The sequence below is a fragment of the Eleutherodactylus coqui genome, chromosome 8, assembly GCF_035609145.1.
Source record: "Eleutherodactylus coqui strain aEleCoq1 chromosome 8, aEleCoq1.hap1, whole genome shotgun sequence".
NCBI classification, from domain to species: Eukaryota; Metazoa; Chordata; class Amphibia; order Anura; family Eleutherodactylidae; genus Eleutherodactylus; species Eleutherodactylus coqui.
Window position 1 is genome coordinate 39,278,943 of NC_089844.1, and position 64,630 is coordinate 39,343,572.

At 43.1% G+C, this 64,630-nt stretch overlaps 1 protein-coding gene across 4 annotated transcripts; it reads right to left on the reverse strand.

Annotated features, from left to right (window-relative positions):
* Positions 1-19,837: 19,837 nt before the first annotated feature.
* Positions 19,838-48,156, reverse strand: LOC136576334 (gap junction gamma-1 protein-like). Of its 4 annotated transcripts, none has more exons than XM_066575532.1 (4): positions 48,054-48,148; positions 36,843-36,947; positions 24,852-26,015; positions 19,838-22,954 (listed from the first exon to the last, which is right to left on the reverse strand). In XM_066575532.1, exons 3-4 carry the CDS (start codon positions 25,993-25,995, stop codon positions 22,947-22,949), a joined length of 1,152 nt encoding a protein of 383 aa, XP_066431629.1. In that variant the 5' UTR covers positions 25,996-26,015; positions 36,843-36,947; positions 48,054-48,148; the 3' UTR covers positions 19,838-22,946. The 4 variants fall into 4 exon arrangements, with proteins under 4 accessions (XP_066431629.1, XP_066431631.1, XP_066431630.1 ...); XM_066575534.1 differs by lacking the exon at positions 48,054-48,148 and adding an exon at positions 39,126-39,196; XM_066575533.1 differs by lacking the exon at positions 36,843-36,947 and having other exon boundaries at positions 48,054-48,156.
* Between the last annotated feature and the right edge of the window lie 16,474 nt (positions 48,157-64,630).

Sequence of the window (64,630 nt, forward strand, 5' to 3'; positions counted from 1 at the left end):
GTACATAGGGGGCAGTATTATAGTAGTTATGTACTTGTACATAGGGGGCAGTATTATGGTAGTTATATTCTTGTACATAGGGGGCAGTATTATAGTAGTTATATTATTTTACATAGGAGGCAGTATTATAGCAGTTATATTCTTGTACATAGGGCAGTATTATAGTAGTTATATTCTTGTACATAGGGTGCAGTATTATAGTAGTTATATTCCTGTGCATAGGAAGCAGTATTATAGTAGTTATATTCTTGTACATAGGAGCAGTATTATAGTAGTTATATTCCTGTACATAGGAGGCAGTATTATAGCAGTTATATTCTTGTACATAGGGCAGTATTATAGTAGTTATATTCTTCTACATAGGAGGCAGTATTATAGTAGTTATATTCTTGTACATAGTGGCAGTATTATAGTAGTTATATTCTTGTACATAGGGGCAGTATTATAGTAGCTATATTCTTGTACATAGGAGGCAGTATTATAGTAGTTATTTTCTTGTACATAGAGGGCAGTATTATAGTAGTTATATTCTTGTACATAGGGGGCAGTATTATAGTAGCTATATTCTTGTACATAGGGGGCAGTATTATAGTAGTTATATTCTTGTACATATGAGCAGTATTATAGTAGTTATTTTCTTGTACACAGGGAGCAGTATTATAGTAGTTATATTCTTGTACATAGAAGGACAGTATTATAGTAGTTATATTCTTGTACATAGGGGGCAGTATTACAGTAGTTATATTCTTGTACATAGGGGGCAGTATTATAGTAGTTCTATTCTTTTACATAGGGGTAAGTATTATATTAGTTATATTCTTGTACAAAGAGGGCAGTATTATAGTAGATATATTCTTCTAGATAGGGAGCAGTACGATAGTAGTTATATTTTTGTACATAGGGGGCAGTATTATAGTAGTTCTATTCTTGTACATAGGGCAGTATTATAGTAGTTATATTCTTGTACATAGGGGGCAGTATTATAGTAGTTATATTCTTGTACCTAGGGGCAGTATTATAATAGTTACATTCTTGTACATAAGGGGCAGTATTATAGTAGTTATATTCTTGTACATATGAGCAGTATTATAGTAGTTATATTCTTGTACATATGAGCAGTATTATAGTAGTTATATTCTTGTACATAGGGGACAGTATTATAGTAGTTATATTCTTGTACATAGGAGGCTGTATTATAGTAGTTATATTCTTGTACATAGGGGGCAGTATTATAGTAGTTATATTCTTGTACATAGGAGGCACTATTATAGTAGTTATGTACTTGTACATAGGGGGCAGTATTATAGTAGTTATGTACTTGTACATAGGGGGCAGTATTATAGTAGTTATGTACTTGTACATAGGGGGCAGTATTATAGTAGTTATGTACTTGTACATAGGGGGCAGTATTATAGTAGTTATGTACTTGTACATAGGGGGCAGTATTATAGTAGTTATGTACTTGTACATAGGGGGCAGTATTATAGTAGTTATGTACTTGTACATAGGGGGCAGTATTATAGTAGTTATGTACTTGTACATAGGGGGCAGTATTATAGTAGTTATATTCTTGTACATAGGAGGCACTATTATAGTAGTTATATTCTTGTACATAGGAGGCACTATTATAGTAGTTATATTCTTGTACATAGGGGGCAGTATTATAGTAGTTATGTACTTATACATAGGGGGCAGTATTATGGTAGTTATATTCTTGTACATAGGGGGCAGTATTATAGTAGTTATATTCTTGTACATAGGAGGCAGTATTATAGCAGTTATATTCTTGTACATAGGGCAGTATTATAGCAGTTATATTCTTGTACATAGGGTGCAGTATTATAGTAGTTATATTCCTGTACATAGGAAGCAGTATTATAGTAGTTATATTCTTGTACATAGGAGCAGTATTATAGTAGTTATATTCCTGTACATAGGAGGCAGTATTATAGCAGTTATATTCTTGTACATAGGGCAGTATTATAGTAGTTATATTCTTCTACATAGGAGGCAGTATTATAGTAGTTATATTCTTGTACATAGGGGCAGTATTATAGTAGTTATATTCTTGTACATAGGGGCAGTATTATAGTAGCTATATTCTTGTACATAGGAGGCAGTATTATAGTAGTTATATTTTTGTACATAGAGGACAGTAATATAGTAATTACATTCTTGTACATAGGGGCAGTATTATAGTAGTTATATTCTTGTACATAGAGGGCAGTATTATAGTAGTTATATTCTTGTACATAGGGGGCAGTATTATAGTAGCTATATTCTTGTACATAGGGGGCAGTATTATAGTAGTTATATTCTTGTACATATGAGCAGTATTATAGTAGTTATTTTCTTGTACACAGGGAGCAGTATTATAGTAGTTATATTCTTGTAAATAGAAGGACAGTATTATAGTAGTTATATTCTTGTACATAGGGGGCAGTATTACAGTAGTTATGTTCTTGTACATAGGGGGCAGTATTATAGTAGTTCTATTCTTTTACATAGGGGTAAGTATTATATTAGTTATATTCTTGTACAAAGAGGGCAGTATTATAGTAGATATATTCTTCTAGATAGGGAGCAGTACGATAGTAGTTATATTTTTGTACATAGGGGGCAGTATTATAGTAGTTCTATTCTTGTACATAGGGCAGTAATATAGTAGTTATATTCTTGTACATAGGGGGCAGTATTATAGTAGTTATATTCTTGTACCTAGGGGCAGTATTATAGTAGTTACATTCTTGTACATAAGGGGCAGTATTATAGTAGTTATATTCTTGTACATATGAGCAGTATTATAGTAGTTATATTCTTGTACATATGAGCAGTATTATAGTAGTTATATTCTTGTACATAGGGGGCAGTATTATAGTAGTTATATTCTTGTACATAGGAGGCTGTATTATAGTAGTTATATTCTTGTACATAGGGGGCAGTATTATAGTAGTTATATTCTTGTACATAGGGGGCAGTATTATAGTAGTTATATTCTTGTACATAGGAGGCTGTATTATAGTAGTTATATTCTTGTACATAGGGGGCAGTATTATAGTAGTTATATTCTTGTACATAGGAGGCACTATTATAGTAGTTATGTACTTGTACATAGGGGGCAGTATTATAGTAGTTATGTACTTGTACATAGGGGGCAGTATTATAGTAGTTATGTACTTGTACATAGGGGGCAGTATTATAGTAGTTATGTACTTGTACATAGGGGGCAGTATTATAGTAGTTATGTACTTGTACATAGGGGGCAGTATTATAGTAGTTATATTCTTGTACATAGGAGGCACTATTATAGTAGTTATATTCTTGTACATAGGAGGCACTATTATAGTAGTTATATTCTTGTACATAGGGGGCAGTATTATAGTAGTTATGTACTTGTACATAGGGGGCAGTATTATGGTAGTTATATTCTTGTACATAGGGGGCAGTATTATAGTAGTTATATTCTTGTACATAGGAGGCAGTATTATAGCAGTTATATTCTTGTACATAGGGCAGTATTATAGCAGTTATATTCTTGTACATAGGGTGCAGTATTATAGTAGTTATATTCCTGTACATAGGAAGCAGTATTATAGTAGTTATATTCTTGTACATAGGAGCAGTATTATAGTAGTTATATTCCTGTACATAGGAGGCAGTATTATAGCAGTTATATTCTTGTACATAGGGCAGTATTATAGTAGTTATATTCTTCTACATAGGAGGCAATATTATAGTAGTTATATTCTTGTACATAGCGGCAGTATTATAGTAGTTATATTCTTGTACATAGGGGCAGTATTATAGTAGCTATATTCTTGTACATAGGAGGCAGTATTATAGTAGTTATATTTTTGTACATAGAGGACAGTAATATAGTAATTACATTCTTGTACATAGGGGCAGTATTATAGTAGTTATATTCTTGTACATAGAGGGCAGTATTATAGTAGTTATATTCTTGTACATAGGGGGCAGTATTATAGTAGCTATATTCTTGTACATAGGGGGCAGTATTATAGTAGTTATATTCTTGTACATATGAGCAGTATTATAGTAGTTATTTTCTTGTACACAGGGAGCAGTATTATAGTAGTTATATTCTTGTACATAGAAGGACAGTATTATAGTAGTTATATTCTTGTACATAGGGGGCAGTATTACAGTAGTTATATTCTTGTACATAGGGGGCAGTATTATAGTAGTTCTATTCTTTTACATAGGGGTAAGTATTATATTAGTTATATTCTTGTACAAAGAGGGCAATATTATAGTAGATATATTCTTCTAGATAGGGAGCAGTACGATAGTAGTTATATTTTTGTACATAGGGGGCAGTATTATAGTAGTTCTATTCTTGTACATAGGGCAGTATTACAGTAGTTATATTCTTGTACATAGGGGGCAGTATTATAGTAGTTATATTCTTGTACCTAGGGGCAGTATTATAGTAGTTACATTCTTGTACATAAGGGGCAGTATTATAGTAGTTATATTCTTGTACATATGAGCAGTATTATAGTAGTTATATTCTTGTACATATGAGCAGTATTATAGTAGTTATATTCTTGTACATATGAGCAGTATTATAGTAGTTATATTCTTGTACATAGGGGGCAGTATTATAGTAGTTATATTCTTGTACATAGGAGGCTGTATTATAGTAGTTATATTCTTGTACATAGGGGGCAGTATTATAGTAGTTATATTCTTGTACATAGGGGGCAGTATTATAGTAGTTATATTCTTGTACATAGGAGGCACTATTATAGTAGTTATGTACTTGTACATAGGGGGCAGTATTATAGTAGTTATGTACTTGTACATAGGGGGCAGTATTATAGTAGTTATGTACTTGTACATAGGGGGCAGTATTATAGTAGTTATGTACTTGTACATAGGGGGCAGTATTATAGTAGTTATGTACTTGTACATAGGGGGCAGTATTATAGTAGTTATGTACTTGTACATAGGGGGCAGTATTATAGTAGTTATGTACTTGTACATAGGGGGCAGTATTATAGTAGTTATATTCTTGTACATAGGAGGCACTATTATAGTAGTTATATTCTTGTACATAGGAGGCACTATTATAGTAGTTATATTCTTGTACATAGGGGGCAGTATTATAGTAGTTATGTACTTGTACATAGGGGGCAGTATTATGGTAGTTATATTCTTGTACATAGGGGGCAGTATTATAGTAGTTATATTCTTGTACATAGGAGGCAGTATTATAGCAGTTATATTCTTGTACATAGGGCAGTATTATAGTAGTTATATTCTTGTACATAGGGTGCAGTATTATAGTAGTTATATTCCTGTACATAGGAAGCAGTATTATAGTAGTTATATTCTTGTACATAGGGAGCAGTATTATAGTAGTTATATTCCTGTACATAGGAGGCAGTATTATAGCAGTTATATTCTTGTACATAGGGCAGTATTATAGTAGTTATATTCTTCTACATAGGAGGCAGTATTATAGTAGTTATATTCTTGTACATAGGGGCAGTATTATAGTAGTTATATTCTTGTACATAGGGGCAGTATTATAGTAGCTATATTCTTGTACATAGGAGGCAGTATTATAGTAGTTATTTTCTTGTACATAGAGGGCAGTATTATAGTAGTTATATTCTTGTACATAGGGGGCAGTATTATAGTAGCTATATTCTTGTACATAGGGGGCAGTATTATAGTAGTTATATTCTTGTACACAGGGAGCAGTATTATAGTAGTTATATTCTTGACATAGAAGGACAGTATTATAGTAGTTATATTCTTGTACATAGGGGGCAGTATTACAGTAGTTATATTCTTGTACATAGGGGGCAGTATTATAGTAGTTCTATTCTTTTACATAGGGGTAAGTATTATATTAGTTATATTCTTGTACAAAGAGGGCAGTATTATAGTAGATATATTCTTCTAGATAGGGAGCAGTACGATAGTAGTTATATTTTTGTACATAGGGGGCAGTATTATAGTAGTTCTATTCTTGTACATAGGGCAGTATTATAGTAGTTATATTCTTGTACATAGGGGGCAGTATTATAGTAGTTATATTCTTGTACCTAGGGGCAGTATTATAGTAGTTACATTCTTGTACATAAGGGGCAGTATTATAGTAGTTATATTCTTGTACATATGAGCAGTATTATAGTAGTTATATTCTTGTACATATGAGCAGTATTATAGTAGTTATATTCTTGTACATAGGGGGCAGTATTATAGTAGTTATATTCTTGTACATAGGAGGCTGTATTATAGTAGTTATATTCTTGTACATAGGGGGCAGTATTATAGTAGTTATATTCTTGTACATAGGAGGCACTATTATAGTAGTTATGTACTTGTACATAGGGGGCAGTATTATAGTAGTTATGTACTTGTACATAGGGGGCAGTATTATAGTAGTTATGTACTTGTACATAGGGGGCAGTATTATAGTAATGTACTTGTACATAGGGGGCAGTATTATAGTAATGTACTTGTACATAGGGGGCAGTATTATAGTAGTTATGTACTTGTACATAGGGGGCAGTATTATAGTAGTTATGTACTTGTACATAGGGGGCAGTATTATAGTAGTTATATTCTTGTACATAGGAGGCACTATTATAGTACTTATATTCTTGTACATAGGAGGCACTATTATAGTAGTTATATTCTTGTACATAGGGGGCAGTATTATAGTAGTTATGTACTTGTACATAGGAGGCACTATTATAGCAGTTATATTCTTGTACATAGGGCAGTATTATAGTAGTTATATTCTTCTACATAGGAGGCAGTATTATAGTAGTTATATTCTTGTACATAGGGGCAGTATTATAGTAGTTATATTCTTGTACATAGGGGCAGTATTATAGTAGCTATATTCTTGTACATAGGAGGCAGTATTATAGTAGTTATATTTTTGTACATAGAGGACAGTAATATAGTAATTACATTCTTGTACATAGGGGCAGTATTATAGTAGTTATATTCTTGTACATAGAGGGCAGTATTATAGTAGTTATATTCTTGTACATAGGGGGCAGTATTATAGTAGCTATATTCTTGTACATAGGGGGCAGTATTATAGTAGTTATATTCTTGTACATATGAGCAGTATTATAGTAGTTATTTTCTTGTACACAGGGAGCAGTATTATAGTAGTTATATTCTTGTACATAGAAGGACAGTATTATAGTAGTTATATTCTTGTACATAGGGGGCAGTATTACAGTAGTTATATTCTTGTACATAGGACCAGTATTATAGTAGTTATATTCTTGTACATAGGGGCAGTATTATAGTGGTTATATTTTTGTACATAGGGGTAGTATTATAGTAGTTATATTCTTGTACATAGGAGGCAGTATTATAGCAGTTATATTCTTGTACATAGGGCAGTATTATAGTAGTTATATTCTTGTACATAGGGGGCAGTATTATAGTAGTTATATTCTTGTACATAGGAGGCTGTATTATAGTAGTTATATTCTTGTACATAGGGGGCAGTATTATAGTAGTTATATTCTTGTACATAGGAGGCACTATTATAGTAGTTATGTACTTGTACATAGGGGGCAGTATTATAGTAGTTATGTACTTGTACATAGGGGGCAGTATTATAGTAGTTATGTACTTGTACATAGGGGGCAGTATTATAGTAGTTATGTACTTGTACATAGGGGGCAGTATTATAGTAGTTATGTACTTGTACATAGGGGGCAGTATTATAGTAGTTATGTACTTGTACATAGGGGGCAGTATTATAGTAGTTATGTACTTGTACATAGGGGGCAGTATTATAGTAGTTATGTTCTTGTACATAGGAGGCACTATTATAGTAGTTATATTCTTGTACATAGGAGGCACTATTATAGTAGTTATATTCTTGTACATAGGAGGCACTATTATAGTAGTTATATTCTTGTACATAGGGTGCAGTATTATAGTAGTTATGTACTCGTACATAGGGGGCAGTATTATGGTAGTTATATTCTTGTACATAGGGGGCAGTATTATAGTAGTTATATTCTTGTACATAGTAGGCAGTATTATAGCAGTTATATTCTTGTACATAGGGCAGTATTATAGTAGTTATATTCTTGTACATAGGGTGCAGTATTATAGTATTATATTCCTGTACATAGGAAGCAGTATTATAGTAGTTATATTCTTGTACATAGGAGCAGTATTATAGTAGTTATATTCCTGTACATAGGAGGCAGTATTATAGCAGTTATATTCTTGTACATAGGGCAGTATTATAGCAGTTATATTCTTGTACATAGGGCAGTATTATAGTAGTTATATTCTTCTACATAGGAGGCAGTATTATAGTAGTTATATTCTTGTACATAGGGGCAGTATTATAGTAGTTATATTCTTGTACATAGGGGCAGTATTATAGTAGCTATATTCTTGTACATAGGAGGCAGTATTATAGTAGTTATATTTTTGTACATAGAGGACAGTAATATAGTAATTACATTCTTGTACATAGGGGCAGTATTATAGTAGTTATATTCTTGTACATAGAGGGCAGTATTATAGTAGTTATATTCTTGTACATAGGGGGCAGTATTATAGTAGCTATATTCTTGTACATAGGGGGCAGTATTATAGTAGTTATATTCTTGTACATATGAGCAGTATTATAGTAGTTATTTTCTTGTACACAGGGAGCAGTATTATAGTAGTTATATTCTTGTACATAGAAGGACAGTATTATAGTAGTTATATTCTTGTACATAGGGGGCAGTATTACAGTAGTTATATTCTTGTACATAGGACCAGTATTATAGTAGTTATATTCTTGTACATAGGGGCAGTATTATAGTGGTTATATTTTTGTACATAGGGGTAGTATTATAGTAGTTATATTCTTGTAAATAGGGGGCAGTATTATAGTAGTTATACTCTTGTACATAGGGGGCAGTATTAAAGTAGTTATATTGTTGTACATAGGAGGCAGTATTATAGTAGTTATATTCTTGTACATAGGAGGCAGTATTATAGTAGTTATATTCTTGTACATAGGGGGCATTATTATAGTAGTTATGTACTTGTACATAGGGGGCAGTATTATAGTAGTTATGTACTTGTACATAGGGGGCAGTATTATAGTAGTTATGTACTTGTACATAGGGGGCAGTATTATAGTAGTTATGTACTTGTACATAGGGGGCAGTATTATAGTAGTTATGTACTTGTACATAGGGGGCAGTATTATAGTAGTTATATTCTTGTACATAGGAGGCACTATTATAGTAGTTATATTCTTGTACATAGGAGGCACTATTATAGTAGTTATATTCTTGTACATAGGGGGCAGTATTATAGTAGTTATGTACTTGTACATAGGGGGCAGTATTATGGTAGTTATATTCTTGTACATAGGGGGCAGTATTATAGTAGTTATATTCTTGTACATAGGAGGCAGTATTATAGCAGTTATATTCTTGTACATAGGGCAGTATTATAGCAGTTATATTCTTGTACATAGGGTGCAGTATTATAGTAGTTATATTCCTGTACATAGGAAGCAGTATTATAGTAGTTATATTCTTGTACATAGGAGCAGTATTATAGTAGTTATATTCCTGTACATAGGAGGCAGTATTATAGCAGTTATATTCTTGTACATAGGGCAGTATTATAGTAGTTATATTCTTCTACATAGGAGGCAATATTATAGTAGTTATATTCTTGTACATAGCGGCAGTATTATAGTAGTTATATTCTTGTACATAGGGGCAGTATTATAGTAGCTATATTCTTGTACATAGGAGGCAGTATTATAGTAGTTATATTTTTGTACATAGAGGACAGTAATATAGTAATTACATTCTTGTACATAGGGGCAGTATTATAGTAGTTATATTCTTGTACATAGAGGGCAGTATTATAGTAGTTATATTCTTGTACATAGGGGGCAGTATTATAGTAGCTATATTCTTGTACATAGGGGGCAGTATTATAGTAGTTATATTCTTGTACATATGAGCAGTATTATAGTAGTTATTTTCTTGTACACAGGGAGCAGTATTATAGTAGTTATATTCTTGTACATAGAAGGACAGTATTATAGTAGTTATATTCTTGTACATAGGGGGCAGTATTACAGTAGTTATATTCTTGTACATAGGGGGCAGTATTATAGTAGTTCTATTCTTTTACATAGGGGTAAGTATTATATTAGTTATATTCTTGTACAAAGAGGGCAATATTATAGTAGATATATTCTTCTAGATAGGGAGCAGTACGATAGTAGTTATATTTTTGTACATAGGGGGCAGTATTATAGTAGTTCTATTCTTGTACATAGGGCAGTATTACAGTAGTTATATTCTTGTACATAGGGGGCAGTATTATAGTAGTTATATTCTTGTACCTAGGGGCAGTATTATAGTAGTTACATTCTTGTACATAAGGGGCAGTATTATAGTAGTTATATTCTTGTACATATGAGCAGTATTATAGTAGTTATATTCTTGTACATATGAGCAGTATTATAGTAATTATATTCTTGTACATATGAGCAGTATTATAGTAGTTATATTCTTGTACATAGGGGGCAGTATTATAGTAGTTATATTCTTGTACATAGGAGGCTGTATTATAGTAGTTATATTCTTGTACATAGGGGGCAGTATTATAGTAGTTATATTCTTGTACATAGGGGGCAGTATTATAGTAGTTATATTCTTGTACATAGGAGGCACTATTATAGTAGTTATGTACTTGTACATAGGGGGCAGTATTATAGTAGTTATGTACTTGTACATAGGGGGCAGTATTATAGTAGTTATGTACTTGTACATAGGGGGCAGTATTATAGTAGTTATGTACTTGTACATAGGGGGCAGTATTATAGTAGTTATGTACTTGTACATAGGGGGCAGTATTATAGTAGTTATGTACTTGTACATAGGGGGCAGTATTATAGTAGTTATGTACTTGTACATAGGGGGCAGTATTATAGTAGTTATATTCTTGTACATAGGAGGCACTATTATAGTAGTTATATTCTTGTACATAGGAGGCACTATTATAGTAGTTATATTCTTGTACATAGGGGGCAGTATTATAGTAGTTATGTACTTGTACATAGGGGGCAGTATTATGGTAGTTATATTCTTGTACATAGGGGGCAGTATTATAGTAGTTATATTCTTGTACATAGGAGGCAGTATTATAGCAGTTATATTCTTGTACATAGGGCAGTATTATAGTAGTTATATTCTTGTACATAGGGTGCAGTATTATAGTAGTTATATTCCTGTACATAGGAAGCAGTATTATAGTAGTTATATTCTTGTACATAGGGAGCAGTATTATAGTAGTTATATTCCTGTACATAGGAGGCAGTATTATAGCAGTTATATTCTTGTACATAGGGCAGTATTATAGTAGTTATATTCTTCTACATAGGAGGCAGTATTATAGTAGTTATATTCTTGTACATAGGGGCAGTATTATAGTAGTTATATTCTTGTACATAGGGGCAGTATTATAGTAGCTATATTCTTGTACATAGGAGGCAGTATTATAGTAGTTATTTTCTTGTACATAGAGGGCAGTATTATAGTAGTTATATTCTTGTACATAGGGGGCAGTATTATAGTAGCTATATTCTTGTACATAGGGGGCAGTATTATAGTAGTTATATTCTTGTACACAGGGAGCAGTATTATAGTAGTTATATTCTTGACATAGAAGGACAGTATTATAGTAGTTATATTCTTGTACATAGGGGGCAGTATTACAGTAGTTATATTCTTGTACATAGGGGGCAGTATTATAGTAGTTCTATTCTTTTACATAGGGGTAAGTATTATATTAGTTATATTCTTGTACAAAGAGGGCAGTATTATAGTAGATATATTCTTCTAGATAGGGAGCAGTACGATAGTAGTTATATTTTTGTACATAGGGGGCAGTATTATAGTAGTTCTATTCTTGTACATAGGGCAGTATTATAGTAGTTATATTCTTGTACATAGGGGGCAGTATTATAGTAGTTATATTCTTGTACCTAGGGGCAGTATTATAGTAGTTACATTCTTGTACATAAGGGGCAGTATTATAGTAGTTATATTCTTGTACATATGAGCAGTATTATAGTAGTTATATTCTTGTACATATGAGCAGTATTATAGTAGTTATATTCTTGTACATAGGGGGCAGTATTATAGTAGTTATATTCTTGTACATAGGAGGCTGTATTATAGTAGTTATATTCTTGTACATAGGGGGCAGTATTATAGTAGTTATATTCTTGTACATAGGAGGCACTATTATAGTAGTTATGTACTTGTACATAGGGGGCAGTATTATAGTAGTTATGTACTTGTACATAGGGGGCAGTATTATAGTAGTTATGTACTTGTACATAGGGGGCAGTATTATAGTAATGTACTTGTACATAGGGGGCAGTATTATAGTAATGTACTTGTACATAGGGGGCAGTATTATAGTAGTTATGTACTTGTACATAGGGGGCAGTATTATAGTAGTTATGTACTTGTACATAGGGGGCAGTATTATAGTAGTTATATTCTTGTACATAGGAGGCACTATTATAGTACTTATATTCTTGTACATAGGAGGCACTATTATAGTAGTTATATTCTTGTACATAGGGGGCAGTATTATAGTAGTTATGTACTTGTACATAGGAGGCACTATTATAGCAGTTATATTCTTGTACATAGGGCAGTATTATAGTAGTTATATTCTTCTACATAGGAGGCAGTATTATAGTAGTTATATTCTTGTACATAGGGGCAGTATTATAGTAGTTATATTCTTGTACATAGGGGCAGTATTATAGTAGCTATATTCTTGTACATAGGAGGCAGTATTATAGTAGTTATATTTTTGTACATAGAGGACAGTAATATAGTAATTACATTCTTGTACATAGGGGCAGTATTATAGTAGTTATATTCTTGTACATAGAGGGCAGTATTATAGTAGTTATATTCTTGTACATAGGGGGCAGTATTATAGTAGCTATATTCTTGTACATAGGGGGCAGTATTATAGTAGTTATATTCTTGTACATATGAGCAGTATTATAGTAGTTATTTTCTTGTACACAGGGAGCAGTATTATAGTAGTTATATTCTTGTACATAGAAGGACAGTATTATAGTAGTTATATTCTTGTACATAGGGGGCAGTATTACAGTAGTTATATTCTTGTACATAGGACCAGTATTATAGTAGTTATATTCTTGTACATAGGGGCAGTATTATAGTGGTTATATTTTTGTACATAGGGGTAGTATTATAGTAGTTATATTCTTGTACATAGGAGGCAGTATTATAGCAGTTATATTCTTGTACATAGGGCAGTATTATAGTAGTTATATTCTTGTACATAGGGGGCAGTATTATAGTAGTTATATTCTTGTACATAGGAGGCTGTATTATAGTAGTTATATTCTTGTACATAGGGGGCAGTATTATAGTAGTTATATTCTTGTACATAGGAGGCACTATTATAGTAGTTATGTACTTGTACATAGGGGGCAGTATTATAGTAGTTATGTACTTGTACATAGGGGGCAGTATTATAGTAGTTATGTACTTGTACATAGGGGGCAGTATTATAGTAGTTATGTACTTGTACATAGGGGGCAGTATTATAGTAGTTATGTACTTGTACATAGGGGGCAGTATTATAGTAGTTATGTACTTGTACATAGGGGGCAGTATTATAGTAGTTATGTACTTGTACATAGGGGGCAGTATTATAGTAGTTATGTACTTGTACATAGGGGGCAGTATTATAGTAGTTATGTTCTTGTACATAGGAGGCACTATTATAGTAGTTATATTCTTGTACATAGGAGGCACTATTATAGTAGTTATATTCTTGTACATAGGAGGCACTATTATAGTAGTTATATTCTTGTACATAGGGTGCAGTATTATAGTAGTTATGTACTCGTACATAGGGGGCAGTATTATGGTAGTTATATTCTTGTACATAGGGGGCAGTATTATAGTAGTTATATTCTTGTACATAGGAGGCAGTATTATAGCAGTTATATTCTTGTACATAGGGCAGTATTATAGTAGTTATATTCTTGTACATAGGGTGCAGTATTATAGTATTATATTCCTGTACATAGGAAGCAGTATTATAGTAGTTATATTCTTGTACATAGGAGCAGTATTATAGTAGTTATATTCCTGTACATAGGAGGCAGTATTATAGCAGTTATATTCTTGTACATAGGGCAGTATTATAGCAGTTATATTCTTGTACATAGGGCAGTATTATAGTAGTTATATTCTTCTACATAGGAGGCAGTATTATAGTAGTTATATTCTTGTACATAGGGGCAGTATTATAGTAGTTATATTCTTGTACATAGGGGCAGTATTATAGTAGCTATATTCTTGTACATAGGAGGCAGTATTATAGTAGTTATATTTTTGTACATAGAGGACAGTAATATAGTAATTACATTCTTGTACATAGGGGCAGTATTATAGTAGTTATATTCTTGTACATAGAGGGCAGTATTATAGTAGTTATATTCTTGTACATAGGGGGCAGTATTATAGTAGCTATATTCTTGTACATAGGGGGCAGTATTATAGTAGTTATATTCTTGTACATATGAGCAGTATTATAGTAGTTATTTTCTTGTACACAGGGAGCAGTATTATAGTAGTTATATTCTTGTACATAGGACGACAGTATTATAGTAGTTATATTCTTGTACATAGGGGGCAGTATTACAGTAGTTATATTCTTGTACATAGGACCAGTATTATAGTAGTTATATTCTTGTACATAGGGGCAGTATTATAGTGGTTATATTTTTGTACATAGGGGTAGTATTATAGTAGTTATATTCTTGTAAATAGGGGGCAGTATTATAGTAGTTATACTCTTGTACATAGGGGGCAGTATTAAAGTAGTTATATTGTTGTACATAGGAGGCAGTATTATAGTAGTTATATTCTTGTACATAGGAGGCAGTATTATAGTAGTTATATTCTTGTACATAGGGGGCATTATTATAGTAGTTATGTACTTGTACATAGGGGGCAGTATTATGGTAGTTATATTCTTGTACATAGGAGGCAGTATTATAGTAGTTATATTCTTGTACATAGGGGGCAGTATTATGGTAGTTATATTCTTGTACATAGGAGGCAGTATTATAGTAGTTATATTCTTGTACATAGGGGGCAGTATTATAGTAGTTATGTACTTGTACATAGGGGGCAGTATTATAGTAGTTATGTACTTGTACATAGGGGGCAGTATTATGGTAGTTATATTCTTGTACATAGGGGGCAGTATTATAGTAGTTATATTCCTGTACATAGGAGGCAGTATTATAGCAGTTATATTCTTGTACATAGGACCAGTATTATAGCAGTTACATCCTTGTACATGGAGGCAGTATTATAGTAGCTATATTCTTGTAACTTTAGGGCATTATTATAGTTATAGTATTGTACACAGTGAACAAGTCTTGCAGTAGTTATATTCTTATCCATACTGGGTCATACTTTTAGTAAATAAGACAAGCAGCCATGTCATCACTTTTGCTAAAGTTTCTTAGCATGCACCATTAATAATGTAGAAGCTATTGCAAGGTGCTGAATAGCTAGTGCAAAACTAATAATGGATATAGAGGTAGGTAGAGTTGTCAGTCACTTAGGGAAAAAATGAATCGCCGCTGAATATGATTTCATTAATTATAATTAACATTTTCATGTGTGGAAATCCTCTTTACCAGAGTTCTACTTTCTAGCGATAAGGCGATCTATAGTTGCCTTGTATACATGGAGATGTGAGCTGAGAAACGTCTGCACAGTTTAATATCTGATCCATCACACTTATTGAAAGCAAAGATCCCTGGTGAGACGGAGGGGAGGAGGGCAGAAGGCAGACGTGGAGTTTACAAGAATTACCAAAGAAACTGGACTGAGTTCAGGAATGTGATGAGCCTGATTGAGCGCTAGGAAGGGGGAGGTGGGGGGGGGGGGGGTGAGGGTGAGCGGTCAGTGCGGCTGACTGCTATACAGAAACTGCTGTTATTGGAGAATATGCACAGGTGTTTACCGACACACGTAAGCCAAGAGTAAGGGTGATTTTAGACGTAACGATTATCGCAAAAGTGAGCAATAATCATTGGACCTAAATATGAGCCAATGACTGACAGAATCATTCGCTGTTCATTTTATGCAGCTTAAAAATCCCTGTTGGCTCATTCACTTATCATTCTGTCAAACCGCACTCGTTTATTCCCTCTCATTCACTTACACAGATTCTCATTGGAATGTACCAACCATGCCATTGGCTGTGTAAACAGGCTACACGAGTTCGACAGAGTTAGCGTTGACATCAGAGGCTCATTAAAATTAAAATTGACTCATCTAAAAAGGACCCTAAAGTAGTTTAGGGCAACGCTCGGCCGCACAGATCAAGGGTACCTTTACATGTAGTTGAAGCGCTGAAGATTTTCCGCATTGAAAACAGAGTCAAAATCTGCACCATTCATAAGGATTTTTACTAAAATTCCGCACCACATCGGATTTCAGGAGTTTCTGCACTCCTCTGCAAACAACTGCGCCGTCAGCGCTTCCTTCACAGGGCACCCAGCACTCTCTAGTGGGCACAGCGCCGCTGTCCAGGTGATGCGAAGTGGCATCAGTTGAGCAGCAGCCTTGAGCTCACTGTGTAGGAATCACAGCGCAAAGACTTCAGAGGGGAGAAATTTTCTGAAATCTGACATGTATCCGCACGATCTAGAGCGGTGATGGCGAACCTTTTAGAGACCGAGTGCCCAAACTGCAACACAAAACCCACTTATTTACCACAAAGTGCCAACATGTCAGGGGGCGGGGCTTATCACGATGTAAGATTTTACCCGCATCGTTCAAAAAAGAACAGGGCCGCTTCAAGATAGACAGTGTACAGATTTTGACTGCTTTTAGGATGCGGAAATACTGCAGAATGTCCTCAGCGGAAGTTTCTGTGGAGCATTTCCGCATCTAAAAAGCAGTTAAAATCTGCACCCTGTCTATTTTGAAACAACCCTGTCCGTTTCTGCCACATGTAAACATACCCCAGCGATAATCGTGACCACCTCCGGCGGCCCAAGCGCTAATCGTGACCACCTCCGGCGGCCCAAGCGCTAATCGTGACCACCTCCGGCGGCCCAAGCGCTAATAGTGACCACCTCCGGCGGCCCAAGCGCTAATAGTGACCACCTCCGGCGGCCCAAGCGCTAATAGTGACCACCTCCGACACACCTAGCTATAATAGTGACCAACTCCAGCACCCCTAGCGATAATAGTGACCCCCCCCCCCTCCCCGATAATAATGACATTTCCCACAGTGGCCCCAGCAATAATAGTGACATCCAACAGTGGCCCCCAGTGTAATGGTGACACCCCCCTAGCGGTAATAGTGACCCCCCCGCAGCGGACCCCCAGTAGCACAGTGACCCCCGCAGCAGCCCCCCAGTAGCACAGTGACCCCCGCAACCCACATACTTACCCACTTCTGCCCTATTCAGCAATTCCAGCAACCTGATTAGTTGTTTGGGTAGACTGATTCACCAAACCACCAATGAGGTTGCTGGAATTGCTGAATAGGGCAGAAGTGGTGTGGAAAAAGTTGACTGCCAGACGCCTCCTCCCCCTGCTCTCGCGGAACCAAGTAAGAGACATGGGGGGAGGGGAGGAGGATGTGCGCCGGGATCAGCTCCGCTAACAGCGCTGCTTAGTGAATGCCTGCAGGGGAGCTGCGGCCCCTGCAGGTATTCACTAACATGGTGAGCGGCCGACGGCGACGCGTGCCAGCAGAGAGGGCTCCGAGTGCCGCCTCTGGCACGTGTGCCATAGGTTCGCCACCACTGATCTAGAGGCTCAGCTACATCAAATGTAGAGCGTTATGACGTAGGATACCATACAGAACCTGTATGCCTCACCCCATATCACATCTTGTAGCCAAGCTAGAGGTGGTAAAACAGGGTACTAGAGCCCCATGCCCACCCCTATCATATCTTGTATTCAAGCTAAAGGCGGTACAACAGAGTACTAGAGCCTTCATGCCTGCCAATATCACGTCTTGTATCCAAGCTAGAGGTGGTAAAACAGGGTACTAGAGCCTCCATGCCCTCCTGTATCACATTTTGTATCCAAGCTAGAGGCGGTACAACAGGGTACTAGAGCCTCCATGCCTTCCCGTATCAAATCTTGTATCCAAGCTAGAGGTGGTACAACAGGGTGCTAGAGCCTCCATGCCCTCCTGTATCACATCTTGTATCCAAGCTAGAGGTGGTACAACAGGGTAGTAGAGCCTCCATGCCCTCCTGTATCACATCTTGTATCCAAGCTAGAGGCGGTACAACAGGGTACTAGAGCCTCCATGCCTTCCCGTATGAAATCTTGTATCCAAGCTAGAGGTGGTAAAACAGGGTGCTAGAGCCTCCATGCCCGCCTGTATCACATCTTGTATCCAAGCTAGAGGCGGTACAACAGGATACTAGAGCCTCCATGCCCGCATCACATCTTGTATCCAAGCTAGAGGAGGTACACGAGAGTACTAGAGTCTCCATGCCTGCCCTGATCACATCTTATAAAAAACAGTGCTTGTGTATATTACTCTATTGAATACATTAGGGTTCATATTTACATGCGTCGTGTCTCTACACACAAATTTCATGCCATTCTCTGTGTGAACCAGCCTTAGGGTGCGTTTGCATGTAGACGATTTGGTGCAGATTCCACCCCTTCAATTTAATTTAAAGGGAAACGAAATCTATGGCAGGTCCCTGACAAAACCCGCCTATGTGAATGCACTCGTAGGCTACCTTCATAGGGGAGATATTGGGCTGTGAATCATGGCCCGCAATTGTGAAACCCCCAGTGATGGGAGGTGTCTCCATGTGAAAACAGCTTTGCATCACTGCTGGGATTCTCTTCATCCCCGCTGGAGCGGTCACAGCCGCGGCAGAAGTTCAGAGTTCTTATTGCTTTCAATGGCCGATATGGCAAGAAGATAGAACACGCTGTAAACGTTTTTCCTGCACAGCATCATAACGCAGCGCCATGCAGGAAGACACCACTCATGTGCATGACCCCCTGCAAATTAATGGGGTTCATATTTGGGCAAGATTTGCACTTCTAGCAATGCATTAAATCACGCAATGTTCTCGGACGTGTGGGGGCGAGGGAAGAAAAAAAACCGCAGCTAGCACTGCAGAAAATTTTGTGAATTGACAACTTCCCGCTATCAATTCCAGAACTTAAGTGGTGAAATTGGCCATTTACATGACTAGGAGCGGCCATTTTTTTTTTTTCACACAGCAGGGAATTTCATTTGCTGAACCCCGCTGCTGATTTTTTTTGTTGCGCTTTATTTTGACGCAGCTAGAAAAATCGTTCAGCTGAAGTTTTCCATAAGAAACCATTAGTTCTGTGATTCTTTGAAGCATGTTACTTAGCTGCAGATAATCACCCGTGTGAGGAGCGCTCAAGGCTCCTTCAGATGAGCGCATTCGCAAATACGCATGTTTCAGTACAGTGTTTTTGTGCAGTGAATGTGTTATTTCCGTGAATACACTTTTGCGCAGACAGCCTGTTCATACGCACACGAGTGCGACACATCCCTTGCTTTAATTTAAAAAGCTATTTAGCCTAATGAGGTCCGGGTGTGTTTTGCACAGTTTCTAGCGCACATCCCATAGAAGTCTGTGGGGCCCTTTGGTGCACAAATACAGAGCATGTGAACTTGACCAACCTTTATAAGAACATTTTGCTTGGTGATGTGCGGAATAATACAATTTGGAGTCCAATTTGTTTTCATTGTTTTATATATAAAACATCATAAGTTCCAGTACCATAAACTTGTAAGAAAAAAATGCACAAAATACAAAACCCCCCAAACAACAAATATTCCACAATAAACGAGATGAGGCTCTGAGATGAATAGTAGAATCTTCAAGCGTGTCCAGCATAGGAATGAATAAAGCCCCCCCGCTCCTCTGAGCGGCGTACGCCGCCGTCAAGTCAAGGCACTAGAGGAGGGAGTGGAGATGTCACAGAATTTCGGCCTACTATAAAGTTTACCTTTGTCTATAGGGTGGAGGCGCCATCTTGTGGCCTAAACAGGCATTAAAAAAAAGGCAACCAACACAAAATTGGGAGGCACCATCCATTGTTGCAGTCTCACAAGACTGGCACCACCCTGCAGTACAGAGGAATTTGCACTTTAAGAGTCAAGTCAGCAAGAGGTTAAAACATAATATATAATATTACCAATAATCAGAACATTGCAACTGAACATGTTTAATAAGTGAAAGGAGTTGCCCAGAACTAGAATAAGGGGGTCTACCTCCCACTGCCTCCAGGCAGCCACACTTGTCTATTGGCTTCCTCTAGTATTGCAACTGACCCCCATTAAAGGAGAAATGGAATGAGCTGTAATACTGGGATAAAGCCAATACACAAGAATGGCGCGGTTTCAGAGAAGAGGGTAGTGTGAGGGCTCGTTCACACGTGTATTTACTCTGCGTATTACATGCACAATTTTCATTGCTTGTAATATGCAGTGAATAAAATGGAATTTAAAAGGGTTTGCTTACATGAGCGCATTTTTCCCGTGGAGGAAAAAAAAAAAAAAAAAGGCATGTCCTCTTGGTCCATATTGCACAATGAAAGTAATAGGTGCGCGCAAATATGCAGGAAACCTGTTTAGTTACACACAAAATCAATGCAATTTCGTGTATTCTTGCACATAGTAACAGACTGGAAGGGAAGAAATACACGGATGGAAGCGACTTATTGGTCGCATAAACACGCAGCGTATTTATGTGACTGAAATGCGCTTCTCGTGTTAACCGGCCCCAAGAGTCTCAGACAACCCTTTAATTGCTCGGATACATCCTGGATGTTAAGTGGCAGCTGGTAAGTATCAAAGCATTAGAAAGAAAAAAAATAATCCTAAAAACCTAAAATTAAATTAAAAACCCAATAAGCATTCCTACAGACAAACTAATGCATCCGGAGACTCCAAAAGCAAAAATTCTGCAGTTCCATTGGGGGATAGGCACCCTGGCTTTTGGCGATGCCTGAAATCACAACTACGATCAGGTATAAAAGTTGTAAAACAAGAAGGAAGATATATATAAAAAAAGATCCGCCCGATGAGATTCATCTTTTTACATGTAGAACAGTACAAGAGATCTATTGCAAACATTAAAGTGGAACTTTGCCCTAAGGTCACCGTGTCTAACAGACCAGAGTCACACCAGTATACGGGCACGGAATACGGACAAGTGTCTGCCGGCCCGAACTCCGATCATAGATCCACATGACCTTCTGGGTGCGGGCTGGGAGACGAAACACACTCGTAAAACTGGCAGCACATAGAAGTGCTCAGATGGCAATTCCCTAGCAGACTCATGGCATCAACAGTGGCAGCAGTCTGGTTCCCTCTGGACTTGGGGGTCATAGGACCCGGGCAGATCTGCAGTATGGAGATGAATGGTCACTTGTCTCCATCAGCCATCATTACTTGGCCGCCCACTGCCACATTTAGAGGGAGACGAGCAGCTGAGCATTGTTATGGTTGCATAAATTAGATCAAATCAGCCCACTAACGAGTGTGCCAAAGAGCGAGCAATCTGATGATCAGATGAATGCCCGTGCCCAATAATCATGCCATGTAAAATACCCTTAAAGAGGTTATAACCAAGATTGAACAGGAGTCCCTCCTCACCGGACCCCCCAGTGAGTAAGTTCAACCTTGACAAGGGGTGTAGTTCCCTATAAGAGAAAAAAAAAGAAAAAAAAAACAAAAAAAACACAACAACTTTTAAATAGGTTTTCACCTCAGAAACACAGCCTCTCCTGCTTCCCATGAGAAGACACTTTTGGTATTTGCAAAGGAGAGGGTAATTGAATGTGCAATTTTCCACCTCGTGGAGTTTCAACAAGCCATCTAACGATAAACCGTCACGGAGAAGACCTCACCCCCAAAATGTAAACTGAAATGGAACATCCCAACCCTTGGAATAGCTGAGTAGCACTGCTGGGCACTACCACCGTAAGGCTGAGAGGGGAGCGACACTTACTGGAATGTTTAAAACGAACTGGTAAGGTGGTGAAAAAAAGGTCTTCTCCGTCCTCAAACTGTTAACAGAACATTCCAGAGCATATAATCTTGTGCATTCAGTATCTGCGTCAGCACAGCAGACGAGACGTGTGAGATCTGTACAATACTAGCCTGTGAGAAATATATAACATAACTCAATAAAACAAACACAAACGTTTCCACAAAGTTCCCTTCTTCGCTGAGGATGGGGGTTGCAGCAGTTGAAGCGCGCCAGGAAGTCACCGTCTATAGTATCAACGCTAACCAGCATTGTAAAAAACTAGTACCGATATTTTTCCCTTTTTTGTATGAAGGCCGGTCGCTTTTTTTTATTTTTTATTAAAACAATGAAAAAAATAAAATAAAATAGGGAGAACTCTTCCTTTTACACCAAATAGAAAGTTGAAATGAAATTCGTACCACTGCGCTCCGCACACTTTAACCACGTGGGGTAGAAGCAAAAAACAAAAACGCGTTGGAAGGCGCCACCTGCAGTCATCCATAACCAGGAGGCGGGTGGGTGGCAGCTTGTGTAAACCAGTGGCGGTAACCTTCCACATCTGGCTCGAGCCGCCGCCTTCTGGCAAGGAGAGGGGCCGAGAAGGAGTTTTCAATAAGTCGTAAGACACTATGCAGCACAGAGGGGAGCATTCACAGGACCGCGCTCTCCACAGACGGTCTTTTCTTCGCCCTCCGCAGTTTCCTGATGAGGGTTGGAGGGGGTGGATGGGGGTGTCAGGACCCTGTGGCAACTCAATTCCAGTCATTTTTTAGGGCTTGCCATTTCCTCACCCCCCATCTTCAGAAGATTACAAACCTGCAGAGAAAGCACACACGGTAAGAACGGGCGTGAGCAGCGCGATGTATTGCACAATAATCCCTCCCAGTAAACCGCAAGTCTCATTACTGCGCGCTGCGCTGCCAGTAAAGATTTAAAAAAATAAATAAAAAGTTGAATTGTGTGAATGTGAAGGATTGTAGACAGACGGCGATTGAACGATAAGTTTGCTCGCCTTCATTTTACCATCTGTGTAAAAGGAGAGTAAGGCCTCGTGCACACGGGTGGAAATTCCGCGGCAGGATTCCCCGCAGCATTTCCGCCCGTGCCCACCTGCATAGGATTGCATTACAACTTGCAATCCTATGCAGACGGCCGCGATTTGTCTGCGCAAAATTCCGTGCAGAAAACAAAATTGTGGCATGCTCTATTTCTGTGTGGGACTCTCAGAGCTCCGCACAGAAATGTCACTACCCAGCCGCCGGCTCAGGTCTGCGCATGCACGGGCTGCCCGGCAGCTGGCACATGGAAGACCCGGGGCCGCAGGAGCAGGTGAGTGACACGCTGCTGTCTGCAGGGGCTCGGGTCGGGTCCCGCTGCAAGAATTCTCACAGCGGGATCCGACCTGGCCGTCTGCAGGCGCCTAAAGCAGAGACCGAGGGTTCATTTACACCAAATGTTTATGTGTTTGAACGAGCGAACGACGTCAGAGCTTAGATACATCGCTGGCTCATTGAAACAGGAAGTTATACAGCGAATGTGAACGACTAAACAAGTGAGGAGGACTGAGCGACTGATTAGCAAACGGCCCAATGATGGTTTATATGTCTCCATAAAAACAAGCGAAAAGCGAAAGATTTATCGCTGGCTGCGTTTAACCTGATTTCACACTCGCTTGTTTAAACGGTTTTTTGAACAATCATTGCATGTGTACGGGCCTTTATTCCATGCGATTGTTGTCTTTCGGTTCTGTTCTTATAAGGTGCAGACTAGCCGTAAGTGCGAGTTACTTCCTAAAAGCTCAGGCACAATGCGCGTCAGACAGCACATGAACACTCGCCTGTAGCCTTCAGCCAGCGCTTCCTGGTCAGGGGGTTCAAAAATCCCAACTCCAGGAAGCGCTGGCTCCGATTGGTTTTCGAGCGCCGCCGCTCAGCCAATCACTGCAGTGTTCGATAAACCAATCACAGCCATCGCATTGATTAAATGCGGATCTGTAAGTCGCCCCCAATATAGGAAGTGCAGAAGAGATTTTAATACGACGGACTCGTCAACTACTACAGGTGAGTGACACGCTCGTCAACTACTCCGGAAGAAAAAGAACAATCTGGACGATGCATGCCACTATACAGGCCAGGGGCTGCATAGCGCATGCTCCTTAATGGGGCTCCCCCCTTCTAGCTGTTTCAGGCAGCTCTACACATTTAGCAGTGACCCAGGTCGGTACTGCAGGCTAAATCTTAAGTGAATGGAACTCAGACTGCAGTACCAACAATGGCCACTGTGCAGTGTACAGAGCTGTCTGAAAACCACTTCAAGTGGGGGAACCTCTTTAAAAGGGGATCCAAAATGGTGCACATTATGTAATTAATAGAGATGAGCGAGCGTACTCGGAAAAGCACTACTCGCTCGAGTAATTTGCTTTATCCGAGTATCGCTGTGCTCGTCCCTGAAGATTCGGGTGCCGGCACGGAGCTGCAGGGGAGAACGGGGAGGAACGGAGGAGAGATCTTTCTCTCCCTCTCTCCCGCCCGCTCTGCCCCGCTCCGACTCACCTGTCAGCCGCAGCGGCACCCGAATCTTCAGGGACGAGCACAGCAATACTCGGATAAAGCAAGTTATTCGAGCGAGTAGTGCTTTTCCGAGTACGCTCACTCATCTCTAGTAATTAATTGAATGGGACAAAAATGGTGAATAGGTCTCAAATTGCTCTTACCAGCTTTCTCACAGACTCCTCCTTTCTCCTGAGCAAGGTTGAGTCTGTTCTGTTCGGCAGCTATGCTGTTGGCCTCTGGACTGCTACTTCTAGATGCGTGGGCAGTGTCAGCTGCTGGGTTCAACTGGAAGGCCACGTCGAGGTGCTCCTGGGCTAGTTTGAGGTGCTGGCGCAGCCTGTCCAGCTCATGCTCACTTGAATGAGTCACAGGCAACTCAAAAGCCTCCGTGGCACCGTTCTCAGGATACATTAACTTGCCGTTTGGCACTTTCCCCTTTTTCAGCACAGAGTTGTAGTTGGGAGGGGCACTAGGGGCCTTTTTGGGATAATGTTCTTCTTCTTTGTCTTTCTGCCTGAGAGAGTCTCGAATGCCACCGATACCCAAGTGGAACAGCTCACATACGTTGAGTAGAAGGCACAGACCACTGACACCATACATGATTCGCAGGAATATGGTCTTCTCAGTTGGACGGGACACAAAGCAATCTACCGTGTGGGGACAAGGGCCCCGGCTGCACACATAAGACGGCATCACCTCGAAACCATACAATACATACTGCCCCATGAGAAACCCAACTTCAAGGGCAGAGCGAAAGAGCAGCTGAAGAACATAGACCTTCATTAGGCCATCCTTCTTAATACGTCGACGGCCATCGTGCTTCTTTTGGTCTTTGTCTTCTGCATCTTTTTCAGGTTCCAGGACTTCGCAGATCATGGGGTCTTCTTCATTGTCATCCTCTGCTTCTTCATAGTCTCGTTTGGCCGCACGATGAACCATGGGTGCCTTCTTCTGACGCTTGCTTCGTGCTTTCTCCAATTGCCTCTGATAGCTTTCTGGACGACGTGCGATCCTATGCATAGCGAAGCCCAAGTACATGATAGACGGAGTGGTGATGAGAATGATCTGGAAGACCCAGAAACGGACGTGTGACAAGGGTGCAAATGCGTCGTAGCACACATTTTCACATCCAGGCTGTTGCGTGTTGCAGACAAACTTGCTCTGTTCATCATAATAGATGGACTCCCCACCCACAGCGGTCAGGACTATCCTGAAAATGATGAGGACCGTCAACCAAACCTTCCCTACGAAGGTGGAATGGTTGTTAATCTCTTCGAGGAGACGGGTTAAGAAACTCCAACTCATCTTGAGCCACGATTATATATCTGAAAAGAAAAAAAAAAAGGCATTGTACAATTAGACGAAATGGTACGAGTTGGAAAGAATGAGTTTAGGTGCTAGAAGTCAACACTAACGAGTTAAGCAACACCCAGCCGCTCCATAAACATTATCCCTTTCTAATGGACAACCTAGCCAAAGACAAACCATTAGGCAACACCACCTTGAAAACGAAGACGCTCTGAGGTTACTTGTGTAATACTTTCTTAGAACCAGACATCTGGTGTCACGAGTGAACATCCACATCCGCCTACACGGTGTAAACCTGGACTGATGGCCCTTATAAGTGAGCGTTAATCAATAGTAGGGCATGTCAACTGGCACTTGTTCTGCAGCTCACGCCAGTATTTTTATGAACAATCGTGAAAAAAAGCCCACCGTCCTCTTTAAGCCCCATAAATTACGTTATGAGGCTCAAAAAGGTGATGAACGGGTAAGCATGGAAAGTTGTTTTTTTCTGACCAGATGCTCCGTTCCCATGTGGTTTCCCTGCGAAGTTGGCACACGCACAGCGCGACTCTTCAGCTGCCTTTGTGCATAGAGGTGAAGAACAGGGATGTGCACACAGTGCCAACTTCGTGGGGACAGCACTGGAAAGGGGGACCTGGTGAGTATGAATTACGAGTCCCCGGACTTTCCGTTTCCAAGTCCTGTAACGTAGCTTACGCGGTTTAAAGGTGACAACAGGTTCCCCTTAATCCCATCCTTCACCCCATCCATATGGTTTTTATCTACAGGGAGACGTGCTGCTAACGAGTGCACATTTTTTATACTCACGTGAAAGTCAACCAGCCGATGAACACTTGTTACTCAATTGGGGCTATATACAGGCAGGCCGATAATAGGGCAAGTGAAAGTTTGGGCCTCTCTGTACCAGTCAGATACAAGAACTTGTTCAATATGTATATCTTGTAGTACCTTTGTATTGGCAACACATATCCCATACATACACACACACTTCCTCCATCTCCCTTTTTTTCCAAAAGGTGACAACCAATATAAGGGAGACTCCTTTTGGAGTAGGTCATTGGGCCATCCCAGACTCAAATGAGAAATGTGCCCAATTCGCCAACATTATGAGGGTGGAGGAAGGCTTTAATATCACTGCATAAATTAGGGCGTATTAAAAGGGGTTGTACCAGAATCACAAGTCATACCCAACCTACAGGATAAGGAATAAGTTGATCGGTGGGGGCCTCACCGTTGAGACCCAAATCAATAGAGATGGAAAGGGGGGGGGGGGGGGGGGCAGATGTCCTGCTTTGTCACTTTGGGGGTCACTTCTCCCACAGGCGTCAGAATGAATGGAGCGCTGGTCAAGTATGCATGGTCAGCACTCCATTCATTGGCTAACGAAAATATCCAAGCGCTTACTCACTCCCGTGTCTCTGGCAGTCACATTGAAGAGGAGTGGAGCTCCAGTGCGCTTCCAAAACCAGTGTTTTGGTCAGCAAACTAGCAGGAGCATGGAGGAACTAGTCTCCCCATTTTTAGGATCTCATCAGTGAGACCCCCACCGATCATCAAGTTTTTCCCCTATCCTGTAGATAGGAGATAACTTGCAATTCTGGTACAACACAGAAGGGTGTCCTGACCCAAACTTAGAGCGTTGTAGATTCCCATAATCCTTTTGGCTCAGGCGACGTGCGATCAGGGCAGGACGCTCGGCCGCGTTACGGATGCATGAATGTGCCCCTGATAGGTCAGTTCCACACAAGCGTTAGAGGGGTTTAGAATTCAGGAACTTAGAAACCTGAAAAGTGGATCTGGACCAACACATTCAGTCACTGGAAGGTTTGTTTTCAGAATTTGCTCTCGTTAAGCAACAAAAATGGGGTTTTAAAGACTTGATGACTGGCAGAGATTTGCTAAAGCTGGACCAACAGGGCATTTCTTGCAATATAGTTACCTTCCATACATTGTCACAAAAGGTGTCATTTATTGTCGCTGTCCCCATTCCGCATGCAAGAGGCCAGGAAGCAGCCAGCAGTTATCAGGGGCTGCAAGCTTCACACCTAACAGCAGGAGTGCGAGAGATAAAAGGACCACTGATACCACCAGGTTTCCCATTTGGGCAGTTGTGAAAGTGCAGTGCATCCAGCTGAACAAGCATTCCCACCCTTCATCATCACCACCAGCCCAAAGAACCAGACGCGTCAGCACATACACAGGAAACCATCATTGTCACCCTACTGCAGGACACTGATTAGAGCTGTCGGCCTTTCTATCCGAGTCATCACAAGGTCCTGCCAAGTGCGCAAAAAGCGGAACTAATGATTTCACTGTGATGTAACCAGACGGCAAAAACTCACTTGTTTGTTTATGTAGAGAAAAGTGATAAACAGTGGCTACTATCTCAGATCCCACCAAACAGCTGTTCATGCCCTTTGCCAGTCGCCCCTGCCCATTATAGAACTAGAATATAAACATCCATAAAGCTCTCCACAGTGCTGCACCGCCTCCCTCAACTGTCTACCACCCTGCCTTTGCTCTCCGCTCTGATAAAGATTTCAGTCTAAGATTAGGTTTGCACATCAGCTTTCTCCTATAAAATTACAACAAAAACCTGTGGCCACCATGATTTCACCCCATCAATGGGCCAAATCCACACGTAGAATTCTGGTGCATTTCCACGTTAAGTGGCATGTCAATTCTGGATGGCAAACTGCGCGGAAACATGACGGAATTCCACAAGTTTTGCCCACTAACTGTGCCAAATCAACGACAAGGAAAATACGCGCTTGTGCAGAAAAAGACGTCATCACGCAAATACGCCTGTGTGAGGCTAACCCAATTCAGAAAATAGCTTAAAATTTTGGTAAATGACCCTTTCTGTGTTGGTGGGTAGATGTTTGCCATAAACTCAAAGGGAAACCAGCGCCAGTCCCGCCATCACCTCCAAACCCTGGATGAAAGTTCTCTCAAACTTCCCTAATCGGCTTGAGGCAAAGTCCTGCGATGATCGGAAACGGACGCATTCTAAGTGCAAACGATGATTCCGGAATCCCCTAAGTAGCCTCTTCCCGCTCATTAGTGGTCTGCTGACCCTGTAACCTCCTGACACCTCACTAACAGTTACCACTCATCAATATACAAGGCCGGACAGGACTGCGTTTTAACCCTTTTCTCACCACATATTTTTTGCATTTCTGTCTAGATGGATACTTCGGTCTTACAGCAACACTACACCAGGACAAAAAAAAAAAAAAAGCAGGACACAAAGCCCCTTGAACTGTTCGCGGAGACCACAGTTGCACCCGCTGACACATCTGGCATCTTTCCGTTAAGTCTTGCATGAAAACAAATTATAGCAACATCTGGCGAAGTCTTTAAAAGCAAAGAAACGTTGTGTCATGACCAAGGATCATTTAAAGCAGATCCCCCTCCTTGCAAGGCTCATTTCCCTTGTGCAGCAGTTACCTAATAACTTTCTTACTGCTTGTTTAGAATCATACTTGCCATAATACAAGTTAGCTCTCGTCTACTTTGTGAACACAGCAGGTACTTTACAGAAGAGCAGAGTTGCAGTGTAAAGTATGGAGGGCGATGACAAAAATAAGAGTGAGGCAGGAGGTGGTTTTTACACTATCTCAGTATGTCTAAACAGCTTAAAACGATCTAGAGTGTGCCTCGCATTACAACTGTCCCAGTACTGTGTGCGCTAGACTTTGTTGGTCGGGGTATCTCCTCGCCTTAGGCTGGGTTCAAACATGGCGGATTACCGACGGAAATGTCGCGGTTTGGCCGCAGCAAAAAACGCGACATTTCCGCCGGGAGAACTGCCGCGGCTTTGAAGCGGCCCGGATGCTCACTCTTCCGCTGAGGCCGGCGCTCCCATAGAGGAGAGCGCAGCCGCAGCGGAGAAAAAAAAAAAAAAACACACAAAAGACAGACATGCTGCGTTCGGCAAAACCGCGCCGCAGCAGCGGCTTCTGCCGGCTTAGCGGATTTGCCGTCCCGCGTGGACGAGATCTCTGAGAAATCTCGTCCACATGGCTGGCTAATCCTGGGATTAGCGGCCGCATGCGGATTTGCCATGGCGAAATTCCGCTGCAAATCTGCCCTGTGTGAACCCAGCCTTAAGGAGACTTAAAAGGCCATACATGCTCCTCTGGGAAATATATGCAAATAAGGAAGATGGAACACATGGTCTTGTGCGTTACAGACATAATCTGTGCATCACTTGTGCGGTTACATCCCCCCCCCCAAAGCGTGCCAAGGCATCGCACCTGGTTCAACTGGTTGCAAGATGTATTCCCATGTATCACTGCAGACAGGAGGAAGCGAGGGCGCAAAACAGGCTCCACCACCAAGAGTAGCCCACTTGGACTTGTTCCCGCACACCTGAGAACGCAGCCAGGTGTGTGCCGGTCATGTGACTCAAACAAGCAGCTATTGTGAGATAAACTTTTGGAAACAGTCACAAGTTTCATATCACGATGGAAGGGGGAAGCAGCACAGAGGTCTACAGGTACAGCGGGGAGTTGTTGGATCTGCCACAGGAAGGCTGCCCCAAGTTCTGCATCGCTATACATACAATGCCGTTGAAGAAAAGTCTTCACCCCCTTTCAGTTTTTTCCTCCACATTTTGTTATGTTCTGGTTTTGTGCAAATTAAGAAGTTTTGGAAGCTTTCCCATCATTTTATTCTCAGTACCCCAAAGAAATCTTTGTAAACGTTTTCAAAAATGAAAAACTACCATTTTGCACTGACAAGTATTCCCACCCTGTACGCAGCACTTGGGTGAAGCCCCTGTGGCAGTGATTATGGCCTCCAGTCTTCTTGGATGATGCCACAAGGTTTGCACTCCTGGATTTGGGGTTTTCTGCCATTCTTCCCTGCAGATCCTCTCCGGCTCTGTCAGGTTGGATGGGGGCCGTCTGTGGAGCCATTATCAGGTCTCTCCAGAGATGTTCCATTCAGTACAAGTCCGGGCTCTAGCGGGCCTCTGAAGGACATTCTCAGAGTTGTCCCTATAAGCCCCCCCCCCCCCCTGCGTTATGCCCAGTCAACTTAATTTACCACAGGCGACTCCAATCAAGGTGCAAAAACATCTCAAAGATGATTCTGCAAATGGGAAGGAAGACTTTCCAAAGGCATTGTACAAGATGAATCTTATGATATGGGGCTGGTGGGTGGCTGAAGACACTTACCACATTTTGTTAGGGCATCTTGAGAGTTCTGTCCTCATTTTAAAAGGTTTAGTTGCCCAACCTTGAAGACTTGGCCCGGATGACATTGCTCCACTTTTCTCCTTGCTCACCCTCTAATGTTACATCCAAGATGGAAAAAATATATTTTTCGAGAAGTTGGAACTTCAGTTGGAACTAAAGCCTAATAAAAATCGTTGCAAGCTAATATCCGGTATACAGCCAGAACTAAAGAGGGCAAAAGAAAAAAAGTGGAGTAAAACGGTGTTCACCTACCCCCAACATTCCCCAGGTTTAGGACAAAAGGGTCTCAATTGTGTGGAACTACCTGCCGGGCCTTAAGTATTGCACAACGGGGGCCGAGGCTTGTACTATAGAGATTCCACAACTGAGACAAAGTCTGCCTCAAGAAAAATGTTCTATATAGAAAAAAAAAAAACAGCAGAAAGCATCAGGAAAGTAGAGGGTGTATATGAGGGGATTATCCCACCTGGGTCCTATGAAAGCCAAAGTCACCACAGAGGTAGAGGGGGAAGAAGAATGGGGTGGGGCAGCAATCCTTCCATTTGCTTGGAGGGAACACAGTCAATGTCCTCTAATTATAATCACAAGAGCCTGTTATCTTGCTAATAACTGATTACACCAAGGTGCTGGACAGGGTCACAGCTGGCTACTGGGAGGGTGGAAACAAAAAAAAAGTCAGCTCCATGCAATGAAAGTGGTCATACTTTTCCCAATACAGGGCATCCACAAGCGCGCACACATTCATCAAGTCTTGGGTAACAGGATGCAGGGAGTAACATCACTTTTTGCAGCAATTTTTGCAAGATTGTGACAAACCACCAGTTTTGCAAAACCCTGTAGCTGGCCATGTTTGAATAGACATGTAAATGGCAATCAGTCTTTGACTAGTCCTAGCCATCGCTGGTCACACCCCATCCAGTCTATACACCAGAAAAATCTCTCCAAGTATGTGTCAGACATGTAGCCGTTCACCACATACTCCGTAAAAGTTTACTGTGTGGTATACTTTTTCCCTCCAAGGGACGCCGGTACGCCAATGACCTACCAATTGAAAACTTGTCTGGTAGAAGTCTATGGAGACATCCTGCGGTTACACTGGACGCAGTGTAACCAGTATCGGGCGGGTGGGCTACATAGCACATTTTCCCATGACGTAACCTTAGCTTTTAAGATCACTTTAAGTAAAAGGACCCTGGACAATTTCTAACAGCGGTGGGTCTTCTGCCCATTCGAGGAATGGGGTATACACCCCCCCCCCCCCCCCCCCCCCCCGATGTTGCTGGAGCTACTGCTTGACCCCCAACAAAAAAAAAATTTAAACATTCTTGGTGTTTTTGATCATCTTACAGCCATTACTTCGGTAACAGTAGATCACACTTAAAGGAGATGTCCCGAGGCAGCAAGTGGGTCTATACACTTCTGCATGGCCATAATAATGCACTTTGTAATGTACATTGTGCATTAATTATGAGCCATACAGAAGTTATAAAAAGTTTTATACTTACCTGCTCCGTTGCTGGCGTCCTCGTCTCCATGGTGCCGACTAATTTTCGCCCTCCGATGGCCAAATTAGCCGCGCTTGCGCAGTCCAGGTCTTCTGCTCTTCTCTATGGGGCTCCGTGTAGCTCCGTGTAGCTCCGCCCCGTCACGTGCCGATTCCAGCCAATCAGGAGGCTGGAATCGGCAATGGACCGCACAGAAGCCCTGCGGTCCATGAAGATAGAGGATCCCGGCGGCCATCTTCAGCAGGTGAGTATGAAGACGCCGGACCGCCGGGATTCAGGTAAGCGCTGTGCGGGTGGTTTTTTTTAACCCCTGCATCGGGGTTGTCTCGCGCCGAACGGGGGGGGGGTTTAAAAAAAAAAAAACCCGTTTCGGCGCGGGACATCTCCTTTAAGCCGATAACAGTAGAGCCGCACTCAACAGGAAGCGCCTTCAGGGGATCCCGTTTCACGTATTTTGAGAAGATGAATACTTGCAGCCTCGGGGCACAGAAAAAAAAAAAAGTTGAAGAGACCAGAACAAAAGTGCAAGAATGCGGTAGGGGGCAGGCTACAGGTGGGGGTGTACTGGAGGTTAGAGGTGACATGTGGGAGAATTTAAGAAAGGGGATTAGATTACAAAAACACAAAGCCAACATTCATGACCAACTATAGTCCAGAGAGAACCAAGTTCCCCATGCACTTTGTACCCAAGAGCTAGCTATTTAAAATGTTCTTGAACATCTGTAATAAGCATCTCCAAGTGGTCCTGCTTCTCAGGGATCTCAGCCAAGACTACAAACAGAAGAACACGAGCAAGAGTCCTTGCAATAGACAGACCGGACCTGGAAGCCAGGAGTAAGGGCTACTTCACCCCAGCGGGAGGGGGGGGGGGGGGGGGGGGCGGCTGTTTTCCTGCTCCAATCCCTGGACAGACTGATCTGTCTTCTGATGAAACTGAATGGACCCCACTGCCCATCCTCGGGTCTGTTCAGCATTGTAACGGACAATAGTGCAGCATGTAGCACTATTTCAATTTTTTTTTAAACAGAAATTAGCAGAGATTCCAAGTAGAACCTCCGACACCAATGAGGACCAAACCGCTAAAGTGGCACAACACAAGGAGTAGTCCCTTTAGAACTGCCACTTTTCAAATGCCCCATAATGAACGCCCCATAATGCCTGCCCTACTTGGGAATCCATAACAGCTAGCAGTGTCTTTTACAACAAGCAAGTTGCCCTGCAGTGCCAGTCAAGTGCCACCGATACCCTATAGACCTCTGTTGCAGGGAGGAGCCCAACATAACTAGTTTCATATGACGCCCATTTCGTGCGTCACATGGTATTCGTTTTACAGGAATAATTTGTAGGGAAAGTGTTCTGAAATCTTGTATGCCCCATCACCCAAAAAGGACACTCTTGGCCACAACAGGCCTATTATATTCTAGAGACATGCTCAGTGTATCACATGCCCGCTGGCATCTCTTTTTTTTTTACTTCGTTTTATTTGTCACAAACGTTTGTACGGTACAGAAAGGAAAGGAGAACGGTTAATGAGAATAAGTCATTCAACATGTGTAGCTGGTAAATTAATGAACACCACAAAGAGAACATCAGATCTATGGTTAATGAGAAAATCAAGCAGTTGCAATAAGAGATTCCCTTCCTTAGGCCGACTGCAGACATGCGGAAATTCTGCGGCGGGATTTCCCACGGAATTCCCGCCCGTGGAAGCTGCCATAAGATTGGGTTAGCAAACGCAATTCTAGCCAGTTGGCCGCGATTTGGCCATGCAAAATATTGCACGGCAAACAAATTGCAGCATGCTCTATTTCCCCGGCCGCCAGCTCCACTCTGCGCATGCACCGGCTGCCCAGCTGCCGGCACATGAAAGAACCAGGGCCGCGGGAGCAGGCGAGTGACACGCTGCTCTCCGCAGATGCTCGAGTCGGATCCCACTGCAAGAATTCTCGCAGCCGGATCCGACCCGACCGTTTACAGGCGGCCTTAGGGTTCCTTCCCACGGACGGATTTCCGCCGCGTTGCCCGCAGCTATTAGGTGCTATTGAACCTAATAGCTCAATACTCACGGTGTGGAATTTAACACCGTGAAATCACCAGTCCTCACCAGCAGCATGCTCTATTTGCCGCGGGTGTATGCACGGACGACTTCCATTGCAGTCAATGGAAGCCGTCTGTCACGCTATCTTCCGCTGTAGCACTGCGGAAGATAGCGTGAAACCGCTTCCCCGCCCACCGCGTCATGTGACGATGTCAGCGTGTCATGATGCGGCCGGCGCGTCAAAGCGTCATGCGGGACGGAAGACTCCAGATCCGGAAGTATTGGGGTCTCTGGGGGGCGCCGTGACGGGCTCCGGCCGTGGGAAGAAGGCCTTAACCTGTATCTTCTGGTTTTATCATGGTGTTTACAGAGAAGGGATTAACCTCTATATTATGTATCGTATTTTAGGATGGATGTTAACTTAGAATAAACCCCAGGATAAACAAGTTTTAAAGTTTAAAGTAAGTGATCGTGTTTGCTTATGTTAAGGCTCATCAGAGATCATATATTTTGTGCCAGCTGGCATTTCTAAGGGCACGTTCATGAGTCCTAGGATGTTTTGCAAAAATGTGACAAGACTGGCAAAAAAAAAAAAAAAGTGCAACAACGTGAATAAACCCTTAAAGTCCTTTTTTTCCCCCCACTGTCATTTTATTGGGCCTGAGCATTCCTCAGAGCGCTGGGTAGCCGGAGGGACCAGCGATCAGTCGATGAACAAGCAAATGCTCGATCGTCCACCGACGGGCTCGCTGATCGGCAGTACATCTCCCTTGTAACGTGGCAATCTATAGCCGGCCGTGGGGACAAACTGCCCTATCAGTAATTGTTCGTCGCCAGAAAAGAATTCTTGTGTACAAGAAAAAAAGTGAAGTGAGCGCTCAACGACAAGAATGTCAATCCGAGCTCGTTAAAGGGGCCGTGAATTTGACCCATATAATAGAACCCTTATACAAGGCCCGGTCCTACCGACGGACGCCCTTTACCCAATAACCCAGTAAGAAGCCGCACTACAAAGAAACCTCTCATTGTAAAGAACAATGAACAACGGGAGATTCTGACCTGTCTGTGACCGGCTCTGCCCCACAAGAGGGCCGACAAAACGCCAGACATTTAGGGATAGGAAATAAACTGTAAGCTTGGACCCGAGCCCATTAGTCTGAAGACAGAGATTACATTGTACGAGCCTCGCAACACGACCAGGAAATCCAGGTTATATGAACACGTACCCATCCGAAGCGCAAGAGGGTAACGCAAATGGAGAGAACAGCTAACTGTCTATATGAACTACAGACCCGGCCGGCTAGACCAAGTTCAGCCGATCGGACCAAGTCTTATGTAAAATTTCTACCGGATCGGCAGTTATTGTGACCGCTACTGTCCAACAATCGATGGGGGGAAAAAAGACTTCATGCTAATAACGTATTGACAGATTTATCAACAGTGTTGCGGAGCAAAGCTGCAGCACTTGCCTTAAGCAACCAATGAGGTTGCTGCTTTCCTTTTCCACGACTGTAACCGAAAAATGAAAGCCAAAATCTGATTGTTATGGGTTACTTCTCTACATTTACACTGCACTCGTTTTGCCAAGTCTTCCCTAATATGTGTAAAGCCAGGATAAAGGACCCCATTTGATTATGGGGTGACTAAGGGTACATTTATGCCACGGAAATTGATGTGGAATCTGTGCCAATTCCACAACAAATCCATATACCATTGCTTTCACTAGGAATCGGCCCTGAAGTCTATATGGAGCGCCGCACCACCCCGCCCCCCTTCCCTGCGTGGATTTCAAGTTAGCGTCCGTAATAAAGTCAAGGCATGTCACTTCTTGTTGTGAATTCTGTGCCTTTTCTCGAGGGATTTGCACATGAAAAGTGTGGATCGCTAGCCCTACACCTGCCTAGTTGCAGCAGAATTACGCAGCTCTACCACGGTTTTTAAAGGCGGAATCCATGCAGAAAAATAAACGTTGGATTCTGCCATGTGAAGATACCTTTAGACATCAGAGACCCCTACTAAACCTTAGAATCAAGACTACAATCAAGGGCCACTTCCATCACTCCTCCCCCAGTATATACACAAGTGAACTAGTATTACCTGTTAGTTATTCCCTTCTGTCTGAATCTCCCGGCCTCTTACTCCTCAGACGGTCATGTGATCACTATGAAGATGGTCCAAGGGAGCTGCATGGCATGGAAGTAACTGGAATACAGAGAAGAGACCTCCAGAGTGACAGTCAATCAGGTAAGGAGGGCTGATTAAAAAAAAATAATAAGTTTTCACCTGAGTGGTATGTTTGCACCCCTCTGAGGGCAGTACAAGGTAGTGCCAGTCACACTGATTACAGTAATACATCTGCTGTGTGGATCTGTGCAGTAGTGTGAAGAAACTTGCATTAGCAGTAGCAGCACATGCATGGAGGACTACTATAAGTAGTCCTGGACATTAAGTCACCTCCATCCTGCCCTCCAGTCACTGATTGACTACTGTCTGCCTATTACTGTGCATAGAGAGGGCCTTCAATCATTGGCTGGATGGTGGGGTGGGTGTGGTCAGCCTGCAGCTCATGAATATGCAGGACTAGTTCTGTGTCTGGCTGCTAAACTTTTACAGGCCAAATATTCTTTTTTTTTAAATAAAATTCGGCCACTTTTTGTAACACAAAGTAGTAAAATTTAGGTCACTGAAAATAAAAAAAATTGAAGTAACGATCCCATTTGGGAACATTGGCATGGAGAAGTTTTTAAATGAAAGCTTCTCCTGAACTATTGCACAGCAGACACATCACTGCAATCAGTGCGCCAGGCACTACTTTATGGTGCTCTCAGTGAGGGCTGCCTGACTATGGCGGCATCAACGGAAATCTGTCCTGTGACTGCAGCGTTCAGATGACTCTCCCTAAAAGTCAACAAAACAAACTTACCGTTTGCACTTTCCAAGGCGTAAAACCGTGACGTGAAAACGTGTATAAATATTGATGTATAAACAGCCTAAGGCCGGGCTCACACCGCCGAACGCGGAAAGCGCCGCAGGGCTCCGGCAGCATTTAACAGCTCTGAACCCGCCTGTGACCCAGTGTACGGCGGCGAAGTTGTACTGCGCATGACCGTATACTCCCGCACGGGGTTATACGCAGTACACCAGGTCATTTTTTGAGTTTATATTTCCCGCGCCATTGCTTAGCGATGACGCGTATATCGGAAGCCCATACACAATGCAATTACGCATGGGTGCGTGTATATACCCGACAATGGACTCCGCGCTTTTACACACAGCAAAATAGAACATGCTGCGTTCTATTTAGCGCAACTGTATAAGGCAATGTAGTTGATGACCTGCGAGTGCATAGAGCCTACGTAATACGCAATTCCAATAGCACGGCCATATGTCAAGTATGGCGCTGCGCAAAGAAAAGATAGATCCGAGGCAGCCCCCCCCCCCGGTGTAGGAATGGGTGCAGGCCAGAGATCAGACCGCCAGCCAGCTATAGTATATCCCAGCATCTGCTCTGCGGGGATGCCGCCTTCATCCACAGCTCCTCACTACTGCCTGCCACAAGTTCATGCCAAAGACCAACGTCACAGCGCCCCCAAAGATACCAAGTGTTGGCCCGCAGCACATGCAACCACGCTTTTGCTTGCCCTTTATGCCAACCCCCTTTTACACCATGTCCAACCCCAATGCAAAGACCATTTTACCCCCAGTTTGTACCAGGATTAACCCCAATGCAGCCACCTTCTTGTAACTCACTTGTTACCCCCACTCAGCAAGCCTCCTGCACCCTCTTTTGCGCTCCGCTTGCTCCCCATTTTGCACAGTTTGCCCTATTCCTAACCTCCGTGCAGCCATCCTCTGGCATCCTGGTGGCCCCATGCCCAATCCCTTCTGGACATGCTTTAGCATCGCTTCTGCTTGTTCCCTCTGTGCAGCTGTTTAGACCCTGCTTGCCACCACTTCTGCACCACACTTGGACTTCGTGCAGCCAACCACTTGCCTCATGTCTAGTCCCCAGTGAGCAGCCACCCTTTTAACCCCTGCAATGCCAAAGTCCCAACCCCCCTCATACACAGCCACCCTCTTGCCCCCATGCCTAGGCCCCTGTGCACAGCCACCCTCTTGCCCCCATGCCTCAGTCCCTGTGCACAGCCACCCAAATTGCCGCCATACACAGCCACCCTCTTGCCCCTCGTGCATAGCCACCCAAACTGCCCCCACGCCTAAGCCCCTGTGCACAGCCACCCTCTTGCCTCGCGCCTAAACCCCTGTGCGCAGCCACCCTCTTGCCCCCATGCCTAAGCCCCTCGTGCGCAGCCACTCTTGACACAGTACTTGCCCGCTCCAGTCAGACTTTGCCCCGTGCATTAGCGCTCCAGCACTGACCTCTCTCTTCAGGATCTCCCGCGCAGAGCGGCGCAATCTTCTCCCCGGACTGTGAGTGCGACAAGAGCGCCAAATCAGCGCCCAAGACAAAGACGGCAGCGGCAGCCCGGGAGCGCACGCTTTATGGGCGGGGCCAGCGGGTGAAGGGTCTCCCCTCCAACCAGGTTTAGGATTTGGGAAGGTCTAGACAAAGAGCAGACACCCTCCCCCTGCACTGCCTGCATCAGTACAACTACTGGAGAACTACAAAACCCAGCATGCCCATGAGGATGACCAAGGTTTAGGACTACCTGGATAGATATGTGCACACCTCCACCTGCAAGCAGCGATCACATGACTGTTTAGAGGGCAAGACTGACATTTTTACGTGTTTTGGACACTTTTTACGTCAAAGAGATTTCTTGAGAAAGCGTCAAAAAATGCATCAAATTTATTAAAGATTTACGCCATTTTCTGGAGCAAATTATTGCAGTGTTAATAGCAGCCACGACCCGGCGAATCCCGAGCGCGGGCTCCAGTTTACTAAGTAGAACCAATTTACGCAATTCTTCCAATTATGTATAGAGAGAAGGGAAGAGGCAATATGTGAATGGGAATTAGTAAACGATGGCGGCTGCGGTGAAACCGCCCAATGAGACACCGGGCAATGATACAAAACAGCAAAATAAAATAAATATATATTGCTGAGAGTACAAAAAACAGTGAAAAGTGAAAAATAACTCAAATATTATGGGGGGGGTGGGGCTGATAAATATGTCCGTGTGCACCAATCACTATTGACGTGCTCATATTGTGGTGGCTGACCGAAATCTGCGTAAATGGTGGCAAAAAGGCAGATTTTTTAATTTTGGGTATTCACAAAATATGTGCTAAAACCCCCAAATATTCGCAGCCTGTAAATAACCGTACGCACGCGGTCGAGAAATACAACTAATACAGAACGTCTGGTTGTATATATGGATGTGGAAATAGCGCCAGCATGTGCCCTGCGCTTGTAAAGCGTCTTGACCGCCGTTACATTTTTACAGTTTGCAGTCCGTGGTTGTGAGCTAATATTTCACAAAAATGCGCCACATTTATAAAGCCGATGCGATACTTTCTAAACCCGTTCAGATGAGTCACATGGTTTGGAAAACGTGCGGCAAATTCACGTAAGGCAACAAAATAACACGTGGTTAAATATTTGAACTATATTTAAGAAGGGGAAATTTCAAAGTTTTTGATACATTTTTGAAAAAAATCCTTAAAAAAAAATAACTCCAAGCGTTAAAAATGGAAGACGGCTCCTAATTTTGTCAGGGAAATAGTTAATCGGTCGTGTATATCACCTCCCCCCTGGCTATTACTTGTCTGCTTCTCCCCTTTATTCTCTCCAGGCCCTCCTCCCCCTGCTAACAATCCCTCCTAGTTTTCCACAGCAGCCCCCCTCCCACTCTACACCCCTCTGTCACTTCTGTGGGCCTCCAGACCTGAAATCTAAGACCTGCTTAGAAAGACATGGGGGGCATAAAGTCTTATAGACCCGGACGTTCTGGGTGAACAAAGGGTTAAGTCGCACTTGGTGAACTCTATTGATCGGGATGCGGAGGTGGGCTGCGATGCATCTAATAACGTTGGTTGTTTTGCGGTGGGATGCGCACACGCGACTCTCGTAGTCAGCGGCGATATCGCACTACCATCTACCTTCAGCCCAAAATGTGATAATATTGCCAAAGAGCGCCAGCCTGATCTGTATCCTCTCTGTCAGACACACCCACTGCAGGAGCCTTTAAGGGACTTTTCACACGGGACGGAATTATGTCCAAGGCGAAATCTGCAGGTTTATAGCCATTTTCGATTCCGCATCAAAATCTGTAGGTAGCCTGCGTATCAGACCATGATCGCACGGGGCAGATTTGCCGTCCACATGGGAAATCCACGGTATGTACAGTCACAGCAGAGTGGATGAGCTTTACATAATCGTGTCCACGTACAGAAAAATCTGCACAAAATCCGCGCAGCAATCGACCCGCGAAGCAGATTTGGGATCCGCAGCGTGTCAATTATTGCGCAAAAATGTGGTCGGATTTACTGTGGATTTCTGCCGTAGACATCAATGAAAGGCTGAAATCTGCAGTTAATTCGCACCAAATTTGCAACCGCTGCTGCGGATTTTGCACAACAAAATTTCGCAACTAAAATTACGCAGATAAAATCATCAACAAATCCGCAACAATCACCACAATCTTCTCCATCAGATGTAGTGCACTTCAAAAGGCTGCAGATTTTCTGCATCGATAATCTCCCGAAAATCCGCGGCTAACCGCCATGTGTGATCATAGTCTAACGGTGCGGTACGTTCACATGTACCAAAGCGCGCAAATCTGTGTCAAAATCTCAACCATTTGATGCGGAGACTTGCAGAGGTTCATCCCCTCAGTTGAAGGTGTAAAGTCTGTTGCGGATCTGCATCAAAATTCACAAATTCACACGGGCGAGCGCGAGAAACCCGGCCCAATACCGCGCTTCTCAATGTGTGTTTTACCCATGGATGCGAGGTGTTTTTCATGCAAACACTTGCGCTCCTCAGGCGCTTGTTTCACGAACGTCGGAGGATCGCAAGTGTTTTCCATAGATTTAATGGGAACAATCACATCACACTCGCAGGCACATCGCATGGTTGTCCCATCGTTTGACTGACTCGTTGAGAACAACGGGCGAGACGCCCCGAGGAATGCGAAAAATAGGACACGCGGCATCGCTGTGAGGGGAAAAAAAATCACTCATGTGTGATGACTCCAATCCAAAGAAAGTGTGCAGAAATCTCATCCGCGCTGCGGGGAAAATTGGCGTCATAAATTGGCCGGATTTTAAATTCACTACATGTCAATTTGCGTTGCAGATTTCAGAGCGCTCTGCCAAATGAGGGTGGAATCAGCACTAAAATCCGCGTGTAACACATAAGGATTTTGGCGCGGGTATGTACAAAAATCTATTCTGGATTTTCTGCTTCGGAAATTTGGGTCAAAAAACTGCACTAAAACCTGCAGGTGTGATTTCTACCTTACAGTGATGGACAGCGAGTATTATGGCGGCACGCGTCGCACCAGTGCGCCTGTATATCAATGTGAGAAGACTGATTCCGCGAGAGCGCGATGTGAAGGATACCAGCTTCACCGGAATGTGAAACACTTCACGATTACTAAGTAGAAACGTTCTTTGTCTCCACGGCAACGAAGTCTGGATGGTAAAACAAATAAGGAACACGCCTAATAACGAATGAGAATCCTGCCCCGCTAATTACACGTCGCGTCTACCCACAAACGCCGTCACAGCCCAGACAAAGCACGCTTGTCTTCAGTGATGGGAAAAACGTTGTATAGGGCGCTTTCACACGTTGTGGAAGTGCCGTGGATTAGTTGTGGAATTTCCGCCACGGATCCGCAGCGAAACTGCATGTTAGGGCTCCCTCCAACAAGCATATGCGCAAATGGACACGCTTCAGCGCAATGTATTTCCGTATGAACAAGGTTGATTTACACGTGTCTGCACAGTCTACTGTACTTTATTGCGCACGTAACACCGCCTGCCTGATTTAAAGTACGCCCGTGTGAAGGAGCCCTGAGAGTTACGGCACAGTTAGGCTAATTTCACACAGGCAAGTGCGATATCGGTCTGTGAAACTCGGCCCGGTATCACGCTCGCCAACATGCGATGACCCTGCGGATGCGAGCTGTTTTCCTGTAAACATGCCTCGCAGCACTTCAGTGAAGTAGCGATCGTCCACCGCGTCGGAGGATCGTGGAGTGTTTCCCATTGCTTTCAATGGAAGGCATTGTATCACACTCGCGTGCACCACGCACGCCGTGCGCTGCTTTGCCAGCCCCAGTGAAAACAATGGGTGATGCGAAGGAGCAGCCAAAGATGGGACATGCAGTAATTTGTGTAAGACCCCATTCAAAAGAATGGGGTTGATGTTCGTACGAGATTTGTGCGTCTCGGAACGCACAAATCTCATGCGATTTTCTCGGCCGTATGAAAGCGGACTTAGAGCAGAAATTCACTTTCATAGTAAACGCTTCCACTGCGGTCCTCCTGCAGCGTTTCCGCAGCGTGTGAACTCGCCCTCAGTCGAGTATCAGATGAGTGTAAGGTCGGCTTCACATGGGCATATTTGCGCACGCAATACGCAGAGAATAGAACCCATGGATTTCAATGAGTTCCTTCACATTTCGGTTATATTCCCGCCTTTTCGATTGTGCAAAAAGAAATACATGCTCTATATTTCTGCGTATCTGCGCACCGAAGTTCCCCAGGGAAGTCAGTGGGGGAATGCGCTAATGCACGTACAATACGCAAGGAGATGCGTGGAGCACTGCGTAATTCATCTGGAAAAAGAAGGCATCCGGAACTAATTAGCCATTTTAATCGTTGCGTCTTGTTTGCCCCACGCAAAAAAAAGTACAGTAAAATACATCGATGTGCGCGCAAAAATCATAGTTCGTTCCGAAAAAAAAGGTAGCACTCAGGCGTGCGCAAATGTGCTTACTCCCGTGTGAAGCCGGCCTAGTAGTGATGAATGTCCCAGCCCGACTGTGGGTCTGCTGACCCAAACTCACAGCATCACAGCCCATAAAATGGACGGACATCTTGGCCTGACCGCAGGTCTATTGAACTGAACACCTTTGTGTCCGTAATATCCTTGTGTGAAACCGGCCTTAATGGCGCTCTACCACAACTGACGTTTAATACCAATTCATAGGTCTGGGCTCACTCACACAGCAGTACTGTATATGGTCTGCGTATCACACGTGTATTATTTTACCACAGGATATCCTATTTTGGCACGTAATACACACCAATATAGGATATGGGAATTTAACAAACATAGCGCATGCGTATCTGCTGTGATATGCGTATTACATGCGTGAAAAATATGCACGTACTACGGAGGCCTCATATGTTTGTGCGGGCGGGCCCTCTAATCAGTGTGGGCCTCATTGGTGAGACCCCAAAGCAATCCTACAAATGGGGATCCCGTGTCCCCTCTCCTTCCTCACTGCAGGCTCACCGCCCCTGCACTAAGGAGGAGATGGTCGCTCACGCACGGTGCCGCTCTAGTCATCTTCAATGTGAGTGTTGGAAGTAGCCGAGTACAAGCGCTCAGCTGTTTCCGGCAGACCCATTGAAATGAATGGTGCGGTACAGCACATATGGAACTGCCACTGCTTTCAGTCTCCATGTCACTGCAGGTGGGTGCCGCGAGCCCTCAGTGATGAGAAGAGCGGGGCATGGGACCCCTGTTCTTGTGGTACAAGTCCTTTAGTGCACATGGCGGGCCACAGAAAAGTAGGCCGGCACCACACTCTTATGAAAAATGTCTCTATGAAGATCTGTCCCTGTTGCCCATAGCAACCAATCACAGCACAGCTTTCATTTTACCTCAGCTGTATGAGAAATGAAAGCTGCGCTGTGATTGGTTGTTATGGGCAACATTTTTTTTTTCATTTCTTACAGTGCTGAGGTAAAATCAAAGCTTTGTTATGATTGGTTGCTAAGGGCAACCAAGGCAGATTTTCTTTCAGCCAGCTTCCATAACAGTGGGGTACCAGGCTAATTTTCTGTGGTAGTTCAAGATATACCCAGCTTTCCCATCCCCCTGAATCTCAGACCTGGCTAGTTATGCAGAGGCGAATAAATATAAGACTAAATATAAGAATAAATATCCGCTTCTCAGTTATATCCATATGTGAAAGGCTCAGGTCAGCCACTGTGGTGGTCCCAGCTCTCCCAGACCCCTGAATGGCAAACCTGCTTAGTTATGCAGTTACCAGTGATGGTAAGCCCTCGCCACATCCTATATTACTGTAACTGCCCCTACGTTATATCCGTTTGTAGGAAAGTGCAGAGACAATCGATGTGCAACTCTCTCAGCTTTCCCAGGTCCCGATATGGCAACTCTGTCTAGTTAAAGGAGTTGTCTGGGACTTCTGTGATCTGTCTTCTATTGATGATCTGTTCTCAGGATAGGTTATGAATAGATAATCGTGGGGGTCTCCCGCTTGGCGTCCCTGTCAGCACGGACAGCGCAGGAAGTAGTGTAGCGGTATGGGTTGGTATTGCAGGCACGGCTCCCACCGACTATGGGAAAGTTGGTTGTCACCCAGCTTTCCAACGAGCAGAAATAATTGAGTGCACACGGGCGTATTTGCGAGCGTTCAGGCGCATGCAAAATTCGTGTGCACAATACGCAGATAATACAAGCCATTGAGTTCATTCACGTTTCCTTTTTTTGGGCAAGAAAAAAATAGAAGAAGCTCAATTTTGTGCACATTTGCGCACTACAGGTCCCCATAGAAGTCAATGGGAGGCGCGCAAATGCATATAACGCTGCGCAATTTCTTGAAAAGAAGAACAAATCCGGAATTTATTAGGCTAAATAGCCATTTAAACTGGTGCCTAGTTGTGACCCGTGCGCAAAATACCATACAAAGTAGAGTAAAATATGCCGATACACGCACATAAGAGCCTCGTCCATAGTGCGAATACGTTGCGCCGAAGCGTGCGCATTTGCGGATACGGCTGTGTGAAATTTCCCTAAAGGTGTTTTAGGCGGAAAGTTATCATGCCACAAATTGTGCAAACAAGCGAACGTGAAGGATAATCAATCGGTCTAAATGTGCGCCAGCGACAAACAATCATCATTCACTTTTCATTCGTTGTTCGTTTTCTGGAGGCATATAAAAGATTGTTCGCTCATTCACTTATTGTTCGGTTTGAACGGCGCTCCTTCAGTAGTTCTCATTCACTTATACAGCGAATGTGACCAACTGAACGATTTCTCCTTTGAAGGAGACAACAATGTATCTGCCTGCCTAAACAAGATGCCGAGAGCGAACGAACTAGCGGTAACGTCATTCGCTTGTTCGCTCATTCCAACAATAAATCAACTCGTCTCGAAGTACCCTGCGGTTATAGATCTGCGAAGCATTGCGGATCATTTACCAATCCACGTACTGCAAAGTGGTGCAACTCTATTGAATCAAGTGCCGTTATGGCGTAACTCGGTGCTCATTCCCATCTACCATAAACTGGTACATAAACCAGACTCACCATTCATCATCCTCCATGAAAAGTAATCATCACTGCCCCTCCCCCTCCGCCTTTGTCAAAATGAACCACCCCCAAATTCTTGTCTCCACAGGTATCAAGCATCCCCCACCCCCACCGCCGCTGCATGGCGCTTTAAATGTCCCTTTGTTATGCAATGTGCATTCTTCTCCGGATATGAAGAAATTCACACAGACACACAAAAAAAAATTCCATTACAGAAAAACTTTGTTAAACAAAAATAACTTTTCCTTGTTGATTTTTGCAGCGCCCCTCCTTCCCCCCATTAGTAATAATTTCCTTTCGGAAAAAGTAAGTCAGAGCTTTAGAAATCCTGTTCTGGCAGAGAATATTCTAAAAACTCCAAACTACTAACTTTATCCAAATATTTGCCGCCCCGGCAAAAAGAAGAAAAAATGACAGTTTCCATGAGTGAATCATATGGGACGAGACACGCAATCCTGGACGCACGCACTTCCTTCCGAGATTTCTTTGAACAGAGAGAGCATTGGGGGGACTGGAAAGCAGATTTTGGGAGCTTTGGTCACCAGCGAGGTCACATTGATAAGGTTTTTGTTTTGCTGCATATACGTATTTAACGTGTTGTTAACGTTTGTAACACCCACACAACAATATCACAGAGAATGACCCCCAAATTCACCATCCTTACACCTTGAACCCATATGATTAATTATACACTTAGACTGTACTCCTTAAAGGTAAAGCTTGGTCCCCCCAACATCACAATTTTGATCCGCTCCCCCAACAGCCACCTTGATCCGTAAAACCAAAGCAAACAGTTTGATACGGAACGATTACAATTTCAAAAGTCTTCGAACGCGCAAAAGAGAACGATAATCGTTCAATGTAAACACGATAAATGGTAATCTGTACGCTCATCGTCTGTCATTCATTCTATGCAGGCGTATACATCATCGTTCAGTCGCTACGTGTTCGCATTCCCTGGCATAGTCGCCTGAAAGTCCACCGATCAAGTGACGAAAAAATGTAAAAGATTATCTCATGGCATTTTAAGGCTATGTTCACACGGGGTGGAAGTTGATGTAAGGTATACGCAGCGCAAATTTCGCTTAAAAATCCGCAAATTTTGCCGCTGATTTTAACACAGATTTTGGTGCAGAATTCACCCCCTCATTAGAAGAGGCACGAAAAAATTTGACGCTATAATTAAAATGCTACGGATTTAAAATCCACACCGCATGTCAATTTCAGCGCGGTTTTCATGCGGCAGTTTTACGCAGTCTGTAGATGAGATGTAGAAAATCTTCTCCACTGCTACAACTGTCAACGCCGCATGGAAAATCCATGGCAAATCCGCCCGTGTGGTCATGGCCTCAAGCAAGAATCTCTGTCATTGTTCACTCCTTCCAACAATTACTCGCTCCATGTGTAAAAGGACCCTTAAAAGACGCAGATTCCGACTTGGTTAACCCCGTAATTATCAGGATGCCGGCCACAGAGGGATTTTTTGCTGGGAGAGTCACCGAGAAAAGTAAACTTTCCACATGGTAGCATGTTAAAAAATCTTCTCCTCACCGCCCCCCTTCCATATTTCCTCTCCCAATTCCCAAAGCACTGATACATAACAAAGATCCCCTCCCCCCCAAAAAAGTTTAAGACCACCATACGTAAAGTTGTATCAAACTAAAAAGTTTGCTCTCCCTCTCCCTGTTAACTGGCTCTTGTGTAACAATTCGCACTGCGGCCAGATCTGCTACTTTGTGAGCTGTCCCATAGACTTTACAAGGCAAATCCAGATGTTAGCCCACCAAGACCCTACAAAGCCCCTACAGAGAGTGATGGAAGGAGCAGACTTACCTTATTAACGTGGCACCCCGCTGGACCCTTCTCTGGTGTCAGCACAGTCAGTCTACTGAAGAAAGTTTACACAGACTTGAGTATGATGTGCTCTGAAGTTTAGGATTGGGAGAATTAGGATGGGGCTAAACCTGGAGCCCCTCCTCCCTGCAGCCGCCTGGCCGTCCCCCAATCCCACCCACCCTGAGACTCACTCCAGACTCACTCCTTTATCATTTCTTCCTCCGCAAGACACAGTTCTCATCTTTCTCTTCTTCCAAGAACAAGTATTTTTTCCAAGAATTATATTCAACCCCGATAACGGTTTCTGGGAAAGCTGGGTGACAACCAACACGGACAGGTGTCATTATAGCCTTCAGGGTTTCCCTAGAACACTGGTCTCCAACCTGCGGCTGCCAGCCAATGCTGGGGGTTGTAGTTTTGCATCTGCTACAAAGCCGCAGTTTGGACAAGAACAAAGGAGAACAATCAGAGATTAGTTTGGGGGAAGAGCAGCAGCAATGTCAGGAAATAAAGGAGTAGTAGATGGTAGGAACAAACTTCCAGCAAAGGTGGTTGAAAATTCAAGCATTGCTGGGATAAGCATGTATCTATCCCAAGGAAGAAACAAAATAAGGGCAGACTATATGGGCATGTGGTCTTTTTTGTTTCTGTGGAGACTTGCACCCTGCCGAATATCAAACCTGCCTGATGATGCAGAAAAAGGGAAAGTTTTTAGGCTTAAAGGGGTTGTCCCGCGAAACAAAGTGGGGTTATACACTTCTGTATGGCCATATTAATGCACTTTGTAATGTACATCGTGCATTAATTATGAGCCATACAGAAGTTATTCACTTACCTGCTCCGTTGCTAGCGTCCTCGTCTCCATGGTGCCGTCTAATTTTCAGCGTCTAATCGCCCGATTAGACGCGCTTGCGCAGTCCGGTCTTCTCCCTTCTGAATGGGGCCGCTCGTGCCAGAGAGCTGCTCCTCGTAGCTCCGCCCCGTCACGTGTGCCGATTCCAGCCAATCAGGAGGCTGGAATCGGCAATGGACCGCACAGAAGACCTGCGGTCCACCGAGGGTGAAGATCCCGGCGGCCATCTTCGCAAGGTAAGTAAGAAGTCACCAGAGCGCGGGGATTCGGGTAAGTACTATCCGTTTTTTCTTTAAACCCCTGCATCGGGTTTATCTCGCGCCGAACGGGGGGGCTATTAAAAAAAAACAAAAAATGTTTCGGTGCGGGACAACCCCTTTAACCTCAAAGTTTGCCATTGAGGAGCCTTGGAAAGTTGAGTAATTGTCCCGAATTACTGTCAAAGTTTTTGCCAGGAGAAGCTGAGTGACAACCTCTGATGACTACAACAGCGGCCAATCTAGTTGTCATCCAGCTATCCAGGGAACAGATACACCTGAAAGGTAGCAGAGTAAGGATCTTTTTAGATGAACCGATTATCATGTCATGTCACCACCAGCTCGTCCGCTCTCGGCAGCCTGTTTATACAGGCAGATACATCGTGGACAAGAATCATTCTGAATCGTTCAGTCTTTCACATTCGCTGTAATACGTGCCTGAGACGGACTGAACGAGCGCGGTTTGAACCGAACGATAAGTGAACGGGCCAACAATAGTTTTTATGCCTGTATAAAATGAATGACGGACAAAAAGTGAACGATTACGTTCGTCATTTGGATGTTGGCTCGGGTTTTTTGACCGAACGATTATCATTCGCTGATAGCACTAGGCAACGCAATTTTTGTGTCTAAGAAAAGTGTATTTGTTCCTGTTAGCTTATTGTAAAATAGAATGGAAAATAACTTTCATTTAGAAAAAAGTTTGCTTTTGTGGTCAGGACATCGATCATTAAAAATATACCATCTTGAATTTCTAATGTTTCAAGGACGTACACAGTGAGAAAAGAAATGACTTACAATCATGAGCCAAAGTCCTTATACAATGCAGAGTATACAGTTCAATATTAATGAAGATGTCTGGTTCTTTTCGAACGACGATCGTGTACTTGGTCACTTTCACATACCGGCCCCCAGATGTAGTCGTCCATCGTATTCTCGTTGTATTGTCCTTGATAGCGACTCTCAAACTGCTGCATATCTTGGTGGAACCTTTCTCCTTGTTCCTCGGAGTATGCTCCCATGTTGATGAGAATCCAGGATATGAACCTTGAGCGACATCCTGCAGTGGGTATTTCTTCACCATCGTTTCCATCAACTCCACATAGTTGTCTGCTTTGTGATTTCCCCTGAACCACTGTAACAAAACTGTCCCAAGCTGCTTTCTGTACTTCCGTGAGCTGTCAGGAAATTTCGGACGATCTATGATCCTCTTGATTTGTGGTCCCACAAAGATGCCAGCTTTTACCTTGGCCGTAGTCGGCTTCGGGAAGAAGTTTAGTAGATGTTTCATCACTGTAGATTCTTTATCTAGAGCTGTGACAAACGGTTCCATAAGCCCGAGTTTCATGTGAAGAGGTGGCATCAGAATCATCTTAGGATCTACTAGGGGTTCCCACTTGACGTTACTTCGTCCAACAGTGAAGTCAACACGTTCAGGCCAGTCTCGTCGATGGCAGTGTTCAGTTTTGGCTCTGCTACCCCAAAGACAAAGATAGCAAGAAAACTTTGTGAAACCACTTTGAAGACCCTTTAGGAAAACAACCATCTTGAAGTTTCCAATTACCTTTCAACCATATTGATCGTACTTCAGAACTTGCAACAGGAATTTGCCACTACTGTATTCCTCCTTGAGATGTGTAGAGTGAGCCGCTGGAAGGGATGGAAGTTGATTTCCATTGTGGAGTAGAACTGCTTTCAGGCTCTTGGAAGAACTGTTGATTAAAAGGCGCCAATCCTGTGTGTTACAAGGTATCCCAATTTCACTGAATAGTAAATGGCAGTAACAGAGTCCATCTTGAAGGGTAAAGAAGGTAGAAAACATTTGATGACGTTTTCTTTGACTTGAAACTTGCACGTTATCATCCAGTAAGTTCCACTGTTTCAGCCTGGATGTCAGAAGTTCTGCAGTAGCTTTTGTAAGACTAAGATCTCTTACCAAATCATTGCCATCCTTCTGGTTTGGGTAGTACGGTCTTCTGTCATCTCCACCGGGATGGAAAGGATCAGTTGCATCTTCACTGTCTGAGCTGATGTCTTCTGAACACGTCTGCACGCTATGTATGCTCTGGGGAGGTGTCAAATGGGGAGATCAGAGCAATGTGGTACCAGGGCCATAGACGAGGGAATGTTTGGATACGTCACAGCAACTGCATTTTTTCTACTTCGACATTTGGAGGGGTCTACCATGTAGAAATAGCAGTTGGTGGAATGATCAGTTGGCTCCTGCCAAATTCTTGGTATCGCAAACTTCATGACTCTATTTTCGCCTCTGAACCAACTTTCAAGAGTTTTCTTGCACTTATCGCAGCTGAAGTTAGGCGCCCATGACTTATCTTGATCACCCACAGCCATCCCGAAATATGCTTTGTAGGCTGCATTCATTTTTGCCGTTGTTGCCAAAGAGTCCTTCTTTGCCCGTGTTTTGATGAACTCTCCACACACATAACAGAAGCATCTGCAGGATATTTACAACCTATTGATGTCTCTCTCCCTCTCTCTCCCCCTCCCCCTCTTCTTCTCCCTCTCCCTTTTCCTCTCTCTCTCTCTCCCCAAAAAATTGCCATTGACACACAGCACTGCGTCACGGCGGGGAGGGGCCAAAACAGGCACGTCACAGCAGGGAGGAGCCAAAACTGGGGCGAGGTCGAACACGGCTTGATGCTTGTTCGAGTAACGAGCACCATCGAGTACACTAATACTCGAACCAGCATCAAGCTCGGCAGAGTACGTTCGCTCAACTCTAATGAACATATAATCTTAGTCAGCAAGGTGACAATCAAAGTTTGGGCTCAATAACTGGTAATACCCATTTATTTGTTAAGCAAATATTGTAAAAATACCGCTGGTTTCCCGGACACACAAAAAAATCGCTCTGTCTGAAACACCTGGAGGGCAAAAACACACGGGCGCATGCGCTAATATGCTCACCGCTGCGGAGTGTATTAGCACATGGACTGGGTTTTTAACATTTTTCATTTAACTATTCAAACTCGGTGCTATGGGAGGAAAATGGGTCCTGCCCTAACATTCTCGCACGTAGAAAAACTATCCGAGCTGTGTAGTATTAATGTGCAAGAATCCCGATAGTGAAAACATCATTCCATTATGTGGCCGTGATTTTGACAGCTGTATAACAGGACAAAAACGTGCATGTGTTTAAGCCTTAACGCTGTTTCACACGAGCATACGCGTAAGTGCGCACACTCTAGCGCTACATTTTGTGCTATGAATTAGGCTTTTTTGCACGTGTCTGTGTACGCTCCCAAACTCTTTCTGCTCGCAGGGCATCTCACATCGCACACCGATTTAAATGGCTAATTCGTATAATGAGTTCTAGGTGTGCTTTTTGTCCTGTGCAATTACGCGACGTTTCACGCATATCTTTGCGCATTTGCACCCCCCCCCCCCCCTCCATCGATTTCTATGGGAACCTTTAGTGCACAAATACATAGAAAGATAGAGCTTGTTCTATCTTTTTTTGTGTGGACAAAATGCGCGCACCAAAATACGTGCATGTGAGCGAACTCATTGAAATCAATGGGTTCTATTCTCTGCGTATTGTACGTGCAAATACGTTCGTGTGAAGCTGGCCTAACTGGACAGAAGACAACGAGTTAAAGGGGTTGTCTTACTGCTGGATAACATTTTAATTATAGGTCCATTTGCGTTAAAATAACATAAAATAACCCCTTTAACTCAAAGACTCATATTTTAACCCTTTCCAATCCACTGTCTGACCTCTGAAGACATTATGATTTAAGGCTGTACAGCTCCGATGTTGTAAGACATCCGCTGGGGTTCTCTTACTGTATATTGTCAGCCTCTCTACTGTTGGAGCCTATCCAACATGTTTCCCCATGCAGTACTGGCTTTAGCCAGCATATAGCGCCGTTGTATAATGGCAGTAAAAGAGTAAGTCCCCTAGGAAAACCAGGATACAGATTGGATTGGAAAGGGTTAAATAGAAAGTTATCCCCAGTCGGCAGGATAGGGGATGATGTACTGATCGGTGGGGGTCCGACCGCTGAGATCCTCACTAATCCAGAGAATGTGCCCCCATGAATGGACCGGTGTTCTCACATTCAAACTGCCACACAATTCGCTTCAACAGAAGTACTAGAGACAACTAAGCTTCAGGGTCCCTTTAAGACGGGCCGATTCTTGCTTGAAACAAACGAGTGACGTCACTCAGGGGCGTACCTAAAGGCTAAGGGGCCCAGGTGCAAAAGTTTAGCTGGGCCCCCCCCCCCCCCCCCCTCCATCTGTACCCGTACCTATACCTAAACCGTGCTAATTTACAAACATGATGCAGCCCCTTGGCGTAAGCCTTCCCATCAGGACTCCTTTTCTTGACTATGTAAAAACCTGTTGGTAATGTCTTCGGCTGCTTTCACACGGACGCAAAAATTGCGCGAGATTTGTGTGTTGCAAGACGTACAAATCGCACATGAATATCACCCCATTGTTTTGAATGCGGTCATACACAGGAGCGATGTTTTTTTTTTGTTGTTTGTTTTTTCTCTGCATCGCACGAGAATATGATGATGTGATGCGAGCTGGTTATAACACAACAACCCCTCACATCCGTGGGGACGGCACACGTTGGCGAGTGTGATATGGAGCATAGTTTCACGGCCCAATATCAGACGCACCCGTGTGAAATTAGCCTAAGGCCGGCTGCACACGGCTGGATCTGCATTCTGCGTCCGCCTACGGATTCCACATCATGTACCGCCCGCAGCATGCTATAGAAAAGCGTTTTTTCCTCTACACGAGCGGAAAGCAATTGTGGTTTTCCGCTTACAGAGGAAAAATCAGGGCATGCTGTATTTTAGTGCAGATTCTGCCCGGACGGCCTCCGTTGAACTCAATGCAAGCCATGTGATCCGCTGCCCTGACATTGCGGAAAAGTCGCAGGCTCATGCATCATCTCCTAGCGACGACGCTGGAAAGTCAGTGATTAAAAGAAAAAAAACTACTGTATACCAGCTGCACATATATAATTATATACAGGAGATACACAGGTTACACCAGCATGGGACATATCACTATACGCAGGATGTATATCCCCCTGTATATAGTAGTATGTCCCATGATGGTGTAACCTGTGTATCTCTTGTATATAATTATATATATACAGCTGGTATAACTTATACCAGCCATACATATATAATTACAATTCCTTCTCTACTCACCTCTGCAGCAGTCTCTGGGCAGCCTGTAATGGAAAGTCCCCCGTATTTTGATCACATGATCAGGCTGATCACATGACCAGAGCCTGGTCATGTGATCTGCAGCCACAGGTCCTCTCCCAGGTCCTATGCATCCAGCGCTCCGGAGGTGAGTAATCGCTGGCCGGCAGAGACTGATAGACTGCAGCTGTGACCACTCACAGCTGCAGTCTATCAGTGGGAGGGCCGCGCCGTGGGAGTCTGCAGCCTGTAATTGGCTGCCGACTCCACGTTGTAACAGCCCTCCCCTCTGCTCTTGCCGACCTGTGGCGCTGCCCCCCGTCTCTCTCCTCTCCCTCCTCCCCTCTCAGCCATCATGCGGCAGATGGCGCCGGTCCCCCTGGGCCCCCTCAGCTCAAGGGCCGGGTCGCGGTTGCGACCCCTGCTCCCCCCCACCGTACGCCAGTGACGTCACTGCTGACTCGTTCGCTCTCGGTCAGCCTGTTTAGACAGGCAGATACATCATTGCCACATTCCAAAGAACATCATTCAGTCTTTCACATTCGCTGTATTACTGAATGTGAAAAACTGAATGAGCGCTGTTTAAACTGAATGATAAATGAATGAGCCAACAATGTGTTGTTGTTTTTTGTTTTTTTTTAAACATTAGGTTTTTATTGAGGTTTCTTCAGTTTTAATAAGAGAGAAAAATCATTCAAAACAGCTAATCTCTGCATAAAATGAATGATGAGCGAAACTCGAACGATTCTCGCATGTTGGTCAGTCGTTGGCTCGCGTTTAGACTGAACCATTGTCATTCATTTTCGCTCGTTTGCACGATTTTTAAAACAATAATAGTTCTGTCTAAAAGCATCCTACGCATTCGGTAATCTCGGGAGCTACAACTGAATTGCATGGAGCATCAGCGTACAGGTGTGACAGCCACTTCATTCATGCCCCAACCTTCACAACCCCCATTCTCAGCATCGGTGGAAGTCCCAACAGTCAGAGACCCACCGATTGGAAAGTTATTCCCTGCCATGTGAATAAGGGATAACATTCTATCTTGGCACAAGATAGAGAATGCTGTATAACAATACAATGAAATCCCTTTAGGCCGGCTTCACACGGGCGTATTTGCGTGCGCAAAATTTGCGAACGCAATACGCAGCAAATAGAACCCACTGATTTCAATGGGTTCATTCACATTTCTGTATTTTGCGCAAAAACAATATAAAATAGAACATGCTCTGCTTTACTGCGTACTTGCACACTAAAGGTCTCCATAGAAGTCAATTGGGGGTGCGCAAATGCACGTGCAATACACAAGGAAATGCGTGAAATCCTGTGTAACTGCGCCATAAAAAGAAGACATTTGGAACTCATTAAGACTAATTAGTCATTTCATATGCGTGCAAAAAAAGCATACTTCATTCCGTTAAAACGCAGCGCTCAGGTGTGCGCAAATACGCACGTACTCATGTGAAGCCGGCTCAAACCTGACATCCAATAATCTAGAACTCACCATCTTTTCATCGTCTACAAGTGAGTTTTGTACTCAGTTACACTCCTAATAATCCAGAATATGTGATAATCCAGCAACTATCAGGTCCCATTCACACCTTATTAAAGAACCTCCACCGTATTAACATTATAGAATGAATCACAATATGGGTAGTGGAAATTACAATCATTCATGACTGAGCTTGAGTACGCTGCTGATGGCAAGCAGTGGCATGTCCGCCCCGGTGACACTACGGTTTTACTTCTGTTTTGTGTATTTTTACTTTTCTGTCTTAAAGTTCACTGATGTCTTGAGCAATAAGTGGGGGTTTATATGTAAGAGGTTATATGCGTCCAGTGCCACCCAGGACGGCCATGGCTTCTCCTTCTGACATTTATTGTGACTATATATGTATTACACTGTAATGAATGGGAGATTCCAAAAAAATAATTCCAAAAAAAGTGAAAATTGCATATCTCTTTGTTTATCTGATTGACTTCAAAAAGTAAAAGATTAGCGCCCTTTTAAGTCCTTGGTTCATACAATCACACATCCATATCCAGGGCGTGGAGGGCTCGTAGCTTGGTGGTCCCTTCCTCTTTAGTATCATAGCCCCAGGCTGTTTTTTCCCTTTCTTTGCTTAATAATAGACTGGTAGAGTTGGAAAGGACCCCCAGGGTCATCGGGTCCAACCCCCTGCTCAGTGCAGGATTCACTAAATCATCCCAGACAGATATTTGTCCAGCCTTTGTTTGAAGACTTCTATTGAAGGAGAACTCACCACCTGCCGTGGTAACCTGTTCCACTCATTGATCACCCTCACTGTCTAATATCTAATCTGCGTCTCCTCCCTTTCAGTTTCACCCCATTGCTTCTAGTCTTTTCTTGTGCAGATGAGAATAGGGCTGATCCCTCTGCACTGTGACAGCCCTTCAGATATTTGTAGACCGCTATTAAGTCTCCTCTCAGCCTTCTCTTCTGCAAGCTAAACATTCCCAGATCCTTTAACCGTTCCTCATAGGACATGATTTGCAGACCGCTCACCATCTTGGTAACTCTTCTCTGAACTTGCTCCAGTTTGTCTATGTCTTTTTGTAATTGGGGCGCCCAGAACTGGAGATAGTATTCCAGATGAGGTCTGACTAAGAAAGAGTAGTGGGGATAATTACCTCACGTGATCTATATTCTATACTTGTTTGCTGCATCACACTGTAGACTCATGTTCAGTCTGTGATCTATTAGTATACCCAAGTCTTTTTCACATGCACTGCTGCTTAGCCCAATCCCTCCCATTCTGTATGCGCTTTTTTCAGTTTTCCTGCCCAGATGTAGGACTTTGCATTCCATCTGGTCATAACTCTTTTATTTATCCATTGACGTAGATGTCTGGGGTTTTGTTGTTTTTTGCGGGATGAGTTGTATTTTTCAATGGCACTATATAATGCACCATATAATGTACTGAAAAACTTTTTAAAAATTCCAAGTGGAGTGAAATGGAAAAAAAACTAAATTCCGCCATCTTTGGGTGCGTCTTGTCTCTACGATTTACACACTGCAACAAAATTGACCTGATAACTTTATTCTATGGGTCAGTACAATTATAACAATACCAAACTTATATAGTTGTTTTTTTTTTTGCTGTACTACTTATATTTTTTTTACAAAGATATTTAATTTTTTAAAATTATTTTCTGCTGACATTCATTTTTTTACCACATTGACCGTGCAGGGTAAATAATGCGTTACTTTAATAGCTCAGCCTAAAAGTCTATTCTGGTGCAACTCCTTTAAGTGTATGGGGACCTTTTTGGTTCCACATTGTCCAATGGAAGCTAAGATGCGGCCAACTTTCTTGAAGGACTTCAAGGCAACTACATACGCTACTACTATGGCCTCTATGCCCTCGCACGCACATACATAAAAAAAAGTGTTACATGGATTGTACAAAAAGTGCATGCGAATTAGGTCTTGTCACAAGCCGTGTCCAAAGAGAAAGGCTCCCAATTTTTTCAACTGTCTAAACCAGAAGTCCATGCGAGGGAACAATACCGACCTACCGTTATTGAACTCTAACATCTGAGTCAAAGGCAAAGTAGCAGGCCAATGCAAATATTATTGCGCCGCTAATAGAGAAGTTCAACTTAGTGGTAGATAACTTGAATCTGTGTTCTACCACCAGGCCTGTGCTGGACAGCCAGGGCAAAATATAGATGATGATTAAATGAAAGAAGCGCAAAACTTAAAAATATACCCCGCCAGTGAAAAGGTAAAGCCTCCTGCATGCGTCATATTCTAAAGCACCTTGTATTTGGTCTATTACCAACGTCTCCCCTTAACCACTGATGAAAATAGAAGAAGCTGAGACATGTGAAGCTGTTTGCTCTTTGGAGGGGTGGGGGCTCTGCACAGAGAAAAGCCAAAAACATTTAGTGCCATTATTGTAACTGGGCCAAAAACAATTTTCCTGTCCCCTGACCGTGATCCTTTGTAGTGGAAGCCGCATTCAAGAGATATGTAGAGTCTGAAGATGTGGTCACAGCTGCTCATGGTTTTAGCACATAGCTGACCGGGCAACTAAAACCTCAGTCTCCTTGTGTGTACGGATGAGGCCTCGTCATCAAATACACTGACCAGTTAATTGCAGTTTCCTGACATCTTGTTTAGGTTCACATGTCTAAGTGGTTGTGACTTCAGGAGTTGCCTACTTTTGGACAGCTTTAAAGTGACACTTTAAACAAGTCTATGACTTTAGCCTGATGAAGACGCCTAAGCAGTCTCAAAAGCGTGCAAATACAATTTTTTTGGTTAGCCCATAAAAGTATCCTCTCTGTAAGGGCTAATTCCAACGGGCGGATTTCCACCGCGTATTACGCGGCGGAAATCCGCTGCGTTGCCCCGCAGCTATTAGGTTCTATTGAACCTAATAGCGCAATGCTCACGGTGCGGAATTCCACCGTGAAATCACACGTACTCAACCGCGGCATGTTCTATTTGCCGCAGGTGTTCGCGCGGACGGCTTCCATTGCAGTCAATGGAAGCCGTCCATCACGCTATCTTCTGCTGTAGCACAGCGAAAGATAGCGTGAAATCGCTTCCCCGCCTACCTCTATCTGCGTCATATGATGCGACCGGCGCGTCATGTGACGCTGTGGGCATGTCATGTGACTCTGTGGGCGTGTCATATGACGCTGCCGGCGCCGTCATGCGCCCTATTGCGCATGCGCACCAAAGCGTCATGCGGAACGTCCGGCGGCGGATCTGGAGGTAAGTATGGGGTCTCTGGGGGGGCGCCATGACGGGCTCCGCTGTGGAATTCTGCTCGCGGAGCCCGTCACGGCCGCGGGCACAAGGCCTAATACTTTTGTCTTTTATATTCAAAATCACATATAAAATACCCATAAAGAGCAAAATGACTGTCTCAAAAGTAGACTTTAGGGGGCTCTCTGACAACGATGGGAGGAGAGCCAGTTCTAGGGTGACTGTACCATTTTAGGGAAGGTACAAAATATGTTAGTATTATTATTAATTTTTATTATTTTAATTTTGGCGGTGCACGCAAAATAAAACCACAATTCCTATATGTTTTTTTTTTTAATCCCACTCATTTTTGGAACACCAAAAATATGGGGCTTATTTCAGGGGTTATGTATTTTGGTAAATAAAATGTATTTAATTTTGAAAATAGTTTTTTGTGTCTTTTTTAAATGTTTATAAATATTTTACTTGCTACATTTTTAGCCACTTTCTACTCAAATTATTCATTAACGATATTCTGTCACACTTCCGCATATTAGATGATTGTACCTGTGCATACAAATATACAAACACAAGCTAACTAATAGCTCAGAAACGACTGCCCTGTTCATATTTTTTATTGATCACATTGAGTAATTATCCACAGTGCAGTGAAAAAAGTAAGTGAACTTCACCAGGAGCTAATTGGCAAAAGGTGTTTCAATTAGGCCCAATGTCCATGGGCACAATTAAATTGCGGAATCCGCACGGGGCACCCGCTCGGACAATCCACAGTTAAAGCCGTCCATAGGAAGACATAGGTGTCCGTCAAACATATCGCAGCCTGCTCCATTTTCCTGCGGTTCCCATACGGACGGCTTCCATTGAAGTCAATGGAAGCTGTCCGATACGCAGCCCATTCGCAATTGAATTGCAGACTGGCCGCAGATTCCACGGGAAAGCAGGAGATTTAAGAAAAAGACCTTTACTGCACGTGTACGGCGGTGCGTCGGCTGGCGCTTCCACACACACCCACAGTGAAGACCCGGACAGGTCAGCACTGTCCTTGGCCGCGGGCAGCATCGGATTCCGCTGTGGGCTCCCGTATGAAGAATCCGACCCGTTCATGGACACCAGGCCTTAAGGAGATGAGAGTGGAAGTGCGGATATCACAGGTGCTTTACCCATTACATAAAGGCACACAAAGCCTGGTTACTGACAAATCTGTTTTCCTCAAAAAAGATTAGTTAGTGTGAACTTTCAGAAGACCTTAGAAGATGTGTTATAGAGACACAAGACGCTGCAGAATATTCCATCATGCATAATAAACCAGCTAATACTCACCTCTTCCAGCTCCCCACGTGCCCCCCGCCAGCAGGTCTTGGTCTTCTCACTGATGTAATGTTTACAGGCTTCAGAAGCCTGTTTATGGGACGTCACAGGCCAATAAGGGAGCTAAGAACTCAATTGCTGAGCTCGGTCTTTGGCTGCAGCAGCATATTTATGGGACGTCACAGGCTATCTGCAGACTGTAAACTATATGTTAGCAAAGAGACTCAGAGGGAAGAGGTGAGGATGAGTCGGTTTATTATTTTTCTGCATGGGTAACATGATTGTAAAGGAAAAATTTAAGTCAGACAACTCCTTTAATTACAGTACCACAGTATATAGGTATAGTATAGAAGCGATTCAACAGCGGCCACAGTGACATGAAAAGCCATGTTCCAGATGGCCATGCACACTTGTCACACCATGAAATGAACAGCGTTTCAATCAGCTCCTCCTCACTAATTGGTGGATCATCATTTGCAATGCATTGATGCCGATATTCAGCTCCTTACACAGTTCCCCGGTCACGATCTGCCTATTCACGTAGATGAGCTAACCGCAATACTCTTTATTTCATGGTGTGACAGCTATGCGAGGTCATCTGGAACTTGGCGTGATTTTCACATCACTGTCGCCACTGCTGGATCCCGCCACCATCCACTGTTTGGTCTCTGTAAACATCCAGCGTCAATGAATGTCAATGGGTACAGTTATTTCCATATGGATGAATTTTATTACAGACCTTTGCTTTATGTCATTTTATAATGTTTGAGTGTAGTGTGGGTTTATTGTGTCGCGATTTATGACGCTACGCACATGGCGAATACTGCGCAGAAAGAAGGGAACAAGTAAGGCCTTGTAGAACCTTCCCCTCAGGTCCTATAATCATGACTTATGTGCATGTAGGCATTTACTTACCCTGGGGGAATTTTCGTTGTCTCCAGAAATTGATGTAATACAGCTATATAGTTGGAGAATACCAATTTGCATAAAAGTAATTATAAGATGGTTTTTAATTTCACACATAGGAAGTAAGGTATTAAGATTTACTGCAGATGGTGCAACGTTCCTGTAATGGACAATAGACATGAGCATAGAGTAAAATTCCTGTAAATCAGACCTTTGAAAATCCTGAAAATCCGGTAATCTGACTGTAATGGTCGATCTCATGAAACCAGAAGTAGAAGACTGAGCAGAGAGCAAACGAGGAAATCCAGTATTTACTTTGTCATTATCAATTAAAATTTGCATGTTGTTTTCGATTTTCTTCCTGGAAGTTCTCTAAACTATTACACGTGAGTTTTATTTACTTATCTGGAACGGTCGAATTTTCTGGCATCTATCAGGTCTAGAGATGAGCGAGCGTACTCGCTAAGGCAAACTACTTGAGCAAGTAGTGTCTTATGCGAGTTCCTGCCCGCTCGTCTCAAAAGATTCAGGTGCCGGCGGGGAGCAGCGGGGGAGAGCGAGGAGGAACGAGGGGGGAGATCTCTCTCTCACTCTCTCCCCCCCACGCACCCCATCTCCCGCAACTCACCGGTCTACCCCGCCGGCACCCGAATCTTTTAAGACAAGCGGGCAGGTACTCACATAAGGCACTACTCGCTCGAGTAGTTTGCCTTAGCGAGTACACTCGCTCATCTCTAATCAGGTCCTATTATTGCCGAAAGAGGTTTTCCAAGACTAATATATTGACGGCCTAAACCTCAGGATTGTATAGTTCTCACAGAGCAAATAGTATGAGCACCAATGTTCTCACGGTGAAGAGGAGCATAAGACGAATCGATCCACATCCATCCAAAAATAGGACATGACTGGCCTGAAAAGAGGCTGCGTGCCAAAACTTAAATAACTTGTCTGTGGACCACAACCGGTCAGATATTGTTGACCAATCCTGAGGATTATAAAGATGAGGTGGATGTCAGCACTCCAGGTGGCAAAACTTTATAGGTCAAACAGAAGGTAGACCAGCAACGTTTCGGCCCAACACTGAGCCTTTTTCAAGCATTCAACGAGGTCATAAATGAGACTATGTAAATGCCATAAACAAACATACATCATAAATGCATGACCAATCCGACTGCTAAAGAAAATGGAACTGAAATGGATCCATTCAACCTGAGTGGGAGCTAGTCAGCCGGGGGGTGATAGGGTTTTTTCATCCTTGGGGTATTTTTGTAATGTATTAATTTAGGTATGTATATTTTGATATGGTTTTATATGATTTCTATAATCTGTATGGATATTTTTGGAAGTTTTTATCTTTTTCAGGCTGGTCATCTGAATAATCGGACTTCACCTTCCCTTTGCTACGTATGGGGGATGTTTTTGAAATTTCCTTTTTTTTCTCTCACCCCCTTATCTTTTTTTTTATCTAGATGTAGATATATTTTGTGTATTTGACATCTTCAGTAAATTGGCCATTTTGATCCTTGCAGATTTCATATTAACACTGAGTAGTATGTAATCTATTCGGGGTAGATGTGTGGAGGTTGAAAGTTATATTCCAATTGAATCGATGAAGCGAAGAGATATAAGGCGGAAATCACATGAGGTCATGAGATCCGGTAGCTAAGGGTCTGAGTTCAAACATGTGCTTCAAAACATGAGGATTGGTCAGGTGATAGTGATTTGTCGAATTCTATGATCCGTCATGCATTTATGATGTATGTTTGTCTATGGTATATATAGTCTCATTCATGCCCTTGAAAAAGGCTCAGTGTTGGTCCGAAACGTCGCCGATGTACTTCCTGCTTAACTAATAAATAGAGTACCTGCGCGCTCGGAAGAAAAGGTTCGGCTGCCTGCGGCAGGCGGGGAGCGGCGGGGGAGAGCGGGGAGGAACGGAGGGGAGATCTCTCTCTCCCTCTCTCCCCCCCCCCCCCCGCTCCCCCCTACTCCCCGCCGCAACTCACCTGTCACCCGCGCCAGCAGCCGAACCTTTTCTTCCGAGCGGCAGGTACTCGCTAAGGACAATGATTGAGTAATTGTCCTTAGCGAGTATGCTCGCTCATCTCTATTTATTAGTTAAGCAGGAAGTACATCTCTACTAATAAATTTGTGCTGCATGGAGTGCTGATGTCCACCTCATCTTTATAATCCTCGGGATTTGTCAACAATATCTGACCGGTGGTGGTCCGCGGACAATTTATTTGAAGAGGCTGCGGCTATCAAGTTCATTCAGATCTTCTGGTTTCCTGACTTCAGCTACCCCTGACTATGTTCCTGTCTCAGCTTCTGACCCCGGGCTTGTTATCCGGCCACGCTTCTGTCCGCTGCCTGCCTGGACCTTTGGCCTTATTTACTGTACCTATTCTCTGTGATCCAACCTCTGGCTTTGTTCCTCATGCTATAGTGTGCCACTAGCCTAACCCGGACTGTCTGACTACCCTCCTGTTCACACCCTCAAGTACTGTGCCTAGGTCAAAAGTAGCCACTGCTATAGTACTGGGACCAGTTCCTGAGAAGTGATCTGGAGACCACGCAGCAAAGCACACATCCCCACTGGTGAAGTTAAAGGGTGAAGACCAGGGTACCCCGGATATGCCTCAAAATATAGCCCAAAACCAAACCAGTCTGTGGCTCAGTGGATCTATGTCTACTGAACCTGGCAAACACTTTAAGGTGGATGGGATGCTTGGTTATTTACAGTATGCATGTGAGAGAATAGTTAAAGCGAACGTTCATTTCGTTTTTTCAATTTATATAGGTCCAAATTCTGTACTTATTAATTTCTAAGTATATCTTTATTGTAGTTAGAGCTCCTGCTTTTTTTATACAGAGCACCAACCCTCTTGCATAGACATAGATTTAAAAGATAACATGCTGGAGTAAGTGGTGCAGCCTCTTCCATCAACCCCACAGCCTTTCTGCAATTCAATCCCCTCCAAGTGAACGTGATTGAGCTGCAATACCAGGCACCGCCACTACGCAATGTACAGCACTGTGCGTGGTATACAATGAAGAGGCTGCAACGCTCACCTAGTGCTGCTATCCTTTCAAACAGCTGATCGGCGGTTATGTCGGAAGTTGGACCGGCCCTGATCTTTTATTATTAATATCATAGTCCAAGAAAACCACTTTAACCAGGCACCACTGTTTTTAAGAGCAGTCACATACTTGTGGCAGATCTTATAGATTCACTTGCCTACAGGACTTTTCAACCAGCTTTCCTAGATTTCTGAGCAACAAATCTGCCTAGCTTGGCAGCGGTTCCACAATATAAA

Excerpts from the sequence above, each read along its gene's own strand:
- LOC136576334 (XM_066575533.1), bottom strand. The coding sequence starts at position 25,995 with ATGAGTTGGAGTTTCTTAACCCGTCTCCTCGAAGAGATTAACAACCAT.